A 70,684-nucleotide genomic window follows, 5' to 3' on the forward strand; every position below is an offset into this window, starting at 1 on the left:
CACATTTTCCTGATGACTAACGACGGCGTCTTTGCACGAGTGGCCGTGTATTATTGACGCACACTTTCAGATACCCGAAGCACTGTCACTGGGCAGGCTCTGGGGATGCTGCGGTGACCAGAGACGCAGCTCTGCTCCGCACAGCTCCAGGCCCAGAGCGTAGGACGTGTCACCACACACGCAGCTGCTAACCCTGAGCTCAGGGAGGTGGCCCGCAAGGTGTCCCCGAGCCCCAGCTCCGACAGGTCTGAAAGGCGAGGGCCGGGGCTCTGTCGCCTCCGATGGCGTCAGGCCTGGGTGCGGCGGCGTGTCGGGGCCGGTGGAGACGCTCCCCACGCCACAGCGCGTCCGCAGAGGCGACTGGACGCGGGGGCCGGGCTTCCCTGGTCGGCGGCGGCCGCGCGGCTGCGACAGGGATTGGACGACGAGGGCGTCCTGCAGGCGGGGGCGGCACCGCGCGGGGACGCGCCCCAGACCTCGCCCCGCCCCGTGCCCTCCCGCGGCTCCGCGGCGGGGCTCGTCCCGGCTTCGTGCGTCCTATGGTGAGAGCGGAGCCTTCGTGAACGCCGCGCGGAGGGGCCTCCCCGGCGCGCACTCGCCGCCCCCCGCGGCGACCCGGGTCCCCATGGACACCCGCGGACGCGAGGCCCCCGGCGCGGCGCTGCGGAGCGCGGTGAGTGTCCGGGGAGCGTGGGGTCCGGGCGATGCGAGCGTCTCCGGGAGAAGAGTCGTCGGTGTCGCGCGCGGGGCGGGGCCGGTGCCGGAGGCGCTGCCGCGGGCTCCGTCCTCCGGCGTCCAGAACAGCCCGGCCTCTCGACCGGGACAGGCGACAGGGTAGCGTGAGAATACGAAGCGCTATTCTAGATAATGGGAACTTCTGTGGCCTGATAATCAAGGTCTGCGATTCCAGGACCAGCTAAAAATTGCCCGAAAGCGCGGAGGAGACGTGCGCGCCTGGACAGGCTTTGGGTGACTTTCTGTTCATCTGAGGACCCTTGAGGAACCCGGGGTCACTAGGATCCCCCTTTGTGAGCGTCTAGACTTTTCACAGCTTCAGTGCTCGCGTCTAGGGTGTGACAATTGAGCTGGGGTGTGGGTGTGAGGACAGGTGGCTACTGCCTGACTCTGCACAGCCATCTCGTTGTTCTAGCTCTGCTTGTTGGAAACATTCTCCTTTCCCTTTGAACGTGAAGGCCTGGCACCATTGTCAAAACTCAGCGGACCACATATGGAGGGGTCTATTCCATGACATTTAAAATGTCCTACACCAATAGTAAATATTAAACTTATGGTTCATTTTTTTCAGGCAGAAAATCTACTTCAGGAACTTCAAGAACATTTTCAAGCTCTGACTGCAACATTAAACCTCAGAAATATCCTTTTCTGTCTTTAACAAATACTGTAATGCTTTTGGACTTAGATTATTATGGAATATCGTTTTGTTGTCTGATGTTAGTATATAATCGTCTACTTAGGATTTCTCCGTACAGTATTTGCATCTGCGCTTTTATTAGACATAATTACCATTCACCTGTAGCAGGTTTTACTTCCTGCTTGACCAGCAATACAGGACATTCTGTATGGCAAGTACCAGCAACACAAAGGCGCATCACTAGCCACTGGGGCTTTTCCGTCAGCCCTAACCAGACAGTCTGCTCTAAACATGAACGCTCACAAGCAATCAGAAACCGCAGAACGTGATGCTGAAGGTCTCCAACACAGGGACACTGCAGCTGCGGCTCTCCCCTACTGTCAGCAGCCCACCGTTTTGTCAGACACATAAAGTCAGGCGGAATTGGGATACAATGTTGGTTTCCAGTTTGAGCAAATCCAGATAAGGGTAAGTCGGCCCTAAGACTTGCCCAATTCCAGCTCACTTCACACAATTGTATGCGTCCTCAAAAACTGTGTGCAAAGTCTGTGCATATGGAACCATTTCCTTGCAACTTTTGATTTTGTAGATGGGTTCCACAGGGCAAAAGTGATTCTCAAACATCATAAAATTAAACGTAGGAAAGTTGTTTTTTAAAAAGAGTTAATTTCCATTGTATTTACATACTCAGATTTGTCTAAAACATATCAGGGGCCGGCCAGTGGCTCACTAGGGAGAGTGTGGTGCTGATAACACCAAGGCCACGGGTTCGGATCCCATATAGGAATGGCCAGTTAGCTCACTGGGTGAGCGTGGTGCTGACAACACCAAGTCAAGGGTTAAGATCCCCTTACCGGTCATCTTTTTTTAAAAAAAAAAAATAATAATAAAAATAAAACATATCAGACAACCTCCTATCCCTAAACCCATGTCCTAGCAAGGGGATCCCAGTTTCAAAACAGCTCACAGTTTGAAGGATAAAGGTACACAGGAAGCACTGGCTGGTTAGCTCACTTGGGAGAGCATGATGCTGATAACATCAAGGTCAAGGGTTCAGATCCCTGGACCTGCCCTCCAAAAAAGAAAAAGGTGCACACAAAGGAAAAGTCAGGGCAAGTAGCTAATTTGCAGTGACATTAACATTGACTTGGATTCCCTCATTTAAAAACTTGCCTCTGCCGTGGCATTTGCATGAGTATCCGTGATGAGCAGGTACAGTTTGAAGCAGGGTCTTTGGGGGGGGGGGGGGGCATTTTTGGCTAGCTCCTTGTTCTTTCTACACATGCAGTCCTCCTTAACGTTGTACTGGAAGAAATGGGAAGTCGTATCGAGGACTTACAGAAGAATGTAAATGACCTAATGGTGCAAGCTGGGATTGAAGATTCTATTAAAGAACAAATGGTAAGGTCATTATTAGGAAACTGTTTAACGTTTGCATATCTTTTGATTGCTTTCATCTTGAAAAATACAATCCCATATTTGTTCACTATGAGAATTACTGTCTGTGTACTACATGGAAAACCTCTAGGAATAATAAAAGATTTCCAAATGCTCTTTTCTAAATAGACCAACGAAAACACTCTTTGGGCGCTGCCTGGTTAACTCTGTTGGTTAGAGCGTGGTGCTGATAACACCAACGTTCAGGGTTCGATCCCTATACCTGCCAGCAACCAAACCAAACCAAACAAAACAAAAACACTCTTTGTCATCATTCCTTTAAAAGTGCACATTTTAAATGAAAAATTCTATTATTTAAAAATAGGATTTTCTTAGAATACTTTTTACCTCTACTCCTTAAGTCAGTTTTGAATCAAAACCCAGATCACAATGAATTAGAGATTAGGGATTATAACTAGCAGTTTCTGTTTGAAATAATATATTCTTGTAACCATTTAAAAATGTCATCTGTATAGATGCAAACTTAGCTGTAAAAAAATTGAAAAGAAAGAAGTCACATGTACATTAACCCCTCAACACATTGCATGAGTGGTCCTGAGGATCCCACTCTGGGCCCCCTCTAGTAAAAACATTCCCTTTCTCATGGGATTTTACATTTAGTCTTCAAAATGCAAATGAATGCTTGGTTTCAGGTCTCCGACTGGATTTATGACCATGTGACATACATGGAGATACATTGTTTTATTAAAAGACGTTTGTATTATTGACGTACTATTTTGTATATATGAGCATGTTTTAATTGAACAATTGAAATGCCTTTTTTTATTTACTGACAATTGTCATCCTAAGTCAGTGGGCAAGTTATCTCTATTTATCCTGCTAAATCAGAGCTGGGTTTACCCGTCAGTGACTCATTCATATCTAAGTCTGGTAATATGGTAAATAAGATCACTGTAACCTGTGCCCTTCTACATAACAGCTGCTAAACTTTGGGGTGGGGGCTCTGAAATTGACTGCAGAGTGAAAAACATAGCTTTACCCATTAAAGATCTACCAGACAGCCTCTCTGTCTTCTCCAGACTGTGGACTCTAAGCCCTCTACCCTCCCACCATGAAATTCCAGCTCTGAGGCCCAGACAGCCTATCAAGAGCTCAGGACCCAAGGGCAGGGACCCAGAGCTTAGGCACAGGTGGTGGTCCAGTAACTCTCAGTATGAGGATAAACTGCCCAGCCTCCAGGTGGCTGTTTTAAATTAGATCAAAAACCCACTAAATATTGGGCATCAAATTAAATGGTTACATAGTGGTCCAAACTTCATTTTTTTGATGCACATACAGCCATTAAAGGCAGCATGAGAGTAGGTCAGATATCTAAAAGTTTATTTAGAAGCTGATAATGCCTTTTAAATGAAAAGAAAGACCTAAGTAAATTTTAATCGTTGGGATCAATCTATGTTGGTTGTGGTAGGTCTGGGGTTCTTAACATAGCACTTAAGCTATGGATTTCAGGAGATTCTGCAAACCCCTAGAATTGTGTTCCAGTTGAGGAGGAGGGCCCATGATCCCCAAATGTTAAAAACTGCTCTATATCCTGATAGATTTGGCATTTTATCAGTGCTGCCATTAATATCTGTAACACATGTTCTGCATCTATTTAAAATGCAGATGGACAGCATATTATTGAAAAAGTATGTTTTCCTGGATGGTCTCAGTGATTAGTCACAGCAATGGCATGTTGATACAGTGGTAATGTTTTCTTGTTTCAAGAGTACATGCTGTTCATTTTGAGCTATGAAGCCACACTGACTCCGATCTGACTAAAAGGAACATCATTTAACATTTGTTTTTCTGTATACTGAATTTTATACAAAAATGTTTTGATAATTACTGGAAATTAAGATACTTTATTGAAAACTTTCGATTTGAGTTTATTTAACCGTACATTAACTGGTATATAAATCAACCATTACCTCTTTTAAAATTTTTTCTTACAGACCTGAAGATGTTATTGGACAAGTCCCTTGAAATTGATGATATGAAAACTGTACTTTTTGAGTTATAATCTATGTAATATGAATTCCAATTTCCAGTATTTAAAAATTCATTTTAGGGCCGGCCCATGGCTCACTTGGGAGAGTGCGGTTCTGATAACACCAAGGTCATGGGTTCGGATCCTATGTAGGGATGGCCGGTTTGCTCACTGGCTGAGCATGGTGCTGACAACTCCAAGCCAAGGGTTAAGATCCCCTTACCGGTCATCTTTAAAAAAAAAAATCATTTTTATTTTATCTTTTGATTAAAAGAACAAAGGCAATGAAATAGGAATATAATTCAGAAGGTGATTAGCTACTTACCAAAGATGGTTGTAAACAATGGCAAAATATTTTTCAATGCATGCCTGATATTTATAAATCAAGGAAGAAAAGCATAACTAGATTAGTTCAACTTTTTCCAAATTTGAATTATATATAGATCTTTTTAAAAAAGATCATAAGAATTTTTCTGATGGAAGCTTTAAATAACTGCATTCCAACTATTCTTAGCCACATGCATTTTGGAAAGACTCATTTTAATGTGTCCAGTGCAAGTAGATTCTGACAGCAGTTGTTCTCCAAACTAAATAAGACCCAAACACTCCAAACCAAATCAAACCGCACTGAAAAAACAAGAGAAGAGGTGATTAAACCAGGTTACCTTCCATATCTTACCTTTGAGCTCATTTTTTCTCCCACAGAGGTGTCCTGAGTCCTGAGGTCGCCCTTCACTCCACTCCACTCCGTAGAAGTAATTACTAAAGAAAGGCACCAACATGAAACTTAAGCTCGTTTTGTAGGTTATACAGAGAACCTTTCAAATAATCACTCATTCTCTTTGAGCCAAAGTAAAATAGAGCTATTATCTTCTAAAAAAGAGGTCAGTTATAGCCTCTCATTAAAAAAAAAATAACATTATTCCTGTGTATTACAAGTCATATTCTTCATACAAAACTCAAAATCACCTGTAATTCTGCCACCAATGAACAACTCTTAACATTTTCTTTATGCATACAATTCTCACGGTTGATCATACTGCTTATAATCTAATATCCTGCTCTCTTTTCCTATCATAAACATTTTTCCCATGTGAAAATTTTGTGCACAATTTTTTTCTGTGGCTTCCTAGTATTCTATCATGGCTGTAACAAGCAATTTAGGTTACAGATTAACTATTTTCTTGGACATTGACGTTGTTTCCCCCTTCCACACTATTATAAATAACGCCATAATTCAGTTATTCATGAATCCATGCTTATTTCATTAGGGTATGAGATAGGTAGTTCAGTTGGTTAGAGAGCAGCCTTATCACTGCAAGGCACAAGGCCACGGGTTTGGATCCCTGTACAGCCAGCCCACAAAAAAAAAAAAAAAAAAAAAAAGAATATGACTGAAGGCCAAGTACATTTAGCCAAATGCATCCAAGAAAGGAAGCTCCCCTTGATACTCCAACAGTGGTGCATGCCTGTCTAGTCCAAGGCTTTAAAATTGCATCACATAAATTCTGTATTCTTGGTAGTTTAAATTTATGATAGTTCCATTTGATTATGTGAAAAATCTCAAAGCATCCTAAATCAAAATGTAATTTTAGTAGAAACTACAGTGGATATTTGAGTTGAAATAAACCAAGCAGATTTGAATCCATAGAACACACTTTATAAACCCAGTACTTTAAAGAAATTAAGTAGAAAAGAGCACTTTAATGAGTTGTTAACTAAAATTAAAATTCCAAGACTGTCAAATATATACTAACTTCTTTCTAAATAAAGTTCCTAGCTGATAGCCTGGCATTTAACATCTCAACTATTCACTCAAACCATGGACACCTACCTTTAAGGAAATCATTTGGCATTATATAATATCAATACCTGTTTCAATATTTTCCTTATGTTTTTATAAGTGATTGCTATTTTCAGCACTATTACCTCTATTTAAAAGGCATCTGGCTGCTCCTATAAAGAAAAGAGGGAAATAGATGAATTTATATGTTTATTCTGCTTTAATATTCATTATTTAAAGATGTATATCGCTAAAGTAGATTAATACAAAATTTGAGCAGAAAGCAGTTTATTCATGGAGTACTTACATAAACTGGAGTTAGTTCAATGTCAATGCTATATTCATATACCTATAATTTAAAACTCATTTAACACAAAGTTATGAAACTTGTGAAAGCATAAAACTTAATAATAAAGGGTTGAATCTGCATGAAAGAAGTTCTGGGTGCAATTTTCTGAAGTTCTAAATGCTCAAATTTTAAGTGAAAACACACTTAACTTCCTCTCTTTATCAGAGTATACTCATTTAACATGCAAACCAGGTTACAGGTAAACACGGATGCAACATCACTTCTACCATGTGTCTTGCCAGATCTATCACCATAGACTGTGAGCTCTCTCCTCGAACCTCCTTTAGCTCCTCCAAGCCCTCTTCTATTCTGGGCCAAAAAGATATTTTCAGAACTAAAATCCAATCCTGTCAGCCCCTCACTCCCAAGTCAAAGGTTCTATAGCTGCCCTGGGCTGTGCCCCCACCCTGCCTGTACCCAACCCCCCAAATTCCCCGGTCCTAGGTAGGCCTTTAAAATCTGACCTCAGCTTGAAGATAGTTTCCTCAGACACTTTCCCTAAGCCCCATCCAGGTCAGCTGTGCTGCTGTGTGGCCCCCTGGCCCCCCGCTTGCTGAGGCCTGGCAGCCAGGCGAGCCTCTGTGAGCCCTCTGGTCTGGCCCCTCTACGAGGCAGCAACCAGTGTGTGCCCGGCGACCCAGGAGCTACTCAAAGACTGTTTGGAATTAACAAAATTCAAGAGTTTCAAAATACTTTGCACTGTTCTATATATGGTGGTTTTTGTTTGTGGAGATGTTGAGAGCTGTGACTACGTGATTGAAGGCCAGAAGAGGACGCAGTCTGACATGGCGGCTGTGGGAAGACCGTCTGAGGTGCCCTGGACTGCCCGGGGCAGAACCAGTCTCATCAGGACACTGCTGGCACTCTGCCGATAGCTTTTGATGAGAAGAGAGCACCAGGATCAGGTGCGCTTTAAAAGCCGCTAATGAAAATGATGCAGAGAAGGCTATTCAAGATGGCACCACATGGCCTGTCCTCCCAGGTGTGCCCCTTCTGATTTTCTTTCCTGGTCAGCACCTGAACTTTCAGCTAAGAAACCTGGTGAGGCCATGAATTTACCCTGCATAATAATTTTTGGGTGTGGTTTCTTAGAGTAGGCTAGAAGGTAGATGCTCTGATTCTGCTGGTGCCCGGGGGTCCTCATCCCTTCTTTGCATGGGCCCAGTGCAAGGCAGGATGCACATGTGACAGTCCATTGCACACACACACCAGTGTTTTCACGTTTCAGATCTTTATTTTAAGCGTCTTAAAACTCTGTAAATGGCACCATGCTGTACAAGAACAACAGGTCTTCAAAAAGTTTATGGAAGGATTCGTATTATCTTTCAATTCAATTTTCCACAAACTTTTAAAAGCACTGCTATGGTTTGTCGCCCAAGGTCATGTGGAACATTAACCCCCAATATGGTGGTGGAAGGGGGGGCCTTTAAGAGGTGGTTGGATCGGGAGGACTGTGCCCTCATAAGTGGATTATACACGACAAGTTACGGGGTAACTAGTTACCCCGAGTTATGCCAGTTGTTGGGTTGAGTCAATAGCTACACTAATTGTATGGCTAGGCATTTCATAACTAAAGCCAATACTGTTTCACTATTTTGGTTTATACTAAGTTTCCATTGTATTGTAAGGGCTGGGGTTCAAATAATTCAAACCCTTCACACGCAGGTTCATGCTAGGTAGTTGGGAAAGATCGCAGGAACCATTGGTAGATGACACGAGCTCAGTCCTCAGCAGTAGCAGCAGCAATGGCAATGGCCTCTCGGGGCATCCCGGGGGCACTGGCAGCAAAAGCTCCAGCAGCAGTAGCAGCCTCCCCATGGCGCCCCTGTCCCCCTAGGACATCCTGCGGGCAGGCGGCACCGTGGATTAGTGCCATTCGTCCTTTATACTTAAGTCATAACCCAGGATACCTGGGTGCACGTGTGCAATTACGTCAGACAATAACCAAGGAACACTTGGGTGCGTGTGCCTATTTACATCAAATGCTCAGCAAGATTCTGAACATCAGAGGGGCCCTGACCATTTTCCTTCACTTTCCCTACGTGGATTGATCCATGCATGGAGTAAGGGGTTGACAGTTTAACTGTGGCTGTGGTTCTGATGGCTCTGAAACAGATTAAGGCTAGGCCTGTGAACCCAACTGACTCCATTTTCCCTGCAGAGGACACTTTGTTACTTTTCCACTCTTCAGTCATGAGACCCCTCAGGGCAAATGATTACCCCATGGGCTGCCCTGACAGACTGAGATGAGAGGAAACAGATATTTACTGAGTTGCAAAACCCCACCCCAAGGCTTTTTTACTATAATTGTAAAAGTTAGAGACTAACCTTAAGACCTCTTTAGGAATTCCCACCTGCGCACAAAGCATCAAGGTGACTGCTACAGTGACCCTCCTGGGGTGACAATGATGAACACCACTGCCTACTGAGCATGTACCCATGATGCAACCAGGAAGAACAGAACAGACCACCTCCAGTGACACTGGCCTGCCACCCCTTAACTCCTTTCCCTATAAAAGACCCTAAACAGCTCCCCTCTGGGGGCCAGCCTTACTGTTGCTACCCCCCTCATGCATGTCTATCTCCTCTCTTAATAAAGCGTTGGTTGCTTTACTGTTGGGTACATTGTTCATTTCTATGACTTTGGAATCCGAGAGGCTAATTTAATCACTGGCAAAAATTGGAAAACTTTGGACACCGGAGAGGACTCCAGCTGCAAGAGGCAAGTGGCCACTGGGACTATTTTGCTCCCATGTCTCTGCTGCTGGTAGATCTCTCCTGGAGTCCCTGGCCTAAATTCTGACAAGGCAATGCTTTATTCTCTTTAGCTTTCTCTGATTTTCTGAGCCCTCTTCTGTTTGTTGGATTGTATCCACTTCCGTATAGGTAAACCCTGGAGGGCTCCTGGCTATGCTTTGTTTTTCTGATTTAAATCTAGTTGACACTTTTCTTCTTTATACTGAAAATAGTGGGGAGAACTGCTTTTATCAATTACTGTTAATGGAATAGGTTGGCCCCGCCCATTAGGACTAGGCTAAACTGGACCCCACTTCTCCTCTTCTCTGTTTGCTTGGTTAGACATTTAGTTGAGTACCAGTAATCTGAATAAACCTTCCAATCCTCACACCAGCTTTTGGACTTTCAGGTCATTTGTTTAAGGCGAGAGGGCAGCCAAGCCTGCCTTGTCGGTAACAGTTCCATAAGGAGAGTGAGTGAGGTTAGCTCTCTTGCTCATGCCATTCTCTCTCCATTTGATACCTCGAGTTAATGTAGAAAAAGGCCCTCACCACATGCATTCCCTGTACTATGGACTTCCCAGCCTCCAAAACTGCAAGAAATAAGTTTCATTCTTTTATAAATGACCAGTTTCAGGTATTCTGTTGTACCCTCGTATGTGGCCTTCTGCATCTTGCTTTTCCGTTTAGTAGTATGAGATCCACCTGTTAATATGTGTTAGCTCTCATTCAATCCCTAATTGCTGTGCAATAGTCCTTTGACTTATCCATTTTCTATTTGACTAATATTGTTTCCAGATAATGATGCAATAAACATTCTTGCCTATTTCCTTGTGTACACATGCCTGTTTCTCTAGGGAACTTGGTTACTGTACTGTGCACCTCCTAGGCTTATTGCCTCTGTTAGCTGCCACGACTCATTCCTGGACTTTGCCTAAAAGCCATCCTGGCAAGATGGGAAACAAAAATCACCAGGAGCACGGAGAACCACTGATTAATTTCAACTCAATTAAAGCAATACGGCACAGAAGATGAGACAAGGTCTGGTAACCATGCACATCTGGGCTGTGCATTCACATCCTCTGCAGCTAGTTGTACACTGGGGCAATCTAAGCTTTAGTTTCCTTCCCTGCAGAGTAAGGGAGTTCTTCAAAAAGCTCATGGAAAGGTTTGTATTATCTTTTAATTCTATTTTTCCACTAACTTTTTGAAGTGCCCTTGTATCTACCTGGTAGGTGGATGTAAGGATTTGAGAAAATTACTTACAAAGCACTTAGCTCAGGGCAAGATATACAGTAGGTACATAATAATGAGATAAAAATTGAAACTGAGTCCAAATCATTATAAATTCAAGTATACTGCAGACACAAAGCACCAGTGAGATATTACTAAAATCAAGTGTGAATGAACTTATTACATCTCATATGTTACAGACTGAACATTTATGTCCCTTCTAAATTAATATGTTGAAGCCCTAACCCTCAGTGTGTCTCTATTTGTTGATGGGGCATCTAAGGAAATAATTAAGGTTAAATGAAGTCATGAGGATGGGGCCCCAATCCAACAGGACTAGTGTCCTTACTAAGAGACACCAAAGAGCTTCTCCTCTGCATGCATACACCAAGGAAAGGCCCTCCAAAAGTCAGCAAGAGCCCTTACTAGGAACCAAACTGCCTGGAGCCTTAATCTTGGACTTCCAGATTCCAGAACCATGAGAAAATAAATTTCTGTTGTTTAAGCCACCCAGTCTGCAGTATTTTGTTATGGCAGCACTGGCAGACTAATATGCAACACATTTACAATGAATGTACAATAAACATACAAATGTGGAATGTAATTCTTTGCTTATCTCTTTCTGGTAAGGGCTAACAAAGCTATTATCAATAAGATATAATTCACATGCCATACAATTCACCCCATTAAAATATACAACTCAATGATTTTTGGTATGAGTTGTGCAACCACCACCATAATCAATTTTAGAACATTTCTATCATCTCAAAAAAGAAACTCTGTACCCACTGGCTACTACTCCCCTATTCCCCCGTCCTTCCCAGTCTTAAATAACCACTAATCTACCTTCTTTCTTGAAGGATTTGCGATACTTAATATAAATGGAATCATACAACATGTGGTGACTGTTTTCTTTCACTTAGCCTAATTCTCAAGAATCACCCATTTTGTTGCATGTATCAGTATTTCATTTCTTTTTATGACTGAATAATATCCATTGTATGGATGTACCATACTTTGTCCGTTCATTCACTGATGGACATTTGGGTTTCCACATTTTGGCTATCATGAATGATGCTATGTACAAGTTATGTGGACATACATGTTCAATTCTAGAATTGAAACTGCCAGGTCAGATGGTAACACCACATTTAACTTTTTGAGGACCTGCCTGCCTGTTTTCCAAAGTGGCCCCATCATTTTACATTCCTGCCAGCAGAGTATGAGAGTTCTAATTTCTCAACATCCTGGCCAACAGTTGTGATAATCTGACTTTTTGAACCCAGCCATCTTAGTGGGTGTGAGGTGGTATCTCATTCTGGTTTTGATTTGCATTTCCTTAATAAGCAGTGGGGTCGAGCATCCTCTCACGTGTGCACTGGCTCTTAACTTCTTTGGAGAAATGTCAGGAGTATAGTACTGTCTGTTACGCACTAGGCACTTGAAGTCACACAGACTCTTCAGTCCCTCACTGTGATATGGTACTACACTCCCTATTTTATAAATGGGAAAATGAATGCTAAAGAGATTAAACTACAGATCTGCATTTGAATTTTAAATCCATTTAAAAAGCACACACTCATTTGTATGTGTATATAAAATAAGCTTCACTTTTTGGGAAGAACTCGTTTTAACAATAAATCAATTTAACGGCAGCAGTGAGTACTGTTTTACTGATGTGCTTGACAGGCACCATGTTAGCAGAACTGTGTACAAGACAGACACCACTATCCTAACAGAATGAGAAAACGGAGACTCAGGGAAGGTAACCTGCAGCCTGAAGCCAGAGTGCTCCAGGGTATGCTCAGAACCATTTCTTGACTCTCATTTCACACTGTGAGAGTGCTGAGAAGTGACAGGGACAGTCCCAACCAACCATGCACACTGCTAGGGTAAGAGATGGAGCAAAAAAAACTCTAGACCATAATGACTTTTTAACTGTATGGATCGAAGAGTCATGGTTTCTACAGAAAATACAGTGTGTTTAAATACATCAGCTACAATCTTAGGAAGAATAAGAAATATCCCTCCTACTCCTTAAGGGGAAGGCTCCAAGCAATCAACATTTTATCAGTTTTTAAAACCAGAATAAGATTAAGCCTTTGGATTCTGTTATTGGTTGAACTGTCACCCAAACTCCATCTATTGAAGTCCTAACCCTCCATACCTCAGACTGTGGCCTTTTGGGGCATAGGGTTGTTGCAGATGTAGTTAGTTATTATGAACAGGGTGGGTCTCCAATGGTGTTCTTATGAAAGGGGGAAATCTGGAGACAGACACACCTACAGGAAGAGCGCCATGTTTTGAAGGCAGAGATTGGGGTTGAAGAATCTACAAGCCTAGGAATGCCAAGGGTTGCCAGCAGACCTCCAGGAGCTGGGGGAAGAGGCCTAGAACAGGTTCTCCCTCACAACCTCAGGTGGAACCAACCCTGCCGACACTCTGATCTCAGACTTCCCACCTCCAGAATCGTGAGACAATAAATGTCTGTTGTCAAAGCCACCCAGTTTGGGGTACTCTGTTATGGCAAACCTAGCAAACTCATCAAATACGCAAAATACAACAGCCTCAGAGGATAAACACCTTAACTTCACTCCAAGGATAAAGATAAGAGTTACCTTCAACCACTGCAATCAGTAATCTATACATCCAGTGTCTTAAGAAGACAGTTAATCTATACATCCAGTGTCTTAAGAACACAGTTAAGGCTGTTCCCACTACTGTGAACTTGTTTATTTCATCTGGTTGAGGCTGCAAGCCTCCTCTCAAGGGTCCTCCAGCCTTGAGCTTCATGTACTTTTCCAAAGGCTTTAACAGTATGAAGCATCCCCAAACGAAAACGGCTCCACAGCATGCACCCCGCGGCTCAGTATCTGTACTTCGTGGAGTAGTCCTTGGGGGACACGACCAGGCCACGGCCCTTGCGGGCTCCGCGATACACAGTCTCTATTATGTCCACCATCTCCTGCTTGTCTTCCATGGCCCAGTTAATCTTGTTGTTGTTGCCGGTGCCCAGGTCAATCATGATGTGCTTGTTCCTGCAAAGAGAAAAGGGCATCAACGCTCCTGAAAATGTTTGTAAAAAACAATTCTATGGAAAAAATGCCTTAATCTTCCCATTGTTGCAACCTCTTGTTAACATCATTTAAGGCAAGAGCACGTACAATCAACAGACTGTACTATGACTCAGGAGAAAGCTGGAAACAACCTAAATGCTATTTTTAAAAACTGCAGTGCACTCACTGTCCACCAAGTTTTCTGTATTTCCTTAGGACATATAATATTTCCTAAAGGGTCACTAAAGGGTCAAAGGACAGTTTTAGTCACTTGGAAAGACAAATTGTTTTCCAGTGGATTGTATCAGTTTACCTGAAAAAAGCACTGTGTAAGTTTTTCACAGTGTTCTTATGGGCACTTACCATAAATTTTATTAAAAGTGCTACAACTGTGAAATGAAAATGACATTTTGCATTTCTATGAATAGGGAAGTAGATAATTCTTTACATACTTACTTTTTGAGATGTTATATTTTTTCCTATAAATTTACATGTGCACTTTGCAAAAATAAATGTTAACCTTTTGTTGTACTTGCATGAATTTTTCCTGCTTTGTTGAAGATCAATTTTTACTAATTTAACTTCTCAGTTCCACAAGATCACACATTTGGCTTCGACCCTCTCTACCACAGGAAGTGCTCGCTGTGAGGTCTCTGGTTTGGCCTCCTCGCAACCAGAGAGAGCCAAAAGACAAATCTGATATTCCTCTTTTGCTTCACACACTCACTTCCAGGATGGCATTCCAAGTCCTCACACTGGCCCAGGAATCCCAGGACCCAGGCCCTCCCCTCTTCACCCTCTCACCAGCCATGTACAAGTCATCCCTCCCTCCTACAGGTCCCCATGCCCAGTGTGCTCAGGCCTCTGCTCTGCGGGAATGCACTGAGCATGTCTGTCCTTGAACACCCCCGCAGCCCTGTCTGATTCAGACGTGCCTCCTCAGCATTACTGTCTGTCAATTCCTGTCCCCAGTTCTTCTCTGCTTCTGTTCGCTGATGTACTCAGCTGTTTCTTTTATCAGACGAAGTTCCATGAGAGCAGGAACCTATCTTGTCTGCTGTTATATCCCCGCACCAGACTATAAAATAAAACCTGGTGGGGGGTCAATATATATATTTGGTACATAAATTAATGAAGTACTAATACTTGTGTTAGTATTCTGGGTCACAGAAACAGTAAAAGGAGATTTTGCCTCCTTTTCTGAGCACAGCATTGGTCCTAAAAATATCAAAATACACAGAACACACACTGCCACCACCCCAACGCTGGGCCATGCAGCCTCCAGCTGCAGCCCCAGCCCCATGGTGGCTTCACCACATGCTGTGGGAGGCACAGCCCCAGGATGTCCCTCCCTGCTCTCGCTGGAAGAATTTTGAGGAGCATGAAAGAAAAGGCCTAGACAGCCCTGAACAGACTGAGCAGAAATATGGGCTCTAAATTGCTGCCAGTGAGGGCTCAGAAGAAAGCAAGGAAGTTGTTCCTGAGACACAGAGGAAAGTGGGTCCTTGTTACATGGTGGCAGAATGACAGGGACATTGTGACCCACAGTTATGACAAAAGCAGAACTTGTAAGCAACGAATGTGGACACTGAGCATAGGAAATTTCTGGGCGAGGTCCTGTAGATGCTGCCTGATTTCTTCCTGCTGCTCACAGTAAAACGAGTAGAGAGAGACAAACTGGTACATGAACTGCTAAAAGGAATAAATTCTCAGCATCTCCTGGTGGCAAAAGATGCTGAAATTCAGAAACGGCTGCTGAACATGCAGCACAGAGAAAAACACAAGGATATGACCATTCGACCTTTTGCAGAAAACTAGGAGAGGCCAAAAGGTCAGAGTACTTGGGCACAAGGGATGAAGGGTGTGCCTCCTGGGTCTTCCCAGTCAGCAGGCCCCATGAAGCCTGAGGGCGCCCCCTCATTGTTTCTGGTGGAGGGCATCCCCCAACACCCAGAAACAGTGCCATTTGGACTGCAAGGGACAGAAAGGACCAGGTAGGAGGAGGCTGATCCACTACCCAGCTGCAAACACCTTTCATGAAAAAGGAAAATCTGGGGTAGAACGCCTCCCAGAGGGCAGGGTGTGGAGCCAGGAGGATGACCCCAGGCCTGAGGTATCATGAGTTCACATCTCTGCATCGGAGTCTCCCTGCTTCCTCCCATGTCCCCCTTTCTGAAGCAAGCACTTCCTACGCTTGCCACGCTGTGTTGGGGGTGGTGGGCCTCACTTGTCTGTCTCACAGGTCCACAGACAAAGAGGAGAGGACCCCAGAAGCTATGTGGATCTCCCTGCAGAACCTCATCCACACCTGATTTAGACGATCCCGAGGAATTGTGAGGAGCATATCCTGCTACAAGGGGGATGTAAACCTTCAGGAGCCAGACGGCAGACTGCAGTTGGCAAAATGCTAAAATGTGCCCCCACGATTTCCTGCCCTAATCCTCGGACTGTGAATATGATGAGACTTTATGCCTATGGTTCTGATACACACCACCGAGAGGGAATTTTACAGATGTGACTAAGGTTCCTAATCAGCTGACTTTAAAACAAGGAGAATGTGGAAGAATGGATGAAGAAAATGTGGTGTATACACACAATGGAATACTATCCAGCCACAATAAAGGAAATCCTGCCATTTGCAACAACATGGGTGAATGCAAAGACTTTATGTTAAGTAGAATGAATAAGCCAGACACAGAAAGACAAACACTACATGATCTCAACTCATGTGGAATCTCAAAAAGCTGATCTCACAGAAGTAAAGAGTAGAATGGTGGTTACTAGAGGCCGGTGGTTAGCGGGGAGAGGGGGTTGGGAGATGTTGGTCAAAGAATACATATTTACAGTCAGATAGGAGGAATCAGTTCAAGAGGTCCATTGTATAGCAAGGTGACTACAGTTAATGGTGATATATTCTTAAAAAATGCAAATAGAGTGAATATTAAATGTTCCCACCACAAAAATCACAATACATCAGGTAATGTATTACTTACCTAGATTTAACCATTCCACAATGTATACGTAGTTCAAAACACCATGTTACACATGATAAGTACAGGTAATTTTTTTTTTTCTTTTAAAGATGATCAGTAAGGGGATCTTAACCCTTGACTTGGTGTTGTCAGCACCACGCTCTCCCATGTGAGAGAACTGGCCATCCCTATATAGGGATCCAAACCCATGGCCTTGGTGTTATCAGCACCACACTCTCCCAAGTGAGCCATGGGCTCGCCCTAACACAAGTAATTTTATATGTCAGTTTAAAAATAAATAAATTTGAAAAATAAAATGAGATTATCCTGGATTATTTGAGTGAGTCTAATCACACGAACTCTCTAAAAGCTCAGGTGTCTTCTCAGGTGGAGCTGGAAGTGAGCAAGGCCGTATGAAAAGGACCCCACGTGCGGTGCTGGGCTTGAAGGTGGGGCCTCTAAGGCAGGAAGTGGCCCCAGCTGATAGAAGCAGAGAAACAGAGACCTCAGACCTGCAACTACCAGCCCTGGATTTGACCAGCACCACAAATGAGCCCAAGAGGAGTCTTCCTTGGCTCTCCAGATGAGCGCCCGGCCCATGATTTTGTGAGACCCTGAACAGAGAACCTAGCTGATCCTGCCTGGATGTCTTGCCTGCAGGACTGTGAGCTCATATACAGGTGCTAACTTGTTACACAGAATACAAAACTAACACACACCCTGTCCAACCACGCAGACCCTCCTTACTAATTAAGACAGTTCTACTTTCACTGTATGGCCTAATGCTCACTCTGCATCTTACCAGCTATTGTAGTGACTACAGTAAGAGATGTTGACAAGCAAAAACAACATCAAATGGTGATTTCTTTCCAAATTAAATCTCCACAACAGACTTTTGAGCTGATAAAGTAATCTTGTATTTATAAGCAATGTAATTAAGTTCAGGTTTTCCTTTTAGGTATCATCCAAGGACACTACTTGAAAATCACTGGTATCATATTTATCATATTTAATAAGTGGGTTATTATTAAGATATTTTTCACCAACAGATTATATTTAAAGGTATCTTAAATGTCAATATGAATGTCTTCCATTTAATTATAATTTATCTACGTTTCTGGGCAAAGTTTTTTCAAAGGGGTAACTTGTTTATGAGTAAATGCTAAAACCAGAATTGTTACTTCAAAAATTATTTAAAAGATTCAGATTTATTCCCTCTAAAGAAAATAATCTAAAGATATCTTGACTACATTAAAATTGTAGACCTACAATATTCCACTTGAATAACAACTTTAACAGAATAAGCATACCTGAAGAAAAACATGACCGTACATGGGTCGTACAACTCATACATCTTGTTGAAGTCAGGTACTTCTGTGATATCCACAAGATAAATAACTGCGAAATTTTTAACCTAAAAGTAAAGGAGATTTAAAAAAATAAATAACAGATCAACTTGGCTTTCGTTCAATAAAAACACATTAAAAAAAAAAAAAAAATCTGTGCATAAAAAGACAATTTTCAAACTTTTTCCCAGTAGAGCTAACTAAAGCAACCCTCAGGACCCTGGCCATTCGGCTGCTGACACCCCACTTTACCATTTCTTGGAACAGTTTAGGAACTAGCTAATCCTTACTCAAGCAACAAGTTACCAAGGTCCTACAGAAAATGTCCACAGACATGTTATTCATGCTGATCTAGTAATACTCTATATAACTTTTGCAAACACTTAATGACAGCATCAAATAATTGCTCTAAAACAATTCAACCACCCATTTCCTCCCAATTACTTACGTATGAACACTCATAAATACTAACAATTAGTACCCAAATGATACTGTATTTAACAAATTTTATTTTTTCTGTAATTTTTTCTTTAACTGCAAGTTCATCAGAAAACATTTAGAAAAACCAAAAAAATAAAATAAAGTCACCTCCAATTCCAAAACCCAGAGGTAACTGCTATTAATATTTCTGCTACATTCTTTCCCATCTTTTTTTCTGGGTATATTAAAAAAATCTGTTTATACTGTTTTAACAAAATGTGTTCATACTACAATATTTTGTATCCAGCTTTTAATTATAATCACCCTCTTGAAGTATCTACTTTCCAAAAACCCAATTTTTATGGCTGCACACTTCATCAAATGGCTCTGCCAGCATTTTACCTTCTGCTACTTTTTCCCTGATTCTTCATGAATATAAATAACTCAGATTTTTCATTAATATCAATTATTCACCTGTAAACATTTTTACCTTTAAATCTGTGTACATACTTCATTATTTCCTGACGATAATTTCCTAAAATAGGATCTCTGGTATGGAGGATACGGCATTTTAAAGGCTCCCTTTAAATACTATCTATGCAAAATACCTCACTACAGAAGTTAAGACAAAATGGTCATAGGCATTAGAAAAGTGGAGGTCATGTTTCATTTTTATCCCTACAATGCCTTGCCAAGGGACAGACATACATAAATACCAATAAAAATTACATTAAATATTAACTTATGGAATCAACATGCAAATATTAAATTATTCTAAAAATAAAGGACACAGGGTTATAAACTGTGCATGTTAGAAAAAAGATCACAATGAATTTTGATCATCCTATTCTTATATGTAAAAAATATTAAATAACAAAACCACTTAAATTTGTGGGCATTTAATAGAAGGCAACTGAATAAACTAGTTTAAAGACACAAACACATGTCTCCTTTTGCCTGCAAACTCCATCTGGCACACTGCATCTAACCCTGTCTGAATTCTAACAGCAGCAAACCATCCTATCCAGCTCACACAGACAAAAACCTGAATGTCCTCTTACCTCCCTAGACTGGTTCCAGGAACATGTGAGAAACCACTGTGTGCAAGGCACCCCTCACTCATGAGTTCTAATTCTTCCAACACCCCTAAATAGTGACTTTGCTGATGTTTTACATATGACGGAATTCAGGTCTGGAAGGGTCCTGAGGTGCCAAGCCACATGGGGGAGGAGGTGGCAGTGCTGAGACTCAGCCCACATCTGGCTGTGAGGCCCCACCTCTAGAGGAGACTGCCTGGGTTTGAAAGGAATCGGCCTGCCCAAAAGAAGCTGAGGCACGGGCCACAAGAGGGTGGGGAGTTTATCAGCTAAGAGCGTTCCATGTGTAAAGAGGAAGATACAAATGAGAGTGGCCAAGTCCTAGATCCAGCACCTGGAAGCAGAGCTGGGAGAAGGTGAGGCTGGAAATGCAGGCAAGACCAGACCACACAGGGCCTTTTGCACTTAAGGAATCCGGGCTATCTGTTTATCTCTACGTAAAGAAGAGCTGAAGAGTTCAGTTTTGTACATAGTAAATTTGAGAGAACTAGAACATCCAGAGGAAAGTTCCTATAGGTGGTGTCTGGCATGGATTGGAGCTGAGCACAGGAGTCTGGGTTGGAGAGAGCTGCCTCACCACTGCCACCTGCCTCCAGCAGTGACGCAAAGATGCCAAGAGAGGCTTTGGAGTCAGCGCAGAAGCCACTGCAGAGCCAAGGGCACAAAAGGGAAGGCTGGGGGAGACACCGGCACACTGAGAAACCAAGACAGGAGACTCCAGGGCACAAGCTGTATTGAGCGCCACAGAAAGGTCAAGTCAGACAAGGACTGAAAAGTGCCTGTGACTCACTCCTGGAAGGTCACTGTGATGGTGGAGGTCTGAAGAACAAATACGTTAAGTGTGGACAATCCTCGTGGGAGGCCTGGTTCCCACACAGAGAGGGAAGGGGCCAACGGAGGCAGGTACTGAAGCAGGAGGTGGTATGTCTCTCCTGGCCGCCCACTCCCCTCTTCTAGTGGTGACATAAGAAATGGCATCTGTGCGACAGAAAGAGGCGAGTGCGAGTAGCATAAGCTGAGCAAACATCCAAGAGCCTTTGCTGGAAGTGTTATTTTCATAGTCATGGAGAGTACTCTTGATCATGGGGGCTAGGTAAAAGCAGCCACATACTTTTCAGCCACATATTTTTCAGCAGAACAGTTCTGTGATTTCCTGGCAAAAGTTAACGGGCCAAAATTTAAGGTTCTGCCTGCATCTAAATTTCAATAAGCAGATACTATCTTCTATTACTTCACACAGATTAAAAGAAAGGTAGTATAACTAAAAACAATAAACATTAACATTATAGAATAACCAAACACAAGAAAAAATTCTGCTTCCTAAAGCATTAAATGCCAATTCAGTGCAAGCCCAGGTTCAATGTGAATTTTTAACAAACTGGTTCCTAGAACCCCTAATCTCCCAAGTTAAAGCAAAAATCAACATGAGAAGCCACTTCCTCTTAAAAGTGATTAAAATATCTCATCTATCCTCATTCTGTAAATAAGGACATTCAACTATCCTAACACTATGATTTCATGTAATTTTCACACTGTAAATGCTGGTTTTATAGTAAGACTTTTCAAAAGAGCCTTATTCCCCCCTTTCTTCAACAATGTGTAAGAAAATTGTGGGTCATCCAGTAAAATAAACCACAACAAGTGACACCACAGTACTTAATTTTCTTCTTCCTTGCTATGTAAGTTATTAATTGGAAGCCTCACAAGGGTAGGGATCATGTCTGTCATCTCTGCTCATGTGTCCGCAGAACCAAACGGTGTCTGACATACAGAAGGCGCTAGGTAAATATTTATTGAATGAATGATTTTTAACAATAAACAGGTATTTCAAAACTCAAGGAACATATCACCATCATTAAAAAATGTGTTTCTGGGCTGGCCTGTGGCTCACTCGGGAGAGTGTGGTGCTGATAACACCAAGGCCCCGGGTTCGGATCCTATATGCGGATGGCCGGTTCGCTCACTGGCTGAGCGTGGTGCTGCCAACACCAAGTCAAGGGTTAAGATCCCCTTACCAGTCATCTTTAAAAAAAAAAAAAAAAAAAAAAAAAGTGTTTCTGAACAGTATGTGTACTAGGTTAGAAATCTTGATTCTCCGTTGATCTTAGAATAGGATTTTTAGGTAAATACATGAATGGAGCTAAAGCTCTTGGTTAGGGGACAAAAGTCCACAGATAACTCAGCAAAAGCCCATCTAATTAATTCTAATCACTGTTTAGGGATGGGATTGTGTACTTTGACTATTTTAGGTTGCTGGTTCAATTCCAGCTCGAAGGACTATTGACTATTTAACCTACTAACTGTTGTTAAGATATGCTGAGGAAATTGTTGTAGGGAAAAATGTCAAAAAAGAAAATGTTTGCTAAGGGCAAGCTGTCTGTTGGTGGATGGACTTAGCTTTTTACAAATTGCATTCTGGAATGTCACACTGTTAATTTTACTGCTATTACTAGTTTTACACTGCCTTTGTTTTTATGTCTTTCTTTGATGATTGAATCAACTGATTTTCCTGGTGAAATTTCCTTGTCTTTACAATAAAAAAGAGAAGCTAACTTTGAATCAGGGCTGTCACATTCAGCTTTCTCCTCCTGACAGGGGAGTTGCTGAAAGGCAGTCACTTTGGGCCTCTCATGGCATTCACGCTGCCTTGAGTAACCCTTTCTTTTTTCATCTCTGTTACACAGAGGGAAATGTATTATGGACTTAATTATATCATCCTGTGTTCAAGTGGTCCTGCCTCCACAGGTGGTCTAGTCCAACCTCTTACTGGGAGGCAGTGTCGCTCCTTGAAACCTGGCACATCCAGTTTGGGTAGTTATGAGAGAAAGTGCTAACGCAGTATTTGGCAAGTCTGCCTTCCTCCAGCTTTAACTCCAGAGCACTCGGTCTCTCTCCTCTGGAAGAGCTCTAGTCTGCCAAAGTGGCTCACACCATGGGCGGCAAAGACTCTGCTGTGGTGCTTCACGTGGCTGAAATACAGAATGCGGTAGAGCTATTTCTCCTGAATATTTCACATCCATTAACGAATCTACAGTTACTAAAACTCTTGTGTTTTTTTATACACAATGAAATTCTGCTAGATGTGCACTATTTTTTCTCCATTTAAAAAATGTTCATTTTGAAAATATGGAAATGTAATGGAAGAACCATTGCTTTGTATCAGTCTTCTATTTTTATTTTAAACAAGTTACATAACTTTTAAAACCATATGACAGGGCTGGCCCCGTGGCTCACTCGGGAGAGTGAGGCGCTGGGAGCGCCAAGGCTGCGGGTTCAGATCCTATATAGGGATGGCCGGTGCGCTCACTGGCTGTGCGTGGTGCAGACCATACCGTGCCAAGGGTTGTGATCCCCTTACCGGTCAAAAACTAAAATAAAATAAAAATAAAAAACATATGACAGTCAAATGAAATCAATAGTAAATGAGTGTTTGAACGTGAAAAGTAAACACTTCCCTTTCCCCAAACTCACATTTTTGCTTGTGAGGAAAGCATACACACTCTGCTTTTTCTCTAGCTATAATCATAACAAATGTTTCCCTGTGTTATTAAAATAAAGCTCTTAGAAAAAAAATAACATTCCATCCAGCGGAGTGGATGTTCCCAGTTTAAACCACAGTTCTCCCATTTTCCAGGCAAATTAATTAATTAACTTGCAACACCTACCTCAGGGAGCTGTCTTAAGGACTGCAGGAGATGACCAACTTCCCAGCATGTGACTGGCCAAAGTGCTCAATAACCAAAGACTATTTTCATTACCATTTTCTCCTATCACCGCTTCCAATTTTGCTATTCTCACTGCGCATAAAACTAAATATACTTGGGTTTTTTTACCCCCTACTGAAGAGGTAGAGTTAGTGGGCCCTAAGGCATGATTATTCTAAGGTTTTTCATATAATGCCAAACTGCTTTGTATCAGTTTTATTCCTACCTGAACATTATACTGACTCTCACCCCATCAGGTAATACGCCAACCATTAAATGCCTTGTAATCTTTGATATGCCTAAAGGACAATAGTTAACTGTTTTAATAGGTGTTTCTTTGAAGCTTAACCGCTGGAACTTCCCCTTTTTTCAAGTGCTTTTCCCATTTGCCCAAGGTATTTCATCTATTTGCATAAGCCTTATATAGGCCTAAGCCTATGCCTAAAACAACATTTTGCTTACTATGTTTGCAGCAATCTTAACTGATTTTTGAATAGTTTTTTTAAACCAAGTATCATGTGCACAAATTTCATTTATTTGCATCCTGTAACTTCAACCCATCAAGTTGTTTTCTAACATGTATATTCTTTTAATCATCTACAACAGTAGATATCTTTTCCTAATGCCTACACGTTTCATACGCATGCCTTTTCTTCAGCCAAGTCAGAGTTAAAGGTTCAGCAGTCCTTTTGCATACCACTAAATCTATCTCTAAGTTACAATTAAATAGTTCTACAAAACATGTGGCCTACAGCTGGCACATGACACCAGCCTCTGTTCCATACCTTTGTATGGAGTTTTTTAACCAGCTAAGAATCCACCTAAAATTTTGGAAAAAATGTTCTGGGCAGTCGATTGGCACTACAGATTTTTGAAGCGTCTATTTTTACATTTTTAGTTAATTCATTTCAAAGCCATCAAAAAACTTAGTAATAACTTTATTTTCTAAAACTAATACTTGCCCTGATTAGCTTTACTCAACGGTAACTCAGAGAGAGGTAATGAAAGAAAAGCTAATGATTAGTGAATACACTACGTGCTGTGTGAAAGGAGGTGCTCCACAAACCTTTCACACTAATGCCCTCAATCCCACAACAACCCTATGAGTCAGGCACTATTCCCTTTCATACAGATAAGCAAGATGAGGCACAGAAACAAGTTCATAAAGATCACACAGCTAGTAAGTGGCTAGTAAGTCTACCCCCAAGTCTGCTCCCTCGACCAACCTTGCTACTATCCTCATACCCTGCTGCTGGCTACAAGGGTGTTTGCATCAGAGAACATCAAACACATGCATTCTGTCTGTTCCCACAAGACTGACCTGGCTGAGTATGGACTTCCACTGGTTCAATGGACTTTCTGTAATCTTTAATGTGATGCTAACAGATCCCCTAATATCTTCCTAAAAAGTTCCATAAATATATCTGCTTTACACACAACTGTATTAGAATGTACTGTCACGAGTTAATGATATCACGAGGATATTTTAAACTCTGTATGTATGGGCTTTTTAACACAAAAATTAAACATCCCATTTATTCTTACCCATCACAGGATTTAGGTTAACAGTGAACCCCAGAGCATTGCTGTGACAAACTATGTTGCTGCAAAATGTAAAAACAGCTCAGAGATATACGAAAATAGGTTCTCTTCAATCAGTGGCTAAACAGAAAACTATTTTTTATTATCACTCTATCAAATAAATTCTCGCATACTTTTTAAAAGCAAATGCTAGGTATCTGTAAAATCTTTAAGCATATTTCTATTTTTTCAGACTTTCTTTATTTAATATATAGCTCAAAACTAATCCAGCGTGAGGTGGGGTAGGTACTGTAGGAGCTACAAGTCAATAAAACACATTCTAGGAGAAACAGTATAATCAAGTCCAGCCTGAACATTTGGAACTTTCACTCACTTTAAAACAGCTGGATAATCCAAACAGGGCTTGTAACAAGATGACGAAGATCCCCCATTGTCATTTCTGCAGAGGGAGATTTTTAAACAAGAGTTATACTGTTCTTTATCCTAAAACCTTAAATTTCAAAATTCCTGTTGTACTTTCCCAAAAAGGGCTGCCAGGACTAATAATTCAGATTTTGCCCTCACACTAAGAAAAAAACCACGTTAACAGTTTTTTAAGGCATTTCAAGTTTCTATTTTTAATAACTATAATACAGAATTAAAAGCTTATTAAAAGAGTAATCCAAATTTTTGAACAAAAGAAAAAAAGTAAATTAACAGACTGAAGAAAAATATTCAAAAGTGAGCCCAATTAAACTGTCCTTATCAACAGATTCAACACCAAATGAAGTGTGTGTCCACAAATAACAACACTGACTCAGTCTGTAACTGACATAAAAGAGTTAGAAAAGAAGAGAACAAATCCGGTAAAGTCCCTAAACACAGTAACACATACAAAATCTGTTCCCTAGCTTTGCTCTGCCATGAAGAGCCAAAGGCCTTCACATCTCTAGCCATCCTAGTGTTGACCGAGGGCAGCAGGATCTTACCACCTGATGTTTATGCCACCACCTACCTGCAAGGTAGAACAGTGAAAGGCTGAAGAACCCTTATCCCAAGTTATTTCAAAGTCAACAGAGCAGTGATCTGCTTAGCAGAAAGTTGTTTTAAGTCCATTCTCCCCTGAAGTTCAGCACTATCTGCCCTTGTCCACTGCAGCTTAAGCAATGCCAAACTGATCCCCTGGCACTACCTCACTCGTTACCTCTGACCACTGGCTGGCCGGACCCACAGAATGAGTGAGAACTGCTGCTCTCCTGAAGTTCGCAAACGTATCTCGAGTCCTCACTGTCTTGGCGTCAAAGAGGAAGAGGCTGGGAAATGACTGATACTCAAAGCACTACACTCCCAACCCTGACCTCCACTGAGGGGTTTCCAGAAGTGTGGCCCACCCTGGGTGGCTTCTTTAAAAAGCTGTTTCTGGACCACTCCCCAGACCAACAGATGCGTTTTAGTAACACTCCAAGAAATGCTTGCGACAACTAAAATATATAAAAGAACAGTCCCTATCACTCTGCCTCGTCCATTAAATAGGAGAGGCTAAAAATTAACGAACGGCAGGTCAGACACTTTTTCCTTTCCTAAATATAAGATACATCCTTACGTCTGTTACTATTTACTCAAAAGAACCATTTTGACCCAGTCTATATTAGCATCTGTGAAAGAAAAATCGGCTTCAATGTTTCTATTACTTTCGCTCTTCATTAAAATGAGACGTTTCAAATTACTTATGGAATACTAATATGGTAAACATTTTATTAACGTATTAATATTTTTGGCTTTTGCCTTATTGCTACAATTGCAAATAAAAGTATCCTAAAACTGCCATAAGAAAGTCATAAAAAAAAGAACCGGATCCTGGTTGTACAATACTGCCTACAAACTACACTTTTATTATCAGCGTACAAGTGCCACAGACCACTCAGCGTGTTAGCATTAAAAATTAGGAAAACTAGTTCCGACAAACCATACTCTGCTTTCTCCTGATGTTTTTCTGTGTTTGAACCATTGTAAGCTATAAAGCACATGACTTACAAAGACTATAATGGGATAATGGGGAAAAAAACACCACCTAAAGAAGAACAGGCTCTACTATGCTATCAACATAACAATTCTGCTTTATAAATACAACAAATAAACAAAGTATCAAAAAAAAAGATCCTTTTAAACTAAGGTACTAGCGTAAGCTTCAACGCACTTTGTTCTCCGCCCCGTAAGTTTGGAAACACCCGGTCGACAGAAATAACCAACTCATGGGCGGGCGCGGGGAAGCCCTCCTCCCGCGTCGGGATGTGGAGACGCCCCAGAGACAGGCCCCGCGCAGTGCAGGGCGCGACTTCACCCGCGGGCGGGCGGGACCCTCCGCGCGACGAGGCGGGCGGTACCTTCTCGGCGATGCTGTACAGGACCTCGTCCATCTTCATGCAGGTGGGGTCCCAGTCGTGCCCGAACCGGATGACGACGACGCGGTCCTCCTCCGACAGGATGGCCTGGTCCACCTGCCAGCCGTTGTGTAGGTGCGGGAGCATGTACGACATGGCGCGCTCCGGGAGCCTGCGGAGAAGCACGCGCCGGGGCGGCTCAGCCGGGAGGGCCACGGACGACCGCACGGAGCCCCCGTGCAGGTCCGCCGCCACCCCGCCGCCCCCGCCCCGCTCCTCCGCCCCCGTCCCCGTCCGCCTGCCGCTCAGCCCCCGGGTCGCCCCGACCCCAGCCCCAGCCCCGCCCGCACCTCCGCGGCACCGGGCGTCGCGCCCAGCGGTCCCTCCAGGCGGGGACGCGCGCGGACGCTTGTGCGTGCGCGGTGACGTGTGCGAGCGCGCCGGAGCCGTGCGCGTGCGCGTCAGGCGGCCGCGGACGCGGTGGTTCAGCGCGCTTCGGACTGCCGTCGGGCTCCTGCGCGCGCGCGGGGAGCTAGGCCGGAAGTCGAGCCTGTCCTACGCGCAGACGGCCGCGGCGGGGCGGGGCGATGACGCTCGTCCGGGCGCCCGAGGAGGCGGGCTCGCCCCGCCTCACAGAGGGCCGAGTCCTGGCGCGCCCGGAGACCCTGAGTTATCCCAGCGCGCGGGGACTAGCCGCAGCGGGCCAGCGGCGGGGCTGAGGGGCGGGCACGCACAAAACGAGGATGGACGGCCGTCGCCTCGGGTTCCTTCCCGCCCGCGGGGTTAGGCGGAAGGCGCTTCGTCGTCGCGCGCAGCGGAGGTTGGAACCGGCTGCTCTCGAGGTGGCTGTCCACGCCCTCCCGAGCCCGCGGAAGCCTGGTGCGCGGAGCTTCGACACGGGAGACTCCGCTGTGATCTCCAGTCCAGGACAGTGGTCCCGGTGGTTTTGTGTGACAGTGTCCTACGGGAACACTAAGTGACAGCCTCAGCACCAGAATCACAAGTGCCGCTCACCATGACTTGGTGCAGGACTTTCCAGTGGCACGTGAGGTGCTTCGTTGTAGTGAAGCGGGACTTTTGCGTTGGTGGGTTTTGGAGATCGTCTGAGTCAGTTTCATTTTGTGGTTGAGCAAAGCAGAGCATGAGCGTTTTGGTAAACAGACAGGACTTTAGCTAGAAAAAGATGTGCTCGAGTTCATAGTATTGGTCCATTTCTGTTGCAGTAACCGAGTGCCTGAAACTGGGTGACTTGTAAAGAAATGAAACTTATTTTTTAGTTTCGGAGGCCGGGAAGTCCACAGTCCAGGGACGCATCTGGTGAGGGCCGCCTCTGGGTGGGAATAGCACAGGGCCCCGTGGCGACCGGGGTGTCACATGGCAAGAATGACAAGAGCGCTCTTATGTGCTACTTGTAGAGCCACCAGTCCACAGCCGTGATAACTCATTATCCATGAGTGGATTAATCCATCACGAGGGCACAGCGCTTGTGATCCGATCCTCTCTCAAAGGCCCCACCTTTCAGATTATCATACTTGGATTTCACACTGTTGGGAAGATGGAACGGTTTAATCAGGCCCTCTCGCCTCGGGCAGGGTGGGGGTGGTGCGCGCATTCTTTGTGGATAGGTTGTGTGTGGGTGGAGCTACTGCGCACGGGTGGCGCCAGCCACCGTGGCTGGGGTTTACTGCCTGGGGCGACTGCCGCCCCGTGCAGCCATGCTTTCCAACCTACGGCTTCTAAGGAACTGTTTGCCGGTTACCTAGATCATAGACCTGCTTGTGAGGGGTCTAGTGACCCAGCCTGGCTTGTGAAGGGTTTGTGATCCAGTCTGGAAAACGGAGTTGAGGCGTCTGTGAGCTCCAGACCCAGCCCTAGCTCTAGAATTGATCCAGTCTGCAGGATAACCAGCTCGACAGTTGGCGACCTCGGCAGGATTCCGACATTAGCAGAAGCTTCACACCCACCCTGGTAACACTCAGTGAGGATCAGGTTTCCAACACTTGAACTTTGGGGAACACGTTTGACCCATAGCATTCATCTTTGCCTTGGATAAGTAATCTCTGTACACTTTAGTTTCTTCATCTATGAAATGGAGATGAAGAAAAAATTATTTGTATGTCACAGGCACATACTGTGCACTTGAGAAATCTTAGTCCTTACTGTAGTTGCTAACATCATCCTATTGACTCCTACACCAATTCCCAACAATCAGTCTTTTTGGCAATTACGCCTCTCAGACATAAAACAGTTGCTTAAATTGTCACAAATAGTTTATTAACAGAGGAGTTGCTCCAAGCTAAGACATAAGAATCAAATGTCTCCAAATAACTTATTGAAACTAGGCATTCTTTTTACATTTTTGTAAAAATTATATAACAAAGTATGTAACTGTAGCCATTTTTAATTGTAAATTCAGGGAATTGTAAATTGTAAACTCATATTGTGCAACCATCACCACTGTATATCTCCAGATAACCTCTTTAAATAAAAAAAAATATTGTTGAGTTGGAGTGCAGCCTTATAACCCCAAGGCCATGGGTTCAGATCCACATACCAGTGAGCTGCCAAAACGAACAAACAAAAAATACTTTGTTGAGATAATTCACATACTATAAAGTTCACCATTTAAGGTGAGGCGATTTTTCAGAGTTGTGGAACCAACACCATAACCTAATTTTGGAAAATTTTTGTCATCCCCAAAAGAAACCCTATACCCACTAGCCATCATTTCCCAGTTTTCTCCCATCCCCTCAGCCTCTGACAACCACTAACCTATTTTCTGCCCCTATAGATTTGCCTATTCTAGACATTTCATATAAATGGAAACACATAATATGTAGTCCTTTGCGACTGAATTCTTTCATTTAGCGCAATGTTCTCAGCCATCAGTACTCAGTTCCTTTTCATTGCCAATTAACATTCCATTATACGGATATACTATGGTTTTGTTTATTCATCAGTTGATTGACATTTGGCTTATTTTCATTTATTTGGCTATTATGAATAATGCTGCTATGAACATTCATGTACACATTTTCGTGTGGATGTAATTTTCATTTCTGTTGAGTACTTACCTAAGAGTACAAAGGCCAGGTCATATGGTGACTGTTTTTCAAAGTGGCTGCACAATTTTACATTTTCAGCAGCAATTTGTGAGGGTTCCAATATCTCCACTTCCTTGTCCACACCTTTTTGTGTACTTTTTATTATAGCCATCATGGTAGATGTGAAGTGATGTGGTTTTAATTTGCACATCCCTAATGGTTAGTGATGTAGAGCATCTTTTAATGTGTTTATTGGCCATTTGGAGAAATGTCTGTTCATATCCTTCACACATTTTAAAAATTGGGTGAGTTATCTCTTTATTATTGAGTTGAAAGAGGTTTTTTAAAAATATATTTGGGATAGAAATCCCTGAACAGGCATACAATACTTTTTATTGGTGTCATTTGCAGCACAAGTTTTAAATTTTGATTAAGTCCAATTTATCTGTTTTTGTTTTTGTTGCTTGTGCTTTTTGGTATTTTATCTATGAAACCATTGCCTAATTTAAGGTTGTGAATATTTACTCCTGTTTTCTTCTAAGAGTTTATAATTTTAGTCTTTACATTTAGGTCTATGTTGGAACTTAACCCCCAGTATGGTGGTGGAAGGTGGGTCCTTTAAGAGGTAATTGGATCTCGAGGACTGTGCCCTAGTGAATGGATTGATCCATTCATGGAGTAGTGGGTTGATGATTTAATGTGTTGTCATGGTTGTGGTTCTGATGGCTTTATAAGAAGAGTGAGTAAGAAGGTCAGTTCTCTTGCTTTTGCCACCCTCACCTGTGTTGCCACAGGACCCTGTAGAGAGTTCCCACCCAGAAAAAATCCCCGCAAGGTGTGCCCCCTGGATCATGGACTTCCCAGCTTCCAAACTTTAAGAAATTTTATTTCTTACAAGTTACTCAATTTTAGTTATTGTTATAAGCAACAGAAAACAGACTAAAACAATCTGTGATTCATTTTGCATTAGTTTCTGTGTGCAGTGTAGGAGGTAAGTGTCCAACTTCATTCTTTTTCATGTAGATAAAGCCAGTTGTTCCAGTGCTGTTTTTTGGTAAGATTATTTTTTCCCCATCAAATGGTCTTCGTACTCTTGTTAAAAATCAATGACTTTAGATATAAGGATATTCTGTATTAGGTCGTATGAGAACCCTTTTTTGGCTGTGCCCCATCATGGCGCTGGCTACCCTTCTCTTCCGCCTTCTCCTTCCTGCCGGTGCCACAATACCCTCCCGCCGGCACGAATCACATGCCAATCAGCACAGGCTCCCTGCTCCTAGCCCCTTAGCAATGCAATCCATCCAATCCCCGAACGCCCCGTGTCATCAGCAAACCTATCAGCTCTCTTCTAACCCTATAAAAGCAGATGTACTTGCTGAATAAAAAAACCTTCTCCAGCAAGATTCCTTGCGTTTGTGTCTCATCCTTTAACTGGTGCTGAATTTTATTCCTTTCATTCTGTACTCTCAATTCTCTTCCATTCATCTATACAAGTATGTCTAGCCTATGTCAGTGCCACACTCTTTTGATTAGTATAGCTTTGTAGTAAGTCCAAATCAGGCGGTGTGAGTCCTCCAACTTTATTTCAAGGTTGGTTTGGCTATTCTGGGTTCCTTGCATTTCCATTATGAACTTTAGGATCAGCTTGTCAATTTCTGTAAAAAAGACAGCTGGGATATTGTGGTTTTGTTTGTTTGGAATTTTCCATTTATTTGGGTGTAGAGAGTTAGAAATCTTGATTCCTATTTGATTATTAGATGCGGTTTTTAGGTAATGCATGCATGGGACAAAAGTCCTCGGAAAGGAGGCGAGAGCCTACAGCTAGGGGGCAAGAGCCCACCGAATCAATTCTAATCAAAGTTTAGGTAAGGAATTATATACACTGTTAATATAATGGGTTCATTGGAAGATTTTGTGAAAAAGAAACTCACATGGGTTTAAAGCCTTTGATGTGAACAAGCGAACTGAAACAGAACAAGGATTATTCTGTGGGTAATAACCTTTAATACAACAAAGCTTAAATGTTGGGAAAACTTGTGAGCTAAGATTTCCAAGGACGTTTTGCTTAGGTTAGTTAGTACCTGGGGTTTTTTCCACATTTTGCTTTAAGCTGTTTCTGTGAGTTTCTCAAGAAGTCAGGCACTTTCTGAAAGATTTTTCTTTAATAAAGCTTGAACCGTACTGACATCTCGGCTCACTTTCTTTCACTTTCATGATTGTCTTATTGTTTCTTTTGTATGTTACTTACCTTAGATTTATGACTCTTTTGTTGGTATATTGTTTAAACTATTTTGGACCATGCGTGCTTGGATGAAGATTGTTACATAGCCAGTTTCTGTATGTTTTTACTATTATTAACTATCAGTTCTTTTCCTGTAATTTCCTTTTCTGTTTTTGTTTTTGTTTTTGTTAAAGATGACTCTGAAGGGGATCTTAGCCCTTGACTTGGTGCTGTCAGCACCACTCTCCCAAGTGAGCCACGGGCGGCCCTCTGTAATTTCCTTTTCTTTTCAATAAAAATTGAAGCAAAAACTGACTCCAGGCTGCTACTCAGTTCCTCCTTCTAACAGAGGAGTTGCTGAGGTACAGTCACTTCGGGGTATCATTGCATTCATGTTGCTTTGAGTAATCTTTTTTCATCTCTGTTACACAGTGAGAGGTATAACATTTAGGTCTTCAATTTCTATGATCCCTTATAGTTTTCAGTGTTCATATCTTGCACTTTTTGGTTAAATTTATTCCTGAATATTTTACTTTTTAATACTATTTAAAATATTTAAATTTTTTTCTCAGATCATTCAGACTAGTGTATAGAAATACAATAGATTTTTGTATGCTGATCTTGCATCCTGAAACCTTGCTGAACCATTTATTACTTTGAATAATTTTTTAGTGGATTTCTTAGGATTTTCTATATACAAGATTATGTCACCTGCAAATAAGAACAGTTTACTTCTTCCTTTCCCATCTGGGCATTGTTCCTTTTTTTTTTTTTTTTTTTTTTTTTTTTTAAAGATGACCGGTAAGGGGATTTTAGCCCTTGGCTTGGTTTGTCAGCACCACACTCACCCAGTGAGCCAACCGGCCATCCCTATATGGGATCCGATCCCGGGGCCTTGGTGCCATCAGCACCACACTCTCCCGAGTGAGCCACGGGCCGGCCCAGAAAATATGTTGGGGTAAAATTGTGAGATTGTTTCTTTGGAGAAAATTGCACAGTGATATAAATTCCTATCCTTGTTCTCTTCCCTTTGGGGAAGAAAGGGGGTGCTTCCATGTCAACTCAAGCTAAGCAAGCGGGTCCAAAAGAACCCTCATTTGGGTGGGGTGCGATCAGGAGGGGAAACCCCTAACACCTTGATGTTTGCCTAGCTGCAGAAATCTCAAAGTCCAGGCCTGCTAAAGGGACTCGAGTTGAACTCTTGGGAGAAACCCTCAAAATCATACAGGGTATGTTCTCTTTGAAAGGGGCCAATGCTCAACCTTACTTACACTAAGAGAAATGCACATAGCCAACTGCAGGAAAATAGATAATTTGAGACATATTTATTGACACTACATAGCTGTAAAGAAGAAGGATTATACCTCCACATATAAATAGGAATGAATCTCACATACTGATAAGTTTAGAAAAAAGCAGGTCACAGAAGACTACATAAGGTATAATTCCATTAAAATGCAAAAGCAAGCCAAACCATATATTGTTTAGGCAAGTATTATATTATATATTTATTATACATATATACACATATATAAAAAAGAAGTAAAGACCATAAAATTCAAGATACGGCTGCGTCTTGGGAAGGAAGTAACAAAGGGAACTTCAAAAGTAATAGTAATGGTGTATTTCTTAAGCTTGGTAGTGCATAACCATGGGCTCATTTTATTGCTACTCTTTATATTATACATATTATAAGTATTCTGTGTAAAAATTTTTAAAAAGCCAGTTTTATCAAATTCTTATTTTTTCTATATGTTGAATTCCAACTGTACACACAAGATATTCTTGGAATTTGTGGGTTCTTTTTGCTGGACTGAATTTAATAGACCTCTATGGCAGGTAGTTGGACAGGAGTAAAACATAAAATGATCTTTTGATGAGAGCACACCAGGGGTTTGCGCGGGTGGGCAGGCAAGATAATGGGGGCCACTGCGGCTGTGCTCAGGATTTTGGACTTCGCTGTAAGAGCAAGGGGAGGGCTTAGGGGTTCTAAGCAGGGGCTTGACACATCTCGCATAAGCAGGTAGGTTGCTGCGTACAGAAGGCCCCGCAGAGGGAGTGCTGAAGAACCGAGCTTTGGGAGACGGTCGCAAGAGGGCGGCGAAGCTGACGGTGGCTTCCAGTGTCTGCCGCGGAGAGAGAGGTTGGTGTGCGGGAAGTAAAGATTCGGGAGCCGTCCGAGGAGAGCAGCGGCTGGAGCCCAGGCCTTAGGAGCGCAACAGAGTTTCCCGAAGAGGCGACTGTCAGAGGCACGTTACCTGTTCTTGGCGGCACATTTCGCCAATTACAAGGGTCTGGTTGTTAAGCCTAGAGCGCTCTGCAGACACTGGGACTCCCTACGGGAGCACGCCAGTCAGTTCCGCCAGGGGAGGGACGGCGCTACCGGACGTCACGTTCCGCAGGCCGAGAACCCGACCCGGACGTGCGGGCCAAACGCCCCTTACGACGCTGTGTCTCCGGCGTGGTGCCGCTGCCACCGGGCCCAGGGAGCGGTCCTGCACCGGCCGGCGCCGCAGCAAAACCAAGCCCCGCGACCCTCACCGCCGCGGCGGCCCCTCAAACACGGCGCGGCGGCTCTAGGCCAAGGCCGTCGCGCTGCTCGCACGTGCGAGAACTTCGGGCCTCCGCCCCCATTGGTGCCCCTCGCAGTCCTCCCACAGCCAGGGATCTCAGCCCATGCGCACGTGCCGCACTTCCTGTGCGCGCGCCCCGACTTCCGCCTCTTGTTCCCCCTCGCGAAGCGCGGACGCGGGGACGGGGCCCGGGTGGGCGGAGGCGGCGGGGCCCGTCGGACTGGAGAGGCGGAGGTGGTGGGGCTGCGGTGTCTGACCTCCGCGAGAGTTTTAAAAGAATTCTTAAGGGCCGGCCCGTGGCTCACTCGGTAGAGTGCGGTGCTGATAACACCAAGGCCACGGGGTTCGGATCCTATATAGGGATGGCCGGTTTGCTCACTGGCTGAGCGTGGTGCTGATAACACCAAGCCAAGGGTTGAGATCCCCTTACCGGTCATCTTTAAAAAATAAATAAATAAAAATAAAAAGATTCTTAAATCTGGGGTTCTTTGAAAAGGTAAATGGGACCCTATTATGTCGCGGAGTGCGCCAGCGTGGCCGTGACCTCGGTATCTCACCCGGGACAAAGTACTCTGAGCGCGAACCCCTGAGACCTGTCCAGACCCGCCTCCGCGATCCTGGAGGTTTAAGGTGGCTTCAGACACTTGGCCAGAACCTAAAGGTCGACTTGGACTGGTATTTATTATTTCTCTAATCTCCGGGCATAGACAGGTTAAGCTTTAAATTGATAAGATCGAGGTGGACACTCCAGATGTTAGTCGACATTTTACTTCCTTACGCTAATCTAGTTTTTTAATTTCTTTCATTGCTTTTTTAAAAAAACATGTTTAGCAACCCTTGACCAACCGTTTTTTGGGAAAGTAGCACTTGTTTTTGCTGAGCCACACTGTGATAATATTGGTTTTAAATTATCCTGGATTTGTTGATACCTGGTGACTGGAGAAACCACATAAAAGGTGCACAGGGTGCATTTTTCAGTGATCCTGAACTATCAAACAGGTCGTCAAAGAATCTGCGAGCCCTTTGGCATGTCTTAACCTGATTAAAACACTTTCCATCAAATCTGGACTGTCACCCTAAGAGGGATGAGAAAGTGGAGGGGCCAACCAGGGTGTACTCTCTGGTCCAGTTCATCAGGTAAAGATGTGGGTAATGTGTTAAAAGAAAACCACTGAAGAATTGCCCATAAAGAGTCTAAACTGTTGTAGTAAACTCCTTGTACCTCAAGGCTCCCAGCACCAACCACAAATCTGGTATTGTGATTGCTAAGAAGGGTTATTCCACCATGAGTTTTGTAGAATAAGAGTTAGAAACTAATTTTAAAAATTAAAAGGCACTATGCTCTCAGCAGGGGTGAATTGGTATGTGGCCACTACTTCATGTACAGTTTATCAGGTCATGAGATCAAACCCAGAAGAAAAAATCCTTCTGACATAGAAGTAGTCTACGTTTATACTTTTACAAAAATTTCCCCTGTTATTGAAATATAAGGTCCTGAACCATAAGTATGAAGAGATGAATGTTCTAAAATCCAGGTCTTTTTCTTTAGAATTCTCAGTAATCCTGTTTGCTTAGAGGGGTCTTAGTGCTGAGAGACATGCTTCAAAGGGTCCACAAGTATAAAAAGATACAAGGTGGGCATAGAACAGTGCTCAAGAAATCGCTAAGGGTGGTTGCCTCCAAAAGGGAAGTTCAGTGCCTGGAGGGCAGGGTGGGAAAGGGACTTATTTTCTTACTATATACTATTGTTTATTTTTACAACTTAATGCTATATGCCTACTACCTATGTTGAGGATGAATGAATTGAAATAGAATTAAATACAACGGTTGCCTGTCAAAGCTCCGCAGCACTCTCCCAGCTCACTTCGTCCAGTGCTGTTCTGGGCCATGTATCCTGAGGTGGGGCATGTGGTGGGATTCATTTTTCATCTGTTTATTGTGGGGTCTTATGTTGAGACCCAGCACAGTCACATCATACTTTAAATTACTAAAATATTCTTTCCATACTAAAGAGTATTTTGGTGAATACATGTGAACTGATAGAGGGGGGCTTTTGTTGCTGACTCATTTCTCGTGATGTTGCATTATGTAAACCTAAAAAGAAACTCAGAGAGACAGCTTTCCAGTATAAATGAATTTATTTGGGAATAGTGGGCAATTGCAATTCGGGGCATGCAAGCTATGGCAGGTCACAGGTGTGTCCAGGGGAGAAGGAAACGCTCTTAAAGAGAAGGAGAAGTCCACATAGGGGTTTCTTACAGGAGTTGGTGCTAGCTTGGTGGCTGAGGCGGCTGTGGCTAGGCTGGTGTCTCAAAGGACGAGTCGACACCAGTTGATGATCCACCGGAGTGAGCTCGTTTATTAGGCGGCACACACACATATATATAGCGCTTTTAGGGAAGCCTGATTGGCTTAAAATACAATCCCTACTTAGCATACCGCATGGGGCTTGGGGTGAGCTGATTGGTGTGCGATTCGCGCCGGCGGGAAGGAGAGTACGGAAGAGAAGGGCAACCAGGGCCATGATGGGGTGTGGCCGAGAAGGACTTATGTGATCAGGGTGTGATCCCTTGGGGCATTTGGATTCTTACATTCCTCCCTTTTTCTTGTTTTAGGAAAGCGGACGTTGAAGTCATCGAGCTACTTCCTGCTGAACTGGGACGTTGTAGGGGGGGCAAAGGGAGGAAGGTACATAAATACCCATTATGAAACCCCAAAGGAGGATGGAGAAACAAGTAATTTCAAAAGGGGAAACGTCCATAAACGTTCCTTGAAGCCACAAGTCGAATATGCACCGGTTTCATTGTTCGTAGTTGGAGACTGAAGGGAGCAGCCAGGCGTTGGTGGCAAGGACATGTAGGAATGCATTTCCTCTGTAAGGTGGTGTCTCTTCAGCATCGGCTGAGGTGCTCACGAGATGAGGCGGGGGGTTCATTGGTACCTAGAAGCTGGTAGTTTCTAAGCAAAAGCTGGTTAAAGGCCTGATTAGAGAATTTTCCCACTTGGGTTTGAAGAAACCTAATGATGCAGGGCAAGAAAAGGCAGGTTATGAGGATAATGATTAGAGGTCCCAAAATGGGCCAAATCCAAGTTAGGATAGGGTTTAAGATAAAAGAAGAAAAGGGGTTAGAACTGGATGTGGTTCGTAGGCTGGAAGCTAAGTCGGTGAGTTTGATGATGTTTGTTTCTACTAGACCGGATTCATTGATATAATAACAGCATTCTTCCCCAAGGAAGGTGCAAGTACCTCCTTTTTCTGTGGTGAGGAGGTCTAGTGCTCTACGGTTTTGGAGGGTGACCTGAGCTAAAGAGGTAATTTGTCTCTGTAGAGAGGAAAGAGATTCGGCAGTGGAGGTCAGAGCCCCTTCAAGTTTAGCATTTATGTCTTCGACCGCCCATAAACTGTGTCCTAAGGCTCCTCCCGAGAGGCCGGCTCCGACCGCTGATGTTGTTAAGGAAATACCGACCATGATCGGGAGGAAGGCGGCCCTTTTTTGCCTTGAGGGGGGATGAAGAAGATGGAACAGTTCTGAACTGGTGTACAGAGTGAGTTGAGGGACGATGGTGACAAGAAGGCATGGGGCAGCAAGATTAGGCAGGATGGAGGTAGAGAGGGTTCCATTGCACCAGAAGAAAGAGCCTGGTGGGGCGACGGTGTGGTAATAAATGGTTGAGGAAGGGAAGCGTTTAAGGGGACGGCCTCCAGGAGCGGTCGCATGAGAGAAAACAATTTCTGGGAGAGGGAGTGCAAAGGATGACAGGACATGGGCCTTCCCACTTAGGGGTTAGGGGGGTTTTGAACATGATTACCTGGCAGGGCAAGTTTGGTTCCGGGGAAGTGTAGAGTGTTTCAGAAATGATCTGTTGCCAGGTGTAAATGGGTGACCCTGGGGAGCTAGCAGAGGGGCCTGAAAGCTCGCTGGGTGAAATGAAAAGAACGGGAGAAGGCCAAGGAGAAGGTTCATGTCTCCGGAATTGGGGGTAAGGCTGAGGTCTGGGATAGGCGGAGTTTGAAAGGGTCAGTAGGATGAGGGATACACTTGAAAGAATGGTGTGTTAAGTTCTTTTGCAGCTTGTTATTGGAGTTCTCGGTGGCCGAGGCAGATCCTGAGTGTAAGGCTTCAGCCAGGAAATATGAATACTAATTGGCCTGGGCTGAGTGAAAGGTTATTTTTGGAAAATGACGGATCTGGAAGTAGCCAGTCCTGGCACTTCCATAATTCGGTGCGAAGGTGGGAGAGCAAGGTTAAGGCCATGGTCGGTGGTATGGGTCCTTCAGTTGCTGTGATCCCCGGGGGTAGGAGGGGCCTACCATACATGACTTCAAAAGGGGAAAGATTGGAGGCCTTTTTTGGGAGAGCCCTGGTCTTGAGTAGAGCGAGAGGTAGAAGACGGACCCAATCAAGGTGAAATTCCAGAGACAATTTAGTTAGTATGGTTCTCTCTACCTTTCCGGATGCCTGAGGTCGGTAAGGGCAATGTAGGTGCCAGGGGAGAGAGAGTGACTGGGACAGTTTTTGTATTATCTGGGCGGTAAATTCAGGTCCATTGTCAGATTGAATGGAAGTGGGCATCCCAAATTGTGGGATGATTTGGGAAAGGAGAGTCTGGGCTATGGTGGAGGCCTTTTTATTGGATGTTGGGAATGCCTCTACCCATCCTGAAAAGGTATCAACAAACACCAAGAGGTACTTGAGGTGCCAGACAGAAGGCATGTGCGTAAAATCGACTTGCCAGTCGGCCACAGGTTTGAGACCTCTGGCCTGGTGGGAGGGGTATGGCCCAGGTTTGAGAGGGGTGTTAGGATTGGTACACTGGCAGATTGTGCATGAGGAGGAAATTTTTTGCAAGAGGGCTTTGTCAGATGGGGTGATTGAGAAGAAGGCTTGTAAAAACTGGGATAAAGCTTGGGGGCTAGAGTGAAACAGGTCATGGTGTTACCCTTGGTGTTAAGCAGACCGCGTTCTTTCCATATGGCCTTCAGCTAGAACGCAGGCTCACGTGGTGGCGATAAGTTTGGCCTGCTGGTTGGTAGTACCCTTGGGTAAAGGTTGGGCCTCTATAACCGAATCAAGGGAGACTATGGCATACCCTGCGTAATGAGTGTTTCCTTCCTTGAATGAGGACCCATCTGTGAATTTGGATGCCTCCTTATGCAGTAACTGCCCCGCTGCTAGGGCTCTTAGACAGGGTGCCCAGCCTCGTACAGTGGGGTCCAACTGTTGTGATAGGTACAAGGGGGTGAATTGGAATGACAGTGGCATTAACAAGGCGGAGATCTTGGACGAGATGAAAGGCGCCATTAGGTTTTTTTACAGCGAGTATGGGAGTATTTTTTTTTTTTTTTTTTTAAAAGATGACCGGTAAGGGGATCTTAACCCTTGACTTGGTGTTGTCAGCACCACGCTCAGCCAGTGAGCGAACCGGCCATCCGTATATGGGATCCGAACCCGGGGCCTTGGTGTTATCAGCACCGCACTCTCCCGAGTGAGCCACGGGCCGGCCCTTTTTTTTTTTTTTTTTTTTTTTTGTCGTTTTTTCGTGACTGGCACTCAGCCAGTGAGTGCACGGGTCAGTCCTATATAGGATCCGAACCCGCGGCGGGAGCGTCGCCGCGCTGCCAGCGCTGCCAGCGCAGCACTCTACCAAGTGCGCCACGGGCTCGGCCGAGTATGGGAGTATTGAAAGGGGAGCGAGTGGGATGGAGATACCCCTTTTTTTTAATAGGTCCTGAATGATGGGGCTTAACCTGAGGAGGGCTGTTGTGGTTAATGGATACTGAGCCTGACAAATATATTTGGAGGGGTCTTTTAGTTTTATGTGTACAGGGGAACACTGGGCCAGAGTGGGGCTGGCAGTGTCCCAAACTGTGGGGTTAACAGGGTGCGTTAGCATGGGTAAGGACTTCTTTGGAGGGGTGGAATTAGTAGGATCTTGGGCTTGAACTAGCGCTAGGAGGAAGGAAACGGGGGAAGAGGAAGAGGACAGGGGCAAAGTAATGGAGACCTGAAGCCGTGATAGAATGTCCCGACCCAACAAGGGGACAGGGCATTGTGGCATGACTAGAAAGGAATGGGAGAAAACGGATTGAGTGCCTTGAAGGCAGCAGGTTAAAAGAGGGTTTTTTTGGGGAAAGATTTGTTTACCTCCTACCTCGACTATAGGAGAGCTGCTGGAGGTGGTGGGGCCTTTATATTCCCTTAAGACCGAAAAGGTGGCTCCAGTGTCCAGGAGGAAAGATATTGGGTGGCCGTCCACAACCATGGATACCCTGGGCTCTTGCTTTGTTATAGAGATGGTCGGGAAGGGCCCAAGGCTCCTTCAGTCCTCCTCAGCGAGGCCCACCATAGGTGGTGTCCACGGTTCGGGGGACTGTGGGGCAGCTGGTCCCTCACCCCTTCGGGCAAGGGGGCAATCAGATCCCCAATGTCCCTTCTTTTTGCATTTTGGACAAGGAGTGGTGGGTGGCCTGGGGGTGGGGCAAGCCTTTGCCCAATGCCCTTCCTTTCCACATTTAAAGCAGGCTCCAGGTGGAGGCTTAGAGGTGGAGGCTGTGGGAGGGCGCCCAGGGGGTTTGATAAGCCGGGCCAACATCTGGAAGTTGGCGTGGTCAGCCTTTTGTTTTCAACGTTCTTTTTCCTCCTCCCGATTATGAAAAACCTTGAAGGCCACTGACCGGATTTCGGTCTGAGGGGTTGCAGGATCCTGCTCTAATTTTTTAAGTTTAGTTTTAATGTCGGGGTAGGATTGGGCCAGGAAATAGGTCATAAGGACATGCCGGCCATCTTCTGAGTTGGGGTCTAAGTTAGTGTATTGTTGAAAGGCCTGAGTTAATCTATTGAGGAACTCAGAGGGAGTTTCCTCCTTTTTTTGGACAATTTCTTGAATTTTTTGGAAATTGACGACCTTGCGAGCTGATTTTTTGAGGCCAATTATTAAGCAAGAGGCAAAACGTTCTCGAGCCTGGATTCCCTGGGCTGTGTTATCTTTTTTTTTTTTTAAAAAGATGACCGGTAAGGGGATCTTAACCCTTGACTTGGTGTTGTCAGCACCACGCTCAGCCAGTGAGCGAACTGGCCATCCCTATATGGGATCCGAACCCGTGGCCTTGGTGTTATCAGCACCGCACTCTCCCGAGTGAGCCACGGGCCGGCCCCCCTGGGCTGTGTTATAACCCCAATTAGGTTCCTGTTCTGGGACTGCTTGGGGGCCTGGCGGGTGATTCGGATTGGTATGATGGGTGTCAGTGGCATGGGTTTGGGCTGTATCCCAGACCCTGCGGCGTTCCTCTGGGAGGAGGGTATTGGCTAGGAGCATGAAGATGTCATGATGTGTGAGGCTGTAGGCCTGCAGGATCCATTGGAATTCTTTAATGTAGGTGGTAGGGTCGGTAGAGAAAGAGAACGTCAGCTAGGGAAAAGTGAACATGGACCCTAACTACTCCTTCAGCCCCAGCTACCTCACATAGTGGGCGATTGTTAAAGGGGCGGGGGGAGGTCCTCGGGAACGGGTGAAAGGGGGGCTTAGTGGGTCAGCAGGAGTAGGTGAGGGTAAAGACGGGGGAGTGGATGGCACAGGAGGTGCAGAAGGTGACGGAGCGGACGCCGGAGGCACTGGGGGAGGAGGAGGTCGGTAGGGTGGGGGTTCATCAGCAGGGTTGAAGGTGGAAGAATTGAGGGGTGACTCTGAAGAGGGTTTACAGGCTAAAAGGACTTGAGAGGGAGCACAGGAGGAGCAGAGGGCGGGGTTCTGAGCCAAGAGGCGAAAAGCCTCGATTTAGGGGATCTCCTTCCATTTTTTTAGGCGCTGGCAGTAGTTAAAGAGGTCTCGTAGAATGTTAGGATCTAGTGTGCCCCAGGGGGCCATGTGTTTTGATTATCTAAAGGATAATAAGGCCAATCTTGTGTACAGAATTTGGTGAGGAGTTTGGGCTCAATATCCGGCCTGAGGGAAATGTTGGTGAGGTTTTTCAGAAGGCATTGAAGTGGAGAGTCCCCTAGGGAGGAGGAGGAAGCACCCATTCTGGTCTCTTAATGGGAATTTAGACAGAAATCAGACAGAGATTTAGTGATAGGACAGATCCTTTGGCCGGTTGGGAAAGGCGAGATCCTAGAGGGCGTCCCCAGTAGGTCACGTCAGTCCCGGCAGGTTCAGGTACGAACCAGGAGGAGAGAAGGGAGGTGTGGGTCATCACTCAGACCTCCACTTCTCTAGGGCAAAAGCCCGTGCCTGAAGGAACCTAGTGCCAGGATTTTCTGGTCGGGTCTCGGACCCGGGAAGTGGAGAGAAGAGAGTGGTGGACAGGAGGGTGAAGGAGAGAACAGAATGGGGCTTTTAACCTCCAAAAATGAAAGTAAAAGTTTACCGGGGCTTTGGAACCTGTTATAGTTTGGGAATTTATGGTGGTCGTGAAGACTGTGGTGGGGTGGGGTATAGGCGTTAGGGGCTACTGGACGATCTAGACTCCCTGTGGTAGCCTGAAAAAGGGCTGGTGCCCTTTAGGAAAGGGGGCTTACCTAATGATGAGCCGGTGGTGAGTGGAAGGAGCCAGCGCCGAAAAGAATGGACGAGGGTGGACCGTCAATGGTGAGTGGTGGAAGGGAGGCCAGTCCTGGCGGGACGGAGTTCCCGAGGGGCGACTTGGAAGGTGTTGCCACTGCTATCCGAAAAGTGTCGCTGCTCGAGAGAAGCTCCGTCCCGGGTTTCGGCACCAAATGAAAGGACGAGTCGACACCAGTTGACAATCCACCAGAGAGAGCTCGTTTATTAGGCGGCACACACACACATATATATAGGGCTTTTAGGGAAGGCTGATTGGCTTAAAATACAATCCCTACTTAGCATACCGCATGGGGCTTGGGGTGAGCTGATTGGTGTGCGATTCGCGCCGGCGGGAAGGAGAGTACGGAAGAGAAGGGCAACCAGTGCCATGATGGGGTGTGGCCGAGAAGGACTTATGTGATCAGGGTGTGATCCCTTGGGGCATTTGGGTTCTTACATTCCTCGGTGTGATCCCTTGGGGCATTTGGGTTCTTACAGTGTCCTTGTGCAGGCAGCTTGTCTGGAATTCTGCAGTCCTGAGGAGGTTCTTGCTCTCAGTCCTGTCTCAGGCATGTGTGCCCAAGGGCTTCTTGTTGGTGGCCTCCTTGACTCTGTTTTGCTAGAGTTTGACAAGCGATTCCCTTCTGATACCGGCAGTGTTCACAGTAGCAGAATGATGTAAGTCATTTTCTCTGTGTGCAAAAGGGAAACAACTCTAAGATATGGCTGAGCTGCCTGATGTTGCCCCTCTCTGAATTGGAGTTACTACTGGTAGAAAAGTGTAACAAAATCGTATATGAGGAACCTTACAGAGGGATGGAGACTAGAATTCCTCTAGCCCAAAGCCTTCCCTTTACAAAAGAGGCAATTGATATTCAGGCAGCTAATAATGAAGAAAAATGACTTTTTCTAAAGTACACCTTTGAGCTAGTGGCAACCTTCGCCTTCCTTCTCTGGTTTGGGCACTGTTAGGGATCAGCCTATCCAGTAGAATGCACTGCACTGATGGGAAGGGTCCAGGTCTGGGCTGTCTTGTACAGTAGCCACTGGTTGCATGTGACTAATGTGATGAGGAACTGAATTCTAAAATGTATTAATTTTAATTAATTTAAATTAAAACCTGTAGTCACATCAGTGCTGGCAGTAGACTGATGCCAAGCAAGAACCTAAATAAGCCAAGCTGCCCTGCACTTTTTACCCAGGGCAGGAAAGCTGCTGGTGTGGTCTCAGGGCCTGCCCCTTCATCCTTTTTTGGGTTACTATCAGGAGTTAGGATGAAGCAATTGTAACGTTAGCACACTGTTGCAGCAAACTTTCAAAGGACAAAAACTAACCGCCCAAAGCAAGTAGGAGTGCAGGGCCTTCCCTCCAGAGAGCTGTTCTGCTCTCAGTTTCATCCGGACTGCTTTGATGAGGTGGACTACAGGTGCCTCTAAAGGTCTGGTGACAGCTACCTTGTTCCTAAAAAGTTTAGGTAGTTGTTCATTTCCTACTGCAGATGGTCCCTGACTTGTGATTTTTTGACTTTACGAAGTTGCAAAAGCTGTATGCATTCAGTAGAAACTGTACTTCCAATTTTGAATTTCGATTCTTTCCTGGGCTAGTGATGTGACCTACAATCCTCTCATGATGCTGGGCAGTTGCACCGAGTCACTGCTCAGGAGATCACGAGGGTGAGCGACCGATGGTCTACAGTGCACTGTGTTTCCTGATAATTTTGCTCAAGTGCAGGCCAATGTGAGTGTTCTGAGCACATTTAAGGTAGGCTGGGCTGCACTAGGATGTGCAGTGGGTCATGTATGTTAAATACTTTATGATATTTTCAACTTACGATGGGTTAATGGGATATAACCCACTGTAAGTGAGTAGCACCTGTATATGTTATCCCTAACAGATCCCAAATAATGAACAGGAAAACAAAGACAGAGTTTCAATATCACTCAGAAAAAAAAAATGCCTAAGACAAATAGATGCTGATTCCAAAGAGCCATCTTGGCCTCGACCTGAGGAAGTGTGCTTGATATGAGGAATTCTGTGGTGACTCTTAAAGACAGTTCCAGGGTGGTTAGGGAGACAGGAGGATGGCAGGGAGGGAGGCCAGTGATGTCCTTGGGTGAGTGCAGGGAGGGACCTCAGCTCCTGGGCGAGATGGGCGTGTATCTGTCCAGCTGTCTCCTGGTCAGGCTCACCCACTGACTTCACTGCTGACGTCTCTGCTGTCCTGGCCCCTCAGTGGCCAACATCGTATTTCATCCTTGCAATGGGCATTTCCTCAAGTCCAGCACTGGAAGGCCTGGGATAGGCCTAGCACGTCCACCCAGACTTCATCTGGCCCAGGGGCTCTGCGAGAGCCTGTGGGACCAGCAGCAGTTGAGGGACACTCAGGGATGTGTCCAGCACAGACCCCAAGCCAACTGAAAGCAGCTTCGCATGTTGGTTCTTGTAAGTAGACTTTGCCTTGTGTTTCCTCTGCTGAGCTTGGGCTTTATATAGCACAGGTCCAGTAACAAATTTCATACCTTGCTGCCTTTGCCAGTGTGTCCCCTCCCTGGCCGCTCAGTGCTACCCAGGTAGGCATGCTGCCTGTCCTGAAGGAAGTCCAGTCCTGTCTGGATCCTAAACTACTGGCTGGTTCCTCAGCACTCATGTGGGGCTGCTCTTTCACCAAAACCCCCTTCACCTGTGGCTGGACACTCACATGATATCTGCCCTTGTGGCCTGTGGGCTGTGCCTTGTGGTCTGTACTGAGCATCCATCCCCTACCCTGCCTGCCCATGTCTTCCTTCCTGAGTGTCCCCTTTGCTTTCTTCTCACCATGTCTTTTTTTTTTTTTTTTTTTAACATTTTATCCTTTGTTTCATATCATTCGTTTTCCATTTTCCAGTGTGTGAACTAAGGAAAATCACCCCTGCAGAGAAAGTTGGAGACGTGTAGCTGGGAAGAGAGAGGTGGGAGGAAAACGTCTTCTTTTTTTTTTTTTTTTTTTTTAAAAGATGACCGGTAAGGGGATCTTAACCCTTGACTTGGTGTTGTGAGCACCACGCTCAGCAAGTGAGCGAACCGGCCATCCGTATATGGGATCCGAACCCGTGGCCTTGGTGTTATCAGCACCGCACTCTCCCGAGTGAGCCACGGGCCGGCCCGGAAAACGTCTTCTAAACTAGAAACTGACGTGGGCAGCCAGGGGCACTGGCCAGTCTGACCCTGGCTCTGGTAGAATGGCAGGGCCATGTCCGCCAAGATTGCTAACCAGGGTCTCCATTCACACTCTGTGTCTGGCATGCTCTAAGTTACATTGTTGATGGAAAATGGAAAAGGAAGGGGCCAGATGATTGGCCTCGTGAAAGGAGGAGGGGAGCAGGGTGTGGTGCTTGTGAAACTTCACTGTGTATGTTTTTTAGTGTTTAGTTTTGAATCATGTAAATAATGTTTTAGTTCTGAACCATGTAAATATATATTTTAAAGTTTAAAGATGATTTTAAAAGAATATTTTTAAAAATTCTCTGAATCAAAATTTTAGCTTACAGTGGTCCTGGGTTGTTAATGTACCCGGGCACCTAGGAGAAACAAATGCAGATCCTCTGAGAACTCATAAAAAAATCACCAAACAACAAGGAACATAAACTTTGAGTCAGAGTCAGCAGAAACCACAAACAAAACATCAAATCTACATTGACTGCAAGTCTCAGAGTTATCAGATGTGGAATAGGATTATGTCTATGTTTAAAGGAATGAAAGGCATCAAAGCAAATGAAGCTTCTAGAAATAAAAAATAATAATTAACATTAAAAACAGGATGAATTGGGCCGGCCCGTGGCTCACTCGGGAGAGTGCGGTGCTGAGAACACCAAGGCCCCGGGTTCGGATCCCATATACGGATGGCCGGTTCGCTCACTGGCTGAGCGTGGTGCTCACAACACCAAGTCAAGGGTTAAGATCCCCTTACCGGTCATCTTTAAAAAAATAAATAAATAAAAATAAAAATAAAAATAAAAAAAACAAAAACAAACAAACAAAAAAAACAGGATGAATTGGCTAAAAAGCATATTAGACATAGCTAAAGAGACTTAATGACATGAAGACAGGATGAATGATTTCACTTATATGACGGGACTTCAGAAAGTTCATGAAATTAAAAGATAAAAATAAAAAATGCAAACTTTGTTTCTCAGCATAAGCTCCATCAAGTTCAAGATACTTTTGTAAGTGATGTGTATTAGTCTGTTTCTGTTGCTTATAACAAAATACCCGGAAGTGGGTAATTTGTAAGAAAAGAAAACAAAGTTTATTGCTTACAATTTTGGAGGCTGGAAAGTCCAAAGTCCAGGGAACATGGCTGGTAAGGGTCTTCCTTGGTGGTGGCTCCAGCCACACAGAGTATCACATTGCAAGATAAACAAGCTAAGAGAGAGAGAGACTGTATTAGTCCATTTCTGTTGCTTATACCAAAATACACAGAACTGGGTAATTTGTAAGAAAATAAAATTTATTGCTTACAGTCTTGGAGGATGGAAAGTCCAAAGTCCAGGGAACATGGCTGGCGAGGGCCTACCTTGGCAGTTAAGCAGGAGTCTCACATGGCAGAATGGTGGAGCAGAGAGAGCCTCTCATGTGCTCTCCTTTTAAACCCCTCAGAACCACACCGCTTACCACCATTATTAATCCCTTCATTAGGGCCTGGTCCTGAGAATCTAATCACCCTTTCAAGGCCCCACCTTTCAATTACCAAAACAGGATTTCCCACCCTCTATGGTTACAATGAGGATTAAGCTTCGATCACTTAAAAGTTGGCAGACACAATTCGATTTGTATCATGATGATATGAGCCATTTAGTCCACCTCTAAAGAACTGAGGGTCCTGGGAATTTAACCATGTCAGTGCAGTCTTTTTTATATTATTAGGTGAAGAAAAATGGATGCCCTTTAAAGATTCTTTAAGGTTAAGAAACAAAAGAAGTCAGATGGAGCCAAATCACTATAAGGTAGATACCTAATGATTTCCCATCAAAACTCTCACAAAATTGCCTTTGTTTGATGAGATGAATGAGCAGGAGTGTTGTCCTGTTGGAGAAGGACTCTCTGGTGAAGTTTCCCAGGCACCTTTCAGCTAAAGCTTTGGCTAACTTTCTCCAAACACCCAGCTAATAAGCAGATGTTATCATTCTTTGACCCTCCAGAAAGTCAATAAGCAAAATGCCCTGAGTATCCCAAAAAACTGTTGCCATGACCTTTGCTCTTGGTCTGCTTTTGCTTTGACCGGACCACTTCCACTTCTTGGTAGCCAAGTCTTTGATTGTGCTTTGTCTTCAGGATTATACTGGTAAAGCCATGTTTCATCTCTTGTTACAATTCTTCCAAGAAATGCATCGAGATCTCAATCCCACTTACTGAGAATTTCCATTGAAAGATCTGCTTGTCTGCAACTGATCTGGGCGCAAGAGTTTAGGCACCCATTGAGTGGAAAGTTTGCTCAATTTTTAATTCAGGATTGTGTAAGTTGAACCAATGGAGATGTCTATGACGTTGGCTATTGTTTCTGTTAATCATCAGTGCTCTTGAATTGGGGCACGAACGAGATTAATTTTTTCCTCAAAAATTGATGTGGATGGCCAGTGGCTGTGGACTTTATCTTCAACATCATCTCATCCCTTCTTAAAATGAGTTATCCATTTGTAAACTGCTGATTTTGGGGGACATTGTCCCCATAAAGTTTTCATAAAACATCGGTGATTTCACCATTCTTTGACCCAAGTTTCACCATAAATTTGATGTTTGTTTTTGCTTTAATTTTAGAAGAATTTATGTTCTGATAGAATCTCTTTTCAAACTGATGTTTCATTCTTCTTAGTGCCTCGAACTAGATGTTGTTCAGACATGTTATAACAAGTTGGTTTGAGTTTATTTTGGTGCGAAAATTTTTGCAATCCTTGCATAGTTTTTTCATAATACATATCTTCCATGATATTTTTTTTTTTTTTTTTTTTTTTTAAAAGATGACCGGTAAGGGGATCTTAACCCTTGACTTGGTGTTGTCAGCACCACGCTCAGCCAGTGAGCGAACCGGCCATCCGTATATGGGATCCGAACCCGGGGCCTTGGCGCTATCAGCACCGCACTCTACCGAGTGAGCCACGGGCCGGCCCAATTCCATGATATTTTTGAAGACCCCTTGTATAAAGTTCAAAGACAGGAAAAACTACACATTATTTAGAGACATATATATGGATTAATACTATAAAGCAAAGCAAGGGAATGTTTAACATAAAATTCAAGATTGTGATTATCTCTTGGAGGACAGGGGATGCAATTGGTTAGATACCATTGACATTTGAGGCTGGTAGGGGTGTCTTGTACATTTTAGAGTGTTGAGCAGCATCCCTGGCTTCCACCCACTAGATGCCAGGAGTGTCCCCCTCCCAGTTGTGGCACCCAGAGTGTCTCCAGACATTGCCCAGTGGCCCATGGGGAGCAAAATTGCCCACAGATGAGCACCTCTGAGTTAGAGTGATAGAGGTGTTCCAGTGCTGGTGTTCTGTTTCTTAGGCTGGTTGGTGGGTGTGTAGGTATTTTTTGTTTATTACTTAAAATGTCCACATATTAACCTTTATATATATATATATATAAAATATATATATATAAAAAATATATATATATATAAAATATATATATATATATATTTTTTTAAGAGTAAAACAATAATATACATTCTCTGGGCCAGTGACAGAGTGTTCTATTGGAGAAATGAATGTGGGAAATAGTTTTGCCTAGAAGCTAATAGCAAGACTTCTAAATGTATTTATTATTTAATTCCTTTATTGTAAAATGTTGAAGAAGCACTTTGGAAAAACAATTTTATTGAGATACAATTCTCATACCATATATTTCATCCATTTAAAGTGTACAATTCAATGGTTTTTAGTATCTTTTTTTTTTTTTTGTCTTTTTTCGTGACCAGTAAGGGGATTGCAACCCTTTGTGCCACCCGCACCGCGCTCAGCCAGTGAGTGCACCAGCCATCTCTATATAGGATCCGAACCCGCGGCGGGAGCGCCACTGCGCTCCCAGCGCCGCACTGTCCCAAGTGCGCCACGGGGTCAGCCCAGTATCTTTTTAAAAAAATTTTTTTTTCCCTTTTTTTCTGTCTTTTTTTGGCAGCTGGCTGGTAAAGGGGTCTGAACCCTTAACCTTGGTTTACCAATGCCATGCTGAACAACACTGAGCTAACTGGCCAGCCCATGTTTTTAAAAAGTTTTTACTGGAAGGCCGTTGCACTGGAGTGGCTCCAGCACTTTAAATTCCTACTGAGCAAACTGAAGCCCAGTGTAAACAGTAAACAAAACCAGAGACTTTGCCGGTCAGAAACTGCCACCTCACCTCTAACGAGGGACTCCACTCTAGCCCGTTGGGTGTATTTCTTTGTTTTGCATCCAGGAACACTTCTTAAGAGTTTCCTCTCACCCCTCCTGATGGGTGCTAAGCTACTTGCATCCTGATGCTGCCCAATTCATGGATTGCTGAATGCTCAAGTAACTCTTTAAAATTTAAACGTGCCTAAGTTGTTCTTTTAGTGGTATATTTACAGATGTGCAGCCATCACCACAGTCCATTTGAGAACATTTTTATTACCTCAGAAGGAAACCCTGTGTCCACGTCAGCCGCCCTGGGCACCCACTGCTCTGCTCGCTGCCTCTGGGGATGTGCCTGTTTTGTACATTTCAGACACGTGGGATTGTGCAGTGTGGGCTCCTCTGTGACTGCCTTCTTTCATTTAGCGTAAGGTTTTCAGCGTTCATCCGTGTCGTGTGTGTGTTGGTACTTCATTCCTTTTTATTGCTGAGTGCATTCCATTGCATGAATGTACCACATTTTATTTGCGCGTTCATCATGTAACGGATATTTGGTTTGTTATGAATATTGCTGCCATGAACACTCGTGTACAAGTTTCAGAATGAACATATGTGTTTCTTTCTCTTGGGTACACACCTAGGAGTGGAACTGCTGGGTCAATGGTAACTGTATGTTTGACACCTTGAGGCTGCTGGGCTGTTTTTCCACAGTGGCTGCACCATTTTACATTCCCACCAGCAGTGCATAAGGGGCCAGTGCTTGTTATTGTCTCTCTTTGATTCTGGCCATCCTAGCGGGTGTGACGTGGTATCTCATTGTGGTATTGATTTGCATTTCCCTGATTGTTAGTGATGTTGAACATATTTTCATGTGATTATTGGCCATTGGTATATCTTCTTTGGAGAAATGTCTATTCAACTCCTTTGCCATGTTTAAATTGGCATAGTTATCTTTTTACTATTGAGTTGTAAGGTTCTTTACACATTTGGAAGAGGCACTTTAAACATATCTTTCACTGAACTTTGTAATGACATTAGTGGGTAGTGATGAGTTGGTAAGCAATAGAGACTTGGACAGTTACATGTCAAACATTTAGAAGAGGCTCTTTACGTACAAGACTATGTTTAATTTAAAAAGTAGGATACAGGTATAATTAACAACTCATATGACAGCTGAGGAGACTGAGCTGCAGAGACACTGTGTCCTGAAGTTGAGGCTGGGGCAGGCTCTGTGCATCACACACAGATGATTAGAAGGAGTGCTGGTCACAAAAATGGTATCTCAGGTTTCTCAAAATAAAAATATTAATGTATGAGCATTACACCTGCACCTCATTAAGGAGAATTCTTTGTTTTCCAGCTTGTTTTCTGAGCGTCTTCTGTGCAGAATCTGGGCCTTGAGTACATGGGGGAGGGGAGGACAGAGAACAAAAGACCTTGGCTTTGCACTTGTGGGGAGTACGCAGTAGGTGAGGAAAGGGAGAGAGGGAGGGGACCCAGCCAGTGCCCCACGCTCCTCTCCCTCCTTCCCTCCTGCTCCTTCTCCTCTTTTCATCTTCTTTCCTTTCCTCTCCCCATTTTGTTCTCTCTCTCTGTCCCAAAAGCTAAATAGTATTTTTATTGGTTGCATCTGGCTTTTACGTGTTTGTTTTTTTTTTAATTTTTAGATTAAAATTACATTCTTTGCTCTCCCCTCCCCACCCCTCCCTCTCCGCATAAGATTAGTTCTGTTGTACTTTTAGCCGGGATGGTGCAGAGGCTCCTCCCAGCTCCATTCGGGCCCAACCTTGGCTCAAGGGTCGGCAGATCTGCACACCTTCCAGAATACTGTGTACACATCTGTCTGACCTTCTTTTTTGGAAGTTCATTCTACTTTATTTTTCTTTCTGGGTCTCAATTTTCCAGGGGCTTTTATGGTGTTGGGAAAATAGAATAGTTTGGTCAGGGCCCTCGTCTTGGGTCCAGTTGGGTGTGGTTTAAGCACATCCTTTGTAAGCAAATTGTGTCTGTGGAGTGAGTGTGCATGAACGCCAGTGTATCTTTTTTAGTTTTGTTGGTATTCTTGTGTTCTTCAGAGAGAGAGAGAGAGAGGAGTTTTAGTGAAGCAGGCCGGTGGGCATTTGCCCAGCTTAGCCATGATTTCCAACCTACAGTTTCCAAGGACCTTTGGGCCGGTTACCTAACTCATAGACCTGTGTGAAGGGGTCTGGTGACCCAGCCTGGCATATGAAGGGTTTGCGACCCAGTCTGATGGGCTTGAAGGGTCTGGGAGTTCCAGACCCAGCCCTAGCTCAACAATTGGCCCAGTCAGTGCAGGGTTACCGGCAGGTAAAAGAGCCCAACAACTGGCATGGTCACCTAGCTTTACAATTGGTGTCTCGAACAGGATTAAGAGCACTACAATTGGTGTTGTCAACAGGATGCCCACATTAGCCTAGCCCTGGCACCACAATTGGCGTAGTTGGGGCAGGATTAAGAGTGCCACACATGGGTGAGTTTATCCTTTGACTTTACAAATGTGGGTGCTTAATGATACACCTGCTTGGTTGTGCGTTCCTTTGTTGTCAGAATGTATCCCCTGTCTATCATGTGATACTGACCTACCAGGGCCCTCCTGTCCTCAGCCTCCTGATGCATAAATTAGGGAAGAAGAGGAGCTGCGGTGTTGGGATGTGACCCTGTGGCAGTTGCTGTAAAGAAAGAGACCACTCAGGAAGTGGGCGAGCTCTCCAGTGGGAGATTTGATTAGCAACAGAGCCACAAGCATGAGTCCAGCTCTGAAGACCCTCCAGCCCTCTCCAGACTCAGCTTAGCACCATTGGCAGCAGCAGATGGTGCTTCAGGTCACTTTTCAAGGATGTTGATTTCACATCTGACTCCTGTCCAAGGCTCCCGCGCTGGACCCAGGCCTGTGATTGAGAGGGGTCAGAGTCAGGTGCTAGTTGAAAGGAATTACAGGGAAGGGGGCCAAGACAGACAAGCCTGAGCACCGGGGCCTCTGTGGCCTCTTCCAGTTCTGCTGGGATCTCACTACTCTCAACACTTGCAGCAGCCATGAGTCACTTGGAGAATCTCGGGCCCTTCCCACTAAGAGAAAGCGAGCCGAGATGCCGGTTACCATTCAAGCTTTATTAAAGGAAGAAAATCTGCTGGGCTGTGCTCAAAGTAGCAGGCAGCCCAGGGCTGCCCTGGAAAGGGGACTGCACCAGGTGTGGGGGTGGTAGAATTTATATTGGTATGTTGGTGCCAAGAGCTGGGTGATACTATCAGGGAGGGTCATTATGCTAATGGGGATCGGGGTAGAGAACTGCGTCCTTGCAGAAGCAAAAGGGGTTTCTGTTTAAGTCAGGAGGCTTCTTGTAAAGGGAAGGGGGAGGGGAGGAGGTAGGCGGTGCCATTTTGTACTTGGGCTTGTCTAAAGTGGCACTGGTTATGTTGCAGATCTATTACCCACATGAAACACTGACAATAATAGTGAAATGGTGTTTATTATTGCCCTTTAGCCTGTTATCAAAAAGAGGACCACTGGATCCAGTAAAGAGAAGAGGGAAACTTTATTTTCCAGAAAAAGGAAGGAAGGGGAAAGGGGCAATATGCAGATTGAGGAACACAGGCCAGGCTGGACCGAAGACAAGGATTCTGCTGATCAAAGGAGGACAGCTAGTGCTTACGACTTCCAGTATCAGGTTCATGTGCATATTTGGTGAGCTCAGAGGAATGCTGTCAGTGTCTATGGCAAAGGCTGCACACGTGCACAGTGAGTGAATGTATCACAAAGGTGTGTGATTGTGCAGGCTCCATAGGCTGGCCATGGCTCGTTTTGATGTGGCCTCTATTATCAAAGAGGGAGAAGACTGTCCTTGGAGCCTGTTTCTCATTGGAGCCATTGGGCCCTCAAGGATGAGAAGGAGGGGTTGGTGGCTGGCGCCAGTGGACATGCTGAAGGTCAACGTAGGATTCCCAGCTAGATCTGATCAGCCTTATCTTCTGAGAGTTGTCTTTGCTTAGTTACAGAAAAGAGAACTTTGTAACAGTTAGTGAGACACATATTGCAGGCTGAGAAATAGTGTCCACCCCTTTTCCCTCCCCGTGGCCATTCAGTTCTAACAATGTGAGTGTCTCTTTAACAACAGTGAGTCCATTTTTCTGTCTGTTGGGACAGAAACCACTGTTAGTGGAAAGTCAAAGATATAGAGTCAGGAACTCAGGCTCCTCCCTGTGAGATAACCTGAAATACTCTTATCTTTAAAGCCATTTTAATCCACGTTCACCTAGTGAGCTAACTAGCCATCCCTATATAGGGATCTGAACCTGTGGCCTTGGTGTTATCAGCACCGCACTCTCCCTCCCGAGTGAGCCACGGGCCGGCCCTACACAGTTTTTTTTTTTTTTTTTTTTTTTTAAAAATTACACTCTGAGCTTCAAACAAATTTTAAACATTCTTTAACTTTTGTTTTTCCTATGAAGTTTCAATGATCCAAAGAAAAATGCATTCATTAGCCTCAACACTTGAAAAACAACAGGTTTTCTTTTTAGAGGAAGGATATGTTAAAAATATTTTTAATCAGGAATAAAACTTTACCATAAAACTTTAATTCATTTGGCAGACAATAGCAAATAGTTTCTAACTTTCATGGTAAAAAAAAAAAAGGTCAGTTTTATTATTTATTGCTATGAAGGGGTTAAAAACATGCCATCCCTAAATATGCTGCTCTGGCATATTGACTATTTTGAATTAAAGGCACTTAAAAAAAACAGGATGTGCAAAAAGATCACTTGGACCTTTATTCTGTTTCTTAAAGAAGGAGATATAATTCCCCTATAAAAGATGCCCTCCCTATAAAGTAACATTCTTATCCTCAAGAAGGCAAAGTTGAAGCCAGGCATGATCTGTGCAAACAAATCTTGTTAACTAACCCTTTTTTTCCTAGTTACTTCTCTACCTAATTACCTCCCCAGGCCCTTGGCATCACCACATTCCACAGCTTGCTTTTCTTTGTCCAATTCCGTGTGTGAGTGATGGACTCTGACTGCATCTTTGGTCTGCATTTCCTTATGAAGGCCGCTATGCCACATGAAACTTGTATTAATGCTTTTCTCCTGTTAACCTATCTTATGTCAGTTTAATTGTCTGGCCCTGCTGGGAGATGGAGGTGGACTTTTGCTTCCTCAATAGCTGCATACATAAATTATCCTAAGGTTTCATGACTGGAAGCAACAAACATTTACATCACAGTGTCTTTGGATCAAGAATCCAGGAGTGGCTTATCTGGGTGGTTCTGGCCCAGGTATCCTGAGACTGCAGTCGAGGTGTTGGCCAGGACTGTGGTCATCTTAAGGCACTTGTGGCTGTTGGCAGGCCTGGTGAGAGACGCATCCAACCTCCTCACATGGGCCTCTGCACAGGACCACCTGCAAGCAGGCGATGGCTTCCCGTGGGGGTGGGGAAAAGACGGGGAGGGAGGACACAGGTAGAGAGAGCACCAAACTCCCCAGCTCCCCCCTTCCCAAGCAGAAGCCAGCATCTTTACTGGGCTAACCAGAGGTGCCTCCCACTCCAGAGTGGGGACAGGGGGCGTGGCTACCAGGAGGGGGTCACTGGGAGTCATCTCAGGTTCCCACCACTTTCAGTGAAGGTCAGAAATAAAGACCCACTGAGAGAGGGAAGAAAGTGGGCACAATGGAGACATTTCAGAGCTCTGGGTCCACGGCCTTTCAGGTTTTAAAGGAATTTATCTGGGAAATAAAGCGAATTCCAGTCTTATCACACAGGAAAACTGTGAGTAGCAGAAGCACGTGTGGGCTGTTCTCTCAGGGACTCTTCCCTGACTGCAGATGTTGTGCTTGTCTTGCTGCAGGTCATGGGAGATCGAGAGCTACCTGGAGTGTTGGTGTCTGCAATTGAAGGGCCACATGGTATCTGTGAGGATCATGTTGGAGATCTGCAGAAACACTTTCATCTCATTGCCATGAAAGAATTTTTGGAAAATAAACCACAATTCAGTCAGAAGATCCAAGCTGTCTATATATGGGGAGGAAAACCAGTTATTACCCAGGAGCTCCTCCAGAGCCTGCCCTCCCTGAAGGTGATTGCCAGCGTGGGGGTGGGTGTGGACCACCTGGACCTGCAGCTCATCGCCTGCTTTGGTGTGAAGGTAGCCAACACGCCAGACGCCGTTTCAAACCCCACAGCAGACCTGGGGATGGCCCTGCTGCTGGCCTCGGCTCGCAGGGTTGTGGAAGGTAAAACACCTATTGAAGATGCTGGTTTTCGAAAGAATCAAATGACAAATGTCTAATAACATACACGCTAAAACAATCCTAAAATATGCAGATGGGTCTCTTCAAAGTACACGTCGCATTCCGGTCCTGATTTCTGCACACCACATTCAGGATGTTCACCTGGAGGTGCAGCCACTCACTGGTCTCTGCGGCCATGTCGATGAGATGACAGCCTGGCACCCCCAGTGGCAGCTGTTTTCTCCCCCACCTAGTGTCACTCACTTGTAAAGCAGACAGTGAAATGTGCATGTGAAGCAATTTCAGAACGAGTACAGAAACCCCGGGGTCCCTCGTTGTCAGGGAGTGGTGGGACCCACCTCGCTACACGCTGGACACCTCAGAGGGGATGCGGCGGCTCACTCTGTGCCCATCCTCCCGAAATGCAGCTTTGGTGTGAGGAGTTTGAGAAGCAGTGGCAGGAACCAGGCTCTTTCTGTTTCTGGCAACTGGTTCACACACACATCCCCAAAACGAATTTTAACCAGAAACCCTTCTTCGTGTAAGAAAAGCTGCTGTCATAAAGCATTCTCCTGGGAGGCTCTGCTTTTGTTTCGAGGAGTCTGTCCTTGCCGTTCGCCTCTTGCAGAAGCAGGATCGCCTGGTGCTCCTGGCCCGCCTGTGGCCTCTCCCCCGCGCTGTGTCAGGAGGTCCCAGTGAGCAGCACTTTAGTTTAGCCACTGCTCACTCTGTGCCTTGTATGTTTTAGGTCATCATTTGGCTGTTGCCCCAGATGCAGAGGGCGTTTCCATCAACTAGATGGGTCAGGACGTGTCAGGGGCCACGCTGGGCATCGTCGGCATGGGCGCCATCGGCTACAGGATTGCTCGAAGGGCCCAAGCGTTTGACATGAAGATTCTGTATCACAACAGGAGCCGCAGGTAAATGCAGAAAATTGACTTCTGGGGTCAGCTGAGCAGGACTTGGGTCATCACTGCCTTTGCCTGGCTGCTGTGTTGTCCCTCCTTCCTCATGAGACTCTAGTAGAGATGGTGGTCGAGAAAGGGGTCCTGATATTTTGATGATGACCGAGAAACGTGGCTCTGGCTTCTATTCATTGAAAAGTTTCACCAGAGAGAAAAGAGATTTTACCTTACACAACATGGGTCCTTTTTTATTTCTAAAGTGTTTCTTGTGGTCGTGGGAGGTGCTGTCCACACCCACGAGAAGGGTGAGCCACCCCTCTGCTACCGAGATGCACAGTCCTGCCTCTTTTCTGAAGCTTTGGGACATGCTCAGCTCTCTACTCGGTCAGCAGGAACTGCCCACGGGGAGCCAGGGGGTGCTGCTCGCTGTGTATCCTGTGCTCCTGGGGCTGTGGTCTCCGGAGGTCTCATACCCCCTTGAGAGGCGAGCTTGTGTCTCTGGCGGCCCCCACCCCCGCCCCCCCACATTCCCCTGGCGCTCCCAGCGCTACTGTGGAACCTGTCCCAAGTCCACGTCCAGGGTAAACTCTGGACCGTGGCCTCCACACCCGTGGGTCTCACTCTCAACGCGTGCTCCCCGTCTCTGTGAGTGGCACTGCCACCCCTCCTTTATTCCATCCAGACACCCAGGTGTCATTCTCACTCCTCCCTCCTCCTGTGTCCAGCTGCTCCCTCGCTAACACACCCGGGCCTGGTGACATCTCCAAGACTTGCAGAGTCTATTCCCTGTGACTCTGCTAGTGCTGCATGATGCAGGCTGCCCTCGTTTCCCACCTGAACCCCAAAACACCCTACCAAGGGGCTGCACACTTCCACCTTGGCCCCTCCTATCCCATCTGCAGACCTCGGGGGCCTGGCGGCTGCCACGCCTCTTGGTGGCTCCCATCGCCTATGGAGTCCATCCATCCTTCACAGCCCTGTGAGGGCTGCAGGGCGTGGCCACCTATGTCTCCTGGGGCTCCTGACCTATTTGGGGTCATGGATCCCTTTGTTAGTCTCATGATGTTTAAGGCCCCTTTCTCAGGATAATGTTTTTAAGTGCATAAAATAAAATACATTATATACAGAATTATATTTCATGTATTGTCAATTATATTGAAATATTATTTTCCAAATATTAAAAAAAACCTGTCATATAGTATTTGCACTTCTTTATTAACTCATCAACAAGATCCCAGCAGCAGGCCAAATAGCTAGCATCCTTGTGAAGTATGGGGTGGGCACAGGTGGTGCTCTGAGATGCTGTTTTGAGAAGTTTTCAGTAACCATGATGTGGCCTGAAATGATCCGTGATGTCTGTTGGTGACAGGGACAGAGGTAATGCTATTACACTGTGGTTTGTTGCTGACACTCATAATTGAAGAAAATGCTACATTTCAGTTAGAGATTAGTGAAAATAAATATGATCCTTTTCCCACTGAGGTTTGTAGATACCCTGATCCTCGATCCCTGCATAGACCCTGTGGGCTCGTTGTCCCCCACAGTCGTGGCACATCTCTCCCCAGACTGCTCCACACCAGAGGCCACCCGGAACATTCTAGCTGCTTCCTGCCTGGGTGCTCATGCATCCTTCTGCCTGGATGCCCTCCCTCCCTGGTCCCTGCCACAGAGAGACCCCCTGACCTCTCTATGTTGCGGCCCCTCCCTCTCTCCCAGCCATTTGAGTGTGGCCCTTGCAGGACGAAGCACGTTGTGTGCGTTTGCTTCTCTGTCCATCTCCCCGTGAGGGTGTGAGCCAGAGGTCAGGTGTCTTACGTGTGTCATCATTATATTCCCTAGCACAGGGCCGGCACCCTGGGCAGCTCAGCCGTCACTTGTTCAATAAATGAATAGATTTCTGGCCTCACAAGGAGGTTGGAAAACTGTCATTATTTTCCGTAGCTGACATTTATGGAGGCATGGCAGGCTGGAGAGTCTGTGTCAGAGCTTTCCGCCTGAACTTCAATTTCTGTGTTTGGACAATGGACAGTGGAGACACTCAGAGTCATGGCCTTGGTGCCGTGAGGAGGCAGTGTGAGACACTGGTCTACTGGTCTACTGCAGGCCATCCCCCGGCCAGAGGCATCTCACAAGACAACTTGTACAATTTTGTATTCCATATTTGTAAGGCTCTGGTGACTGCCAAGGGTGCTGTGAACTCCTGGAGCTGAGGATTTCTGTTGAATAATCAGCTGCCTGGGGGTTACCAGAGCAGGAGTAAGATCTGACCAAAAAGAAGACAAAATCCTGCCTGCATCTTTGACACCTGCTTTCAATTCAACCATCAGTACTCTGAGGCCCCTTCCAGTTTCTTTTCTGGAATCTGACGTGTTTGCCCAGTCTAAAGTGTGTTTGGGGTAGACAGGTGTTGGGTCCAGGTTCTGGTGGTCCAGAGGTGCATGAGGGGAAACTCTTCCCCTCAAGGAGCTCACAGTCTGGTGAGAATCTTCAGGGGACAGGGTAAGCAGGGTATCCAAAGGTGGGTTGGTGGCTCCGAGGACTCTCACCTCCTGAACCCTCCTGGACTCCCCCAGAGACTCCTCCCTGGAAAGGCTTTCGCACCCACCCCCCCCAGGTCAGCTCGATGAATTTCTTCCTTGGTATGTGGTAGGAAACTGGAGGAGGAGCAAGCTGTTGGGGCCACTTACTATGCAAGGCTGGATGACCTGCTGCTGCAGTCAGACTTCGTGATGCTGGCCACGGGCCTGACGCCCCAGACGCATGGGCTAATTGGAAGGAGGGAGCTTGGGCTGATGAAGCCCACTGCCACGCTCATCAACATCGGCAGAGGTACCCGCTCCACATCTGTCCTAAGGGCACGGTGGTTGGAAGGGAATGCAGGGGAAACCTCCTAGCATCATTCTCTTTAAATTATTAAAAATAATTTAGTGTTACTTTGTTATTTCACATTTAGATGCCAGGAGGTGGTAGGCCCTGTGCCGTAACCAGATGTTATGGTGGGTCAGACATGTCATTTAGGAAGAAGAGACCAAGCCCTCCTGGCATTGGCATGATGGCTCACAGAAGCATTGGTGTGGGGCCAGGCCAGGGCCAGGGGTGAGAAGCCTGGTGCTACCAGCCACCTTTGCCCCTATGCTCAGCTCTCTCATCTATGAAACAAGGAGAATGATGCTTGCCATGAAGTCTCAGGGCCAACCTAATATATCTCAAAATTTGGACCTGCGAGATAAGTGTGAAGGATGGGGCCTTACGTGCGTATGGTAACACAGAGGCTGTCAGTGTGGCTCTGGAACACAGACACCAAGTGCAGCCTTCCACGGGCTTCTCCAGCAGCCATGTGGGCAGCAAGGCTGCTCTGTGTCTTGACCTGTAGCAACGGCTCTTAGATGGCCTGTGGGAAGCAGACACCCTCAGTCAGCTACTCCTGGCAGGTCCTCTCTGCCACTGCTGCTCAAACATGCCATGCTAGTTTGTTTTTGGAATCATAGTGATGGATCATATTTGTGTTTGTTTAGTTTTTAGATGCAGGTATCATAGTACTATCTGGGAGCTCTGTTTCCTCAGTTGGAACCTCAGGATGGTTTTGGGAGGTGGTGTCGTGGAGGAAGATCAGCCCATGTCGGAGTCAGACCTGGCTTGGATCTGGAATTGATGTGTTAGAAGTTGTGTGATCTTGAGCAAATTTGTAACTTTGAGCCTTACTTACCTCATCTGTGAAATGACCTTGCCGTATTATTTGAAGATCCTGTGAGCTAATGTATATGAAGGACTTAGCTTTCTGCCTGGCACATGATGGGCCCAGGCCGGGTTTTTATTAGGTCTGATAATAAATCAGGCAGTGTGAAAGTCATGTGTTCTTTGTTAGACTTCTGATGTACCTTTAAACATGTTATTGGAACAAGATTAAGATGTGTTTGAAATAGTAGCCCAAACGCCTCTTGTGTATGTTATCACATTGTGGTGATATGGAGGCCTTGTCTCTGACCCAGGTCTGTTAGTGGACCAAGATGCGCTGGTGGAAGCTCTTCAGACTGGGGTCATAAGAGCTGCGGCACTGGATGTGACATACCCGGAACCCCTGCCAAGGTACCAAAGCCAAGCGAAATCTACAAGTATTCCTTGACAGAAGGCAGGCAGAGTCCTCAGACGATTGCTTCTGTTGGTCTTTGTGGCCTTACTGAGTCACATAGCCAGGTCTTGGCCTTGGAGGGTCCTGTCCTGAGGGGCAGCAGGTGCACCTGCAGCTGTCCAGCCTCTGCCTCAGCCCCTCCGTGTATAGGAGCCTCATTAAACCCTTAGCTCATTGTTTTTAGTCAGATAAATTTTTTGTCCCCTCAATTGTTTCTTAAGTATATGTATGGAATTTTATTTATTTTAATTTAATTTCATTTGTTTATGTGTTTTGACCTAGTGATCCAGCATGTTAGAACCAGAGTCTCGACTCTGTCATTTATTCAACTAACTATTCCTCCTAGCTTTGTTTTCTATCCAGTAGACAAATTACTGTCAGCTGAATGTTTGACATTAATGCCAAACTTGATATCTAAGTTAAGATCTACGATAGAACATAGCCATTTCTGAAAAAACAATACTTTATCTAGAACAGAGTTTCTCAAAGTGTGGTCTAGAGACCCCTTATGGATCTGTGATGTCACTGCTACTTTCATGAGACTGTAAGATGGGATTTACATTTTCACTCATGTTTTCTCATGAGTGTACAGTGGATGAAGTCATCACTCTGACAGCGAATGGTGTGTGTGCTTCTATATTACTGAATTTAAATTTCCTCAGTTTTGATTTCTAATACAGTACATGTTGATGGTTATAGTCCACATAAGCAAATGTTCTTTGGGGTTCACATTTTTTTTAAGAGTATAAAGAGGTCCTGAGACCAAAAGTTTGAGAACCACTGATCTAGAACAGAAAATAATTTCAATATAAGTTAGGAAGCACGAGCATTTTGGACAGTTGTCAACATACTTGGAAACCTAGAAGTCCCATGATCATCCCTGCTGTCTGTTCTGTTCAAATGATCTTTTTATTAGATTCACAAATAAGTCACAGGGCAAATCCCAGGGTCAAATCCCAAAGTTTAGTTTAACCTAATAACTGCTACCCACCCTGGGCCGGCCCGTGGCTCACTCGGGAGAGTGCGGTGCTGATAACACCAAGGCCCCGGGTTCGGATCCCATATACGGATGGCCGGTTCGCTCACTGGCTGAGCGTGGTGCTGACAACACCAAGTTAAGGGTTAAGATCCCCTTACCGGTCATCTTTAAAAAAAAAAAAAAAAAAAAAAAAAAAAAAAAAAAAACTGCTACCCACCCAGCTCCCATTGTCCCATGTGAGATCATTTTTCTGGCCAAGAGATTTAGCAATTGTTTTATAAATAATTTAATCTTCTGATGTCCATGTTAATTTCTAATCTCTATATTATCACAGTCAGAAATGCTTGAGTTTTCATTTTGATTTTTGGGGAGAGTTTTGGGGATTTTTTTTCGTTTTCATTTTTGCTGCTTACCACAGGTGTGCACTACTATGAAAAAAAAATTTTAATGTAGGAAATTTAGGGTTACTTAATGATACTACATAAGTTTTCTTTGCTTTGCAAAAGCATTACTACAAGATTATTTTTAAAAATAAAAATTTAATTTGCCAGCGGTGCCAGGTGTCTCCAAGATCACCCCTAGACTTAATGATCTGTGAGAAGGACTCACAGAACTCAGAAAAGCCATTACACTCCCAGTTACAGGTCATTACAGTGAAAGGATACAGACTGAAATCAGCACAGGTAAAGGTGCATGGCATGGAGTCCAGGAGAGGCCAAGCCTGAGCTTCCAGCCGTCCCTTCCCAGTGGAGGTTTATTAGTTTAACCTATAAGCACGGATGTTGCTTATACTTCCAGCAGTGATGTGGAAAACACATGAAGTGTTTTGCACTAGGTAAACTTGCCTGAGCCTTGATATACAGAGGTAGGCTCAGCGCCTGCATGTCTGACCATAGCTACTTGGTCTCCAGTCCCTCCAGAGGTCACACTGATGCAGCATGGCCCAAGTGAACAAAACAGTCGCTCATAAATTACAATGTTAGCATAAACTATCCAGCATCGTACAAAGCCCAAGTATAAAAAAGACACTCTTATCAGGCAGGATATCTCATGGACTCAGAGGTTATCTCCCAGGAGCTGGTCAAGGGCCAGTCCTTTCTTGGAAACATGCAGAGTTTGGAGCACCCCATGTCTGCCTGCTTAGTTGACCCTTTAAGGCGCAGGCCATCCCCCTGGCCATTGGCCTAGGCGGACTTATAGCAATCATATTTCTTTGAGCATCTACATTTAGTATAGTATTTATTTGGCAGATATAGCAGAAGTATCAGTGTGACTATGCCTGGCATTTGGAGGAGGCATGTGGGGCAGTAATATTTAAAGACACAACTAACTCATCCTATAAAGCCACTACATACATTTTTGTGTTTTTGAACCAGCCTGACTACTTGTTTCTCCCTTGGTCTACTGGTATTTACACCTTATGATAAACATGTACAGAACTTTTTAGCATAGAAACTAGATGATATTTAGCTAAATCCAGTTTTTCCTCAGGACAGTCATTTTCCATGGGTATTATATCTGAGGAGGCTTTAACTCAGTCTCCTGATACAATTGATCATCAATATCAGTGTTTTGTTTGGCTTATTTACATAGAGTAATTGAATCTTACCCACAATACCAGTGTTACAATGTATCACAATATGGTAATGGTACAACTCATTTTCATTACAGATCATTAAGAATTGTGGAGGTATTTACTATGCCTTCCCAACAGAAGCAGCCCTTGCCTGCATGCCAGATAGTAGTATGGACAGGTGCTGGTATAACTGGTCATGATTTGGTTATTTCTGGGTTCCAAATCCGTTGGGACAGAGTCTGTCACCCTGTCTCTGTTCACAGGCTTGTACCAAGACTGGTCTCCAGTGTGTGCTTCTGTACAGCAGGCCCACCTCCTTCCTCTGGGGAGGACGTGGGTGTTATTCGGAATAGCTCCTATCCCCGCTAACTATATAGGGCAGGATATGTCTTATTTCAGTCAGTCCTGCCGTGAGGGTAGCCACGGTGTAAAGTGCAAGCAGCCCAGAGAACTTCCAACAATCTGGAGGTCCATAAAGTTCCCTTAGGTATGCCCCTTGAGCCTCAGCAGCTAGAATAGGGGGCCACTGCCTCATGGTGACTTCAGTCTCTGTATTAAAATAGTCAAGAGACCCTGCTGGGTGAGGTCATGCCTGTTACCAGTGCATCTTTTCAGCTTGACTCCCATCCTGTGCCTTTCTCTTGGAAGAGAACTCCCTCTCATCTGCCAATTCCAGTTAGTAAATCTTTTCCCTCTGAATGCACTTCTCACTGAAAGCAAATTCAGCTTGTCCTATGATGCCTAGGACCGGCAGCCGTCTCCCCAGGCCGTCTTCTGGGCCAGTGTGTTTAGTCCTCCTTGTGAGCTGTGCCCTGTGCACTAATGGCCAAGTGCACTTGGGGCATGTTTTGCCCCCCAGCGTGCTAGGCTTCCCATATAGGGTTAGGTGGTGGTGGTTGAGAAGGTGTGTGAAGTTGAGATCAGACAACTCTGAGCAATTTCCTCCATTAATCTGTATTTCAGAGACCATCCTTTGTTGACGGTGAAGAATATGACTCCGACACCTCACATTGGAAGTGCCACTCACCAAGCCAGACGACAAATTATGGAGAATTTGGTTGAAAGTATCCTGGCTGCTGTCAGTGGCCTTCCCGTTCCTCGTGAAGTGCTACCTAAGTGATTTTGTGGACTGAAACTGGGATGAAAACATTGCAGATTAAATGGGGAAAACCGTATTTTGTGTCCTCTATTACGTGGATCCGTTGTACAGGCTGCTTTGATGTTTACAGAGGTCCCGCTAAGGGCGTCAATTCCGTCACCTCTCTCTGTCCTCGAGACTGCTCTGGGAGAAGGCTCTCTGTCACTGTTCGTAACTGAGCAGAGAGAGGGACAGCCTGTCTGAGGTCCCGCAGGCTGCCAGTGGCTGCATCTGGATGAGAACCCTGGGCCAGGTCCGTGAGTGGCCGGTGGCTGCCACCTCGCGGGCTGCTCAGCTCGGGCAGCTGCTCGGACGCCTCTTGCCCCGGGCGCCTTCGGAGCCAGGGACAGGGCTGCGCACATGGTGAGGGGACGTCGCCGGGAGTGCCAGCACGCGCCTCCTGTGTGGCGTCAGCCGCCTTTCCAGGTCAGCGCCGTGCTTCCAAATGGGCCACCTCTGTCCCGCGCCTCCCCCAGCCCCGCCCACAGCCGCTCCAGCCCTGCCCTGTTCCTCGGCCCCGCCCACGGCAGCTCCGGCCCCGCCCGCGCGCCGCCGCTCCGCCCACACGCCGTTGTCCCGCCCGCGCGCCGCCGCTCCGCCCACACGCCGTCGTCCTGCCCACGCGCCGCCGCTCCGCTCGCACGCAGTTGTCCCGTCGCGCGCTCCCGCCGTCGTCTCACGGCATGTGGGCCTCGGCGGTCGCGCCGTGGGTCCCCCGTGCGGGTGTCCCGTTGCTCTGCGGCCGCCATGCCGCTGTCCTTCCGGGCCGCATGCGGGATGTGCATGGCTCCGCCGTCTCCTGCGGCAGCAAGAATTTGCTCAAGAAATTTGCCTCGAAAACCAAGTAATGCGCCGCGGAGTCGGTGTCCGCGGGGTCGGGGTCCGCGGGGGTCGGGGTCCGCAGGGGTCGAGGTCCGCGGTGTGGGGGTCCGCGGCGGTCGGTATCCGACGGGTCGGGGTCCGCGGGGTCGGGCCCGCCGGGCGGGGGCTGTTCCTGGGCAAGCCTGTCACGCGGCGGGGCGGCGCAGCTCACAGTCACCTGAGAGGAGCTACGGGCCGTGTGGGCAGACCCGCTCCGGGACAGCGGCCCTCAGGAGGGAGGAGGAGGGGACAGGGGTCTGCTCCGTGTTAGTGCCGGTTCTGTGTGGGTCCGATTGGATGAATGAGGCGTGTCGGGACAGTTAGTTTTTTTGATGATGGAAGGTGAGTGCGACAGAATGTGCTGATGTCCACGCGCGTCTGGTTGTGTGGGTGGGGTGCTGTGTGTCCCTTGCTTGGCTCTGGTAGACTGTCTCTGAAGTGGCTTCAGCTTTGCAGAACGTTCCGAGCCGGGGCAACAGGGCCCGCCTGCTGCACCTGCTCCCGGTCGCCGCGGGCGGCTGCCACCGATGTGAACAGATCCTGACACGGTGGTGTTCACTGAGGCCCACACTCTGCGTTCCCTTGGTTCTTACCTAATGTCCTTTCCTGTCCCAGGACCCTGTCCACGTCGTTTCCTTTGGCTCCTCTTGGCTGTGACAGTGTTGCACATTTTCCTTGCTTCTGCTGAGTGACGGTTCTGAGTACTGGTTGGGTATTTTGTAGGATGCCCTTGGAATTTGATGTTCTTTTCGTGATTAGACACGGGTTATGGATTTGGGGGAGGAAGACTACGGAGGTGAAGTGCCATTTTCATCATATTCTGTCAAGGGCACATATTATCAGCGTGACTGTCCCTGTTGATTTTGGCCTTGATCACCTGGCCAAGGTGTGTTTGTCAGGTTTCCCTACCATGAAGGTACACTCTTCTTAACCCTTTCCATACTGTATTTATTACAAGATGCTCCAGGTCCATCCTGTGTATCTCCTGCCTCAGCCCTAGAATCAGCCATTTCTCCGAGGAGGCCTGGTTCCTTTTGTTGGAGGGTGGTGTTAGGAACCATGATCTGGGTGTCTGTCTTTAGGGTCATCTCATCTGACAAAACAAAAAATACATCTGTTTATACTAACTCATATATACACTCACCTATAAACGTTTCCATATGTAACCGTCTATCTCCAACTCTCTCACACTGCCAGCTGCATCATTCCAGCCTGTCTTTGCTCATCCTTAACAACGTACAACAGTGAGAAGCCTGGTTCCCACCATCCACCACCATTTACTCACCTGTGCAGTCTTAAGCCTATAGTTTAAGCCTATAGCAGCATCAGAACCCTTAACTTGTACCTCCATGGGGAACAAGTTTATCAACTATATTGCTTGTGTACAGTTTGGTAGGTACATTTTAAAGATCCTCTTGGGAGTAGAAGTAAACTTTACTAAAAATTGTGAGATTGAGTTAAAACTGTCTTCTGTCTCTTCCCCACAACATGTTGTTAATTAAATATCAAAATTGTTTTAGATCCCCAGTGACATAATTTCTTTTTCTAAATTTAGCTCCCTATGAACACTTGTGGGTCGTATAATCTTTTGAGTTAGCTTTTGTAAGTTTTTCTTCTTAGGTTACCATCATTGTCCAACATAATTTTTATTTTCTTCTCACAGAAAAAAGTTTTGGTATGAAGGTCCTTCCTTGGGATCCCACCTGGTAAGTACACAATGGCAATAATAAGCCACTTTGTGATCTTGCTGGCAGTGAGATTTTAAAAGTTGGCAAAGGTCTTCCTGGAAGTCTTTGCGTTTCTGTATTAGCGGGGACAGTATCTGGATGGCACAGGTTGCCATTGGTAATGTGCAACTTTGACCTTTTCAAAAAATATTTAGTGACCCTAAAATTTTCTAGAATGTCATATCTATTATCAAATTCTAATAAAGTAACATCCATTCAGTTTTTAGTGTGTGTGTATGTATGCTGTAAAAGTTTATACAGTAAATGGCTTCTATTAGAAAAAATGAATACTATTGAATTTTACATTTTAACAAAATGAATTTTATGGTATATGAATTACAGCTCAATTAAAAATTTTAAAAATATATACTGGCAGTACTTTTAATCTTGCAGGGATGCTAGGTAAAATATAGAAAGGATCTGGGTCTGATAAACTTTGTTCTAATGAAAACTAAACTGACTGAAAGCAGTGTTTGATTATCCAGCTGCTTGTCAAGTCCTTCTCCAGCCCCCTTTGTGTAAGTTTGTAAAGCTCAGTGTACAGTTGTAATGTTGGCCTTGGTGTGTGCTTTTTTTCTTAATGGAGACTTACAAACCATCCAAGTTGGAATTGCTAATGACGAGTACCTCAAAGAAAACCAGGAAGGAAGACCACGTGCGTCTGAGGGCCCTGAATGGCCTCCTCTACAAAGCACTGACTGACCTGCTGTGCACCCCTGAAGTGAGTCAGGAGGTCTACGACCTGAACGTGGAGCTCTCCAAGGTAGGCTGCAAGCCGAAAGGGAAGAAATCTGGCCAAGGGCAGCAGGCCTGGCACTTAGGTCACATGGCATGGTCTCGCCTGAGAACTTAAAAAAGGCACCTTATCACTCCCAAGGTCTTAGTTTGGGGTTGTAGAAATGATATTAAGTCTGGTCATTTAAGTACTGGTGACAGATGGAGGGTGTCTGTGTTGTGGTGCAAAAGCAGATGGTTTCACTGCACATAGTTGTGGGGACCTTTGCCCAGACACACCTGGTACAAAGACAGACACTCGGGCAGTGTGATGAGATGAAATATTAGAATGTGTGAGGATATGGTGAGAAGTGGATTCACCTGCCTTTATCTCAGCATAAAGATACAGGAGGTGACTTCTTCCAACCCACGTGGAGTGAGTTAGCCGTGGTCAACCGTAAGGAGAATAAGCAGCAGTTGGACATTTTCCATGAGCATCTTGTGGCACATTGTCTATGAAGCAGGTGTTATGGTGTTGGGTTGGTTAACCGGGTGGATTCCAGGACCTGGTGAAAAGGGGGGTGAGTTTTGGTTTCTGCAGCCCTACTTAAGCAGCTGTGAGCACTCTGCAGCAGCAGACAGTGGCCTCCAACAGTACACTGCTGGAACACTAGCTTTTCGGGTGGGAAGGGCTCTGAAGTGGTAGTTTTCATCTCCTGAATGTTGTTTGTCTAGAAAACCCACGTGAACTAAATAGTGATTTGTGGTTGGGATGGGTTGGTCTCAGGTGTCTCTGACTTCAGACTTCTCTGCCTGCCGTGTGTATTGGAAGACGACTCTCTCTGCTGAACAGAACAAGCACGCAACAGCCATCCTGCAGAAAAGTGCCGCATACGTGAGGTGATGATGTTTGCTTTCTCAGTGCATCAGCTTTGTGCCTGAACCTTAAATTTCACAGCTATCTCACTTGTAGGTGGATTTTCTTAATTTCTCATTAAGTATAACATGCATTTTCTTGTAAGCCATAATCTAGGTCAGATTTCTCAAATTGTGGTCCTTGATCCTTAGGGATTAGAGATCCTTTCAGCGGCTATGTGAGGTTAAAACTATTTCGGTAATACTAAGACGGGTTTACCTCTCTCACTATGTTGATGTTTGCCCTGCAGGTGCAGAAGCCATGGTGGGAGAACTGCTTATTCATTCATGAGGGGGAGGGGATAGATGTTGAGAGGTCAGTCATGTGGAACTTGGTTCAGACAGAAACTTCTAGTACTTTCACATACCATCTACTCGA

At 45.2% G+C, this 70,684-nt stretch overlaps 4 protein-coding genes across 6 annotated transcripts in view; 3 read left to right on the plus strand and 1 right to left on the minus strand.

Annotated features, from left to right (window-relative positions):
• Window positions 1–462: 462 nt before the first annotated feature.
• Window positions 463–17,927, plus strand: HSBP1L1 (heat shock factor binding protein 1 like 1). 2 transcript variants are annotated; one of them, XM_063077317.1, is made up of 4 exons: window positions 463–673; window positions 1,307–1,373; window positions 2,679–2,773; window positions 17,315–17,927. In XM_063077317.1, exons 1-4 carry the CDS (start codon window positions 626–628, stop codon window positions 17,342–17,344), a joined length of 240 nt encoding a protein of 79 aa, XP_062933387.1. In that variant the 5' UTR covers window positions 463–625; the 3' UTR covers window positions 17,345–17,927. The 2 variants fall into 2 exon arrangements, with proteins under 2 accessions (XP_062933387.1, XP_062933388.1); XM_063077318.1 differs by lacking the exon at window positions 17,315–17,927 and adding an exon at window positions 4,765–7,019 and having other exon boundaries at window positions 473–673.
• Window positions 8,146–27,853, minus strand: TXNL4A (thioredoxin like 4A). 2 transcript variants are annotated; one of them, XM_063077314.1, is made up of 4 exons: window positions 27,747–27,853; window positions 27,400–27,568; window positions 18,238–18,341; window positions 8,146–13,937 (listed from the first exon to the last, which is right to left on the minus strand). In XM_063077314.1, exons 2-4 carry the CDS (start codon window positions 27,550–27,552, stop codon window positions 13,766–13,768), a joined length of 429 nt encoding a protein of 142 aa, XP_062933384.1. In that variant the 5' UTR covers window positions 27,553–27,568; window positions 27,747–27,853; the 3' UTR covers window positions 8,146–13,765. The 2 variants fall into 2 exon arrangements, with proteins under 2 accessions (XP_062933384.1, XP_062933386.1); XM_063077316.1 differs by lacking the exons at window positions 27,400–27,568; window positions 27,747–27,853 and adding an exon at window positions 25,410–25,477.
• A 29,129-nt stretch (window positions 27,854–56,982) lies between these two features.
• Window positions 56,983–66,070, plus strand: LOC134361765 (probable 2-ketogluconate reductase). Its single transcript, XM_063076767.1, is given in 5 exon segments — window positions 56,983–57,364; window positions 58,110–58,281; window positions 60,917–61,095; window positions 62,256–62,352; window positions 65,914–66,070. Coding segments are annotated over 5 exon segments (987 nt in total).
• Window positions 66,071–66,748: 678 nt separating this feature from the next.
• RBFA (ribosome binding factor A) overlaps window positions 66,749–70,684 on the plus strand; it is a 7,928-nt gene continuing 3,992 nt past the window's right edge. The window contains exons 1-4 of the mRNA XM_063077286.1: window positions 66,749–66,932; window positions 68,613–68,655; window positions 69,263–69,439; window positions 70,178–70,290. Coding sequence (XP_062933356.1) covers window positions 66,772–66,932; window positions 68,613–68,655; window positions 69,263–69,439; window positions 70,178–70,290 — 494 coding nt within the window. The 5' untranslated portion in view covers window positions 66,749–66,771. The remainder of the gene's footprint in view (window positions 66,933–68,612; window positions 68,656–69,262; window positions 69,440–70,177; window positions 70,291–70,684) is intronic.

This window comes from Cynocephalus volans, chromosome 13 (assembly GCF_027409185.1).
Source record: "Cynocephalus volans isolate mCynVol1 chromosome 13, mCynVol1.pri, whole genome shotgun sequence".
NCBI classification, from domain to species: domain Eukaryota; kingdom Metazoa; phylum Chordata; class Mammalia; order Dermoptera; family Cynocephalidae; genus Cynocephalus; species Cynocephalus volans.

What these genes read in the sequence shown, in the direction of transcription:
- HSBP1L1 (XM_063077317.1), top strand. Translation starts at nt 626, where the DNA reads ATGGACACCCGCGGACGCGAGGCCCCCGGCGCGGCGCTGCGGAGCGCG. An exon ending in GCGCGGCGCTGCGGAGCGCG is followed by an intron (nt 674 to 1,306) that starts GTGAGTGTCCGG and finishes CATTTTTTTCAG; the next exon opens with GCAGAAAATCTACTTCAGGA. An exon ending in TGCAACATTAAACCTCAGAA is followed by an intron (nt 1,374 to 2,678) that starts ATATCCTTTTCT and finishes TTAACGTTGTAC; the next exon opens with TGGAAGAAATGGGAAGTCGT.
- TXNL4A (XM_063077314.1), bottom strand. Translation starts at nt 27,552, where the DNA reads ATGTCGTACATGCTCCCGCACCTACACAACGGCTGGCAGGTGGACCAG. An exon ending in TGTACAGCATCGCCGAGAAG is followed by an intron (nt 18,342 to 27,399) that starts GTACCGCCCGCC and finishes CTTTACTTTTAG; the next exon opens with GTTAAAAATTTCGCAGTTAT. An exon ending in ACGGTCATGTTTTTCTTCAG is followed by an intron (nt 13,938 to 18,237) that starts GTATGCTTATTC and finishes TTCTCTTTGCAG; the next exon opens with GAACAAGCACATCATGATTG.